The sequence below is a fragment of the Equus asinus genome, unplaced genomic scaffold (genome assembly GCF_041296235.1).
Source record: "Equus asinus isolate D_3611 breed Donkey unplaced genomic scaffold, EquAss-T2T_v2 contig_195, whole genome shotgun sequence".
NCBI lineage: Eukaryota > Metazoa > Chordata > Mammalia > Perissodactyla > Equidae > Equus > Equus asinus.
This window is the reverse complement of record NW_027224844.1, coordinates 140,219-212,307: the sequence shown is the minus strand read 5'-3', so window position 1 is coordinate 212,307 and position 72,089 is coordinate 140,219. Positions and strand designations below refer to the sequence as shown.

General features: G+C 43.5%; 1 long non-coding RNA gene across 1 annotated transcript; it reads left to right on the top strand.

The window, feature by feature from the left end:
• Positions 1-35,648: 35,648 nt before the first annotated feature.
• LOC139043225 (uncharacterized) lies at positions 35,649-54,618 on the top strand. The gene is made up of 5 exons (XR_011500281.1): positions 35,649-35,982; positions 44,170-44,381; positions 44,548-44,738; positions 52,486-52,565; positions 54,358-54,618. It is a non-coding gene; the product is annotated as an uncharacterized lncRNA (long non-coding RNA).
• The last annotated feature ends 17,471 nt before the right edge of the window (positions 54,619-72,089 follow it).

Here is a 72,089-nt window from a genome sequence, read left to right as displayed (position 1 = left end):
ACAGCCTACCGGGAAGATCTCTTACAAAGGCCAGTGAAATGCAGTTTCTCGGCAGGCCTGATAAGGGTGAAGTAGAACTTCTGTTCTGGGTGTGCTCCATTGTCCTAGAGCTGCCAGGACCAAAGGGCCGCCTTGTTTGCAAAGGGGCAGAGAGGTCCCAAAGGATCTTGCTTCCACTGTACGGGAAGCTAAGAAACAACTGGCTCTGCCCAGTGCTCTTACAGCCTACCATGATCATCTCTTACCAAGGCCTGTGATACGCAGTTTCCTAGCAGGCCTGACTTGGCTGAAGTAGAACTTCTGCTCTGGTTGTGCTACATAGGCCTAGAGCTGCCAGGCCAAAGGGCTGCATTGTTTCCAAAGGGGGACAGAGGCCCCAAAGCATCTTGCTTCCAGCTGTTTGGGAACCTAAGAAACAACAGGCTCTGCCAAGTGCCCTTACAGCCTACCGGGAACATCTCTTTCCAAGGCCTGTGAAACTCAGTTTCTTGGCAGGCCTGATCTGGATGAAGTAGAACTTCTGCTCTGGGTATGCTACATTGGCCTAGAGCTACCAGGACCTAAGGGCTGCCTTGTTTCCAAAGAGGGAGAGAGGCCCCAAATCATGTTGCTTCCAGCTATTTTTAAAGCTAAGAAACAAGTGGCTCTGCCCAGTGCTCTCACAGCCTACCGGGAACGTCACATACAAAGGCCTTTGAATCGCAGTTCCTTGGCAGGCCTGATCTGCCTGAAGTAGAAATTCTGCTCTGGGTGTGCTCCATAGGCCTAGATTTGCCAGGACCAATGAGCTGCCTTGTTTCAAAAGTGGGAGAGAGGCCACAAAGCATGTTGCTTCCAGCTCTTTGGGAAGTTAAGAAACAACTGGCTCTGCCAGGTGCTCTTACAGCCTACCAGGAACACCTCTAACCAAGGCCTGTGAAATGCAGTTTCTTGGCAGGCCTGATGTGGCCGAAGTAGAACTTCTGCTCTGGGTGTGCTCCATTGGCCTAGATTTGCCAGGACCAAAGTGCTGCCTTGTTTTGACAGGGGGAGAGAGGCCCCAAAGCATCTTGCTTCCAGCTCTCTGGGAAGCTAAGAAACAGCAGGCTCTGCCCAGTGCTCTTACTGCCTACCATGAACATCTCTTACCAAGTCCTGTGATACGCAGTTTCCTAGCAAGCCTGATTTGGCTGAAGTAGAAATTCTGCTCTCTGTGTGCTGCATAGGCCTAGAGCTGCAAGGCCCCAAGGGCGGCCTTGTTTCCAAAAGGGGAGAGGGTCCCCAAAGAATCTTGCTCCCAGCTCTTCGGGAAACTAAGAAACAGCTGGCTCTGCCCAGTGCTCTTACAGCCTAAGAGAACATCCCTTTGAAAGGCCTGTGAAACGCAGTTTCTTGGCAGGCCTGACCTGGCAGGAGTAGAACTTCTGCTCTGGTTGTGCTACATAGGCCTAGAGCTGCCAGGCCAAAGGACTGCATTGTTTCCAAAGGGGGACAGAGGCCCCAAAGCATGTTGCTTCCAGCTGTTTGTGAACCTAAGAAACAACAGGCTCTGCCAGGTGCTCTTACAGCCTACCGGGAACATCTCTTTCCAAGGCCTGTGAAATGCAGTTCCTTGGCAGGCCTGATCTGGCTGAAGAAGAACTTTTGCTCTGGGTGTGCTACATGGGCCTAGAGCAGCAAGGATCTGAGGGCTTGTTTGTTTGCAAAGGGGCAGAGAGGCCCCAAAGCATCTTGCTTCCAGCTCTCTGGGAAGCTAAGAAGCAACTCGCTCTGCCCAGTGCTCTTACAGCCTACCGGGAACATGTCTTTGAAAGGCCTGTGAAACGCAGTTTCTTGGCAGGCCTCATCTGGCTGAAGTAGAACTTCTGCTCTGGTTGTGCTCCATTGCCATAGAGCTGCCAGGCAAAAGTGCTGCCCTGTTTCCAAGGGGCAGAGAGGCCCAAAGCATCTTGCTTCCCGGTCTTTGCGAAGCTAAGAAACAACTGGCTCTGCCCAGTGCTCTTACACCTACCGGGAACATCTCTTACCAAGGCCTGTCAAACGCTGTTTCTTTGCAGGCCTGATCAGGGTGAAGTAGAACTTCTGCTCTGCGTGTGCTCCATTGGCCTAGAGCTTCCCGACCCAAAAGGCTGCCTTGTTCCCAAACGGGCAGAGGGGTCCCAAGCATCTTGCTTCCAGCTTTTCAGGAATGTAAGAAACAACTGGCTCTGCCCAGTGCTCTTACAGCCTACCGGGAACATCTTTTACAAAGGCCTGTGAAACGCAGTTTCTTGGCAGGCCTGATCTGGCGAAGTAGAACTTCTGCTCTGGGTGTGCTCCATCGTCCTTGAGCTGCCAGGCCCAAAAGGCCGCCTTGTTTGCAAAGGGGCAGAGAGGTCCCAAAGCATCCTGCTTCCAGCTGTTCGGGAAGCTAAGAAAGAACAGGCTGTGCCCAGTGCTCTTACAGCCTACTGCGAACATCTCTTACCAAGGCCTGTGAAACGCAGTTTATGGTCAGGCCTGATCTGGCTGAAGTAGAACTTCTGCTCTGGGTGTGCTACATGGGCCTAGAGCTGCCAGGCCCAAGGGCTGCCTTGTTTCCAAAGGGACAGAGAGACCCCAAAGCATCTTGATTCCAGCTCTTTGGGAAACAAAAAAACAACTGGCTCTGCCCAGTGCTCTTAGAGCCTACCGGGAACTCCTCTTACCGGGGTCTGTGAAACGCAGTATCTTGGCAGGCCTGATCTGGCTGAAGTACAACTTCTGCTCTGGGTGTGCTACATTTGCCTAGAGCTGTCAGGCCCAAAGTGCTGCCTTGTTTCCAAAGCTGGAGAGAGGACCCAAAGCATCTTGCTTCCAGCTCTTTCGGAAGCTAAGAAACAAGTGGCTCTGTCCAGTGCTCTCACAGCCTACCGGGAACGTCACTAAGGCCTGTGAAACGCCGTTTCTTGGCAGGCCTGATCTGGCTGAAGTAGAACTTCTGCTCTGGGTGTGCTACATTGGCCTAGAGCTGCCAGGCCCAAAGGGCTGCGTTGTTTCCAAAGGGACAGAGAGGCCCCAAAGCATCTTGCTTCCAGCTCTTTGGGAAGAAAAGAAACAACTGGCTCTGCACAGTGCTCTTAGAGCCTACCGGGAACACCTCTTACCTAGGCCTGTGCAACGCAGTTTCTTTCCAGGCCAGATCTGGCTGAGGTAGAACTCCTGCTCTGGGTGTGCTCCATTGGCCTAGAGCTGCCAGGCCCAAAGGACTGCCTTGTTTCCAAAGGAGCAGAGTGGCCCCAAAGCATCTTGCTTACAGCTCTGTGGGAAGCTAAGAAACAAGTGGCTCTGCCCAGTGCTCTCACAGCCTACCGGGAACGTCACATACAAAGGCCTGTGAATCGCAGTTCCTTGGCAGGGCTGATCTGCCTGAAGTAGAAATTCTGCTCTGGGTGTGCTCCATTGGCCTAGATTTGCCAGGACCAATGAGCTGCCTTGTTTCAAAAGTGGGAGAGAGGCCACAAAGCATGTTGCTTCCAGCTCTTTGGGAAGTTAAGAAACAACTGGCTCTGCCAGGTGCTCTTACAGCCTACCAGGAACATCTCTAACCAAGGCCTGTGAAATGCAGTTTCTTGGCAGGCCTGATCTGGCGGAAGTAGAACTTCACCTCTGGGTGTGCTACATTGCCCTAGAGCTACCAGCGCCAAAGGGCTGCCTTGTTTTCTAAGGTTCAGAGAGGCCCCAAGCATCTTACTTGCAGCTCTTTGGGAAGCTAAGAAACAACAGGCTCTGCCCAGTTCTCTTACAGCCTACCAGTAACATCTCTTTGAAAGGCCTGTGAAACACAGTTTCTTGGCAGGCCTGATCTGGATGAAGTGGAACTGCTGCTCTGGGTGTGCTCCATTGGCCTAGAGCTGCCATGCCCAAAGGGCTGCCCTGTCTCTAAAGGGGCAGAGAGGCCCCAAAGCATCTTGCTTCCAGCTCTTTGGGAAGCTGAGAGACAACTGGCTCTGCCCAGTGCTCTTACAGCCTACCGGGAACATCTCTTACCAAGGCCTGAAAAACGCAGTTTCTTTGCAGGCCTGATCTGGCTAAAGTTGAACTCCTGCTGTGGGTGTGCTTCCTTGCCCTAGAGCTGCCAGGCCCAAAGTGCTGCCTAGTTTCCAACGGGCAGAGAGGCCCCAAAGCATCTTGCTTCCAGCTCTTTGGGAAGCTACAAACAAGTGGCTCTGCCCTGTGCTCATACAGCCTACTGGGAACATCAGTTACCAAGTCTGTGAAATGCAGCTTCTTGGCAGGCATGATCTGGCTGAACTACAACTTCTGCTCTGTGTGTGCTACAATGGCCTAGAACTGCCAGGCCCAAATTGCTGCCTCGTTTCCAGAGGGGCAGAGAGGCCAGAAAGCATCTTGCTTCTATCTCTTAGGTAAGCTAAGAAACAAGAGGCTCTGCCCAGTGTTCTTACAGCCTACCAGGAACATCTCTTACCATGGCCTGTGAAACGCAGTTTCTTGGCAGGCCTGGTCTGTCTGAAGTAGAACTTCTGCTCTGTGTGTGCTTCATTGGCGTAAAGCTGCGAGGCCCAGTGGGCTGCCTTGTTTCCAATGGGGCAGACAGACCCCAAAGCATCTTGCTTCCAGGTCTTTGGGAAGCTAAGAAACAACTGGCTCTGCCCAGTGTTCTTACAGCCCACAGGGAACCTCTCGTACTAAGGCCTGTGAAATGCACTTTCTGGAATGCCTGATCTTGGGAAGTAGAACTTCTGCTCTGTGTGTGCCACATTGGCCTAGAGCTGCCAGTCCCAAAGGGCTTCCTTGTTTCCAAATGGGGAGAGGAACCCCAAAGCGTCTTGCTTCCAGCCCTTTGGGACTCTAAGAAACAACTGGCTCTGCACAGTGTTCTTACAGCCTACCGGGAACATCTCCTACAAAGGCCTGTGAAACGCAGTTTCTTTCCAGCCCTCATCTCGCTGTGTTAGAACTTTTGCTCTGAGCCACGTCTTGGCATATATTCGAAGAGTCTTATTTACTCTCCGTATGGCTGTGGAATAGTCAGCTGTTCTATTAAATGCTAGGGAACAAGCCTATTATGAATATGACCCAGTATCAGCCATTTGCAGGCTTAGTGAATAGCCTGTGCCAGAGACCAATGCTATGTGGAATCACAGTGATCCTAATGATCATGAAGAGGAAGACAACAAGATGAAAAAGCAAGCCACCCTGTTTGGTGTGTCCCTTCAAGTCTGTTCAAGGTAACCTGAGGAAGAGAAGGAGTGAGTGACCTCAGCCTCCAACCAGTGACCAGAAAGCCACCAGCAAATTTGGGTGTGTGTACTGCAATCTGGAAGGGCATTGGCAGCAGGACTGTCCCAACCATCACCAGAGAGGGAAGAGATTGAACAGGGTCAAGCCACGGTATCTTCTCTTGACCACAGATGAGATGTCACAGGGCCATGTGGCTCCCCAGTTGGCTCTAGGGGTGACCTTGGCAGTAGAAGGAGAACATGTTAAAATTTTTGGTCAATACTGGAGCCACATTCTCAGTGCTGAATACCTAAAAGAGAAACCTTTCAAATAGTTAAAGATGTAGCCTCAAAGGTGTATCAGGCAAAGGGGAGACCAAAAGTTTTCTGGAGCCCCTTGACCTATGAAACAGGATAAAAAGTACTTAAGCGTTTCTTTCTGTATGTACCAGAATGCCTTGCTCCCCCTCTAGGGAGTGACAGGCTATCTAAGCTAGGGGCCTCAATAAGCTGGGAAAAAGATAAAGTAGAGATCCAAGATCCCAAAAGTTTGGGAATTGGGCTTATGGCCCTATTACAGGATACACCAGCACCTGAGAAGGAAGAGATTCCACTAAATATTTTAAGTTAAGCTAACTCAGAATTATACGCACAAGGACAGGTGGAGTGAGCAGCCAGTGTCAGGTCAGTAAAGGTAAAACTGAAGCAGGTAGTTTGCTGGCCCCGGGTAAGACAATACCCCCCTGAAGCCAGAAGCCATAAAGATGAATCTTTCTTGTAATCAATACGTTTTTAGAACTGGGGAATGTAGGTTTGTTCAAGACCGTAGTGCTGTCAATGCTGTACAGTACTGGATTTATAATAGTAAATATCTTCATTTTGTTTCTGGCACAGAGATCCAAAAACTCTTGTAATTTCCCATATAAGAGCCATAGAGGCATATATTGTTATAATAATTACTTTAGTCCTCAGTTCCTGAAATTACTCCAGAGCAATAAAGGGGAAAGAGGTGTCTTTTGTTATTCCTAACAAGACCCTTTCAACCACATTGAATTTATGTTAATAAGGTGACATTTGGAAAGCCCCTAAGGGTGGAGGCTGGTATGTGGGAAAATAGGGAAAGCTATCTTGTGATTCAGGGTTGGAATTTTCAGCCCCATCCCCCTCTCCATAGGTCCAGGATGAGGAGGGGGCTGAAGATTGAGTTCGATTGTCAAAGGCCAATGACGTAATCAACTGTGCTTGTGTAGGGGGGTCTCCATTAAAATCCAAACGGATGGGCTTCAGAGAGCTTCTGGGTTGGTAAACACCCAGGGAGATTTGGGGAGAGTGGCATGCCCAGAGAGGGTCTGGGAGCTCCACGTCCTTGCCCCACGTATTTTACTCTATGCATCTCTTCCATCTGGCTGCTAAGTAAAATGTTTTCCTGAGTTCTGTGAGCCGCTGTATCAAAATAATCAAACACAATGAGGGTTGTGGGAACATCTACTCTGTGGCTGGTTGCTCAGAAGCACAGGTGACAACCTGAACTTACAATTGGCATCTAAAATGGGAGGCAAAGGGTAATTTTGTGGGACTGAACTCTTAACCTGTGGGATCTGATTCTATGCCCAGGTAGTGTCAAAACTGAGTTAAAATGTTAAACTTCTTAGCCAGTAAGGGATATAAAGTGTCTAAAGGGAAGGCACAAATATCTAAAGAGACTGTAAAGTACTCGGGGTTCATCATTTCAAGGGGACAACACAGCCTTCCCCTAGAGAGGAAAATGGTAATATGTCAACTTGCTTCACCAAAAACTTACAGGCAGCTCTGAGGATTCTTGGGGATGGCTGGCTTTTGCTGCATTTAGATCCCTAACTTTGGATTAATTGCTAAGCCTCTCTAGATAAGCTGCAGGGGCCAGAAATAGACCCCTTTGAATGGGATAAGCTATGTCACCAAACTTTCAATAAGCTTAAAACTTGCTAATGGAAGCACCTACACTGGCCTTACCAGACCTGAGCAAAACATTTGACCTATTTGCCTGTGACAGACAGGGAGTAGCTACAGGAGTGCTAACCCAAATGCTGAGACCCCCTAAAAGCGTGGTAGCCTATTATTGTGGCAAAAATGATGACTCCCATGCTTGAGAACTGTAGCTGCCACCTTCCTATTAATCAAGAATGCAGAAAAAGTGATGATGGGCCAAACTTTGACTGATGTGGAGCCCCCAGCAAGTCTCTAGCTTACTAGAGACTAAAGGACATCTCCGGCTATCCAAGAATAGAACACTACAATATCAAGCTATGCTGTTAGGGTCCCCTCAGATTTCTTTAAAACCTTGTCATACCTTAAACCAAGTTACCCTGCTCCTTGATTCCAAGGAGCCTATTACCCATGCTTGACCAGAAGTGATTGATCAGGTTTACTCTACCCACAGAGATCTCCAGGGTGAACTATTGCCTAATGCAGAGGAGGTACGATTTGTAGATGGGAGCACCTTTGTGAGTAACAGACAAGGAAGAGCAGATTATGCAGTAGTGTCTCTGCATGAAACTATAGAAGCCAAGGGGCTGACACCAGTCACCTTGACCCAAAAGGCAGAAATAATTGCATCAATCAGAACTTTGGAATTGGGACTAGAAAAAATACTAACAATATACACAGACCTTAAATATGCTTTCTCTGTAATTCATGCTCATGGAGACATTTGCAAAGAAAGAGGACTTTGTAATGGCAGCAGTAAGAGAAATCAAACTTGAGCCAGAGATCCTCTGGTGCACGGCCCCAAGGAACTAGCTGTGTCCATTGTAAAGGCCATCGAAGTGGGGAATCAGAGCATATAAAGGGGAATGATTTGGGACATGCAGCTGCAAAAAGGGCTGCTATATCAGGAGAGCTTCTCCAATTATCATTAATTCCTATTCTACCCGTCTATGTATTAATTCCCCTGATGAAGTCATGGAAACCACTACACAGGGTTATCAGTGGTCTCCAGTAGTCAAGGACTGGATGATAAACCCATGAGGGAAGATTTGGGTCCCCAAACAGCTTGGGGGCTCCTTAAGAGTGCTCATGATTCTACCCATCATGGAAAAGAAACCTTATATACCTATGGCTGACAAAGGTCATAAGCACCCCAGGTATAAAAGAACTTATTGAAAACAATATCTGGACAGTGAATTTATCACCAGAAGAATAATGCATAAACCAGGCCTCCTGTACCGACCCTGGCCAAAGGAATGCACATTTGGGAAACTTTAGTGGGGGAAGACTGGCAAGCTGTTTTTACTGTTATGTCCATGGTCTCTGGAGGGTACAAATTCCTCTTGGTGTTTGTGGATAAATTTACTGGATGCATTGAAGCCCTTCCTTGTAGGTCAGAAAGGGCGAATGTGGTAACAAAGTGTTAAAAGTAATAATTGCCCATTTGGGGTTGCCAAGATCAATTCAGAGGGACAACAGGCCAACTTTTATATGAAAAATAACCTCCAAAGTAGCCAGAGTTTTAAAAATTAAACGGAGGGCTACATGCTGCAAAGAGACCACAACTTCTGGAAAAACTGAGTGGGCCAATCAAACTTTAAAGAAAACATTAGCAAAATTGTGCCAAGAGATGCAGGAAAACTGGCTAAATTACTGCTAATAGCCCTCACTCAGATAAGGGTAGTTTCAAAAGGCAAATGAAGCATAGCCCCTTGGAAATCACCCATGGGAGGCTGCTCCCTAAGGACTCAGATTCGCTACAAACCCAGACAAAGAGGTTTCCATGGCAAACACATAATCAATCTGAAGCAGGTGGTAGAAGAACTCAATAAATATGGAAACTTCTGACTTCCCTTGTCCATGTAGGTCAAACTCCACCCATATGAGCCAGGAGATTGGGTCTTCCTTAAAACTTGGAAAAGCGGTTTGTCCCAAGATCTACTATGTCCTATTTGGGTAGGGCCTTGCTTGGTGTTACTAATCACACACTCTTCCCTTAACTAAGGAGTCGCCCCTTCGATCCACCACACAGGAGTTAAAAAGACGCCCACGCCTGAACATCAAGAGAGGTCATCACAGACGCTTGATGACTCGGAGTTTTCCTGCAAACCACTCTGTCTTGAAACTCTTGCTTTGGTGACACTATACAGATTACTAATGACTCCCTACTCACCCCAGGCTCTTCCCTGGATCCTAGCCAACCCCACACCAATTAGGGATGGTATGCTTCTAAGGGGGTGGCATGTTCCTGGGCAGCAAGACTAGGTCCATCAGAGAATGATAGACAACTCAGTTTCTAGATTATAAAGAGCTGGTGGAATTGGGGGCAAGTACGCCCAGATCCGAAACATATACTAAACACATTGAGAGTATAAAATTACAGGTGGTTGTTACGAACAACTTGGGGCTATGCCTGTGGTGAGCCACAAACCTATTTGAGAGTAGCTGGAAATTCAGCTCCTCTTCTGGTCCCTATGACAATGCCCAAGCTCAGCAGTCACAGAACATGGACCTTCGACCTGTGCCCCTCAAGAACAAGGCACAGGATAAAACCAGAGGAGGGATTTGTGTCACCAACTAGTTACCCCGAGAAACTCAAGGGTGGGTATGGATATTTTAACTGTTTTTCCAAGTTGTTACTGTTCCTTATGTTAAGGAGATGCAATCACCAAGCTCTCTGGGTCAGACAAAGCCTCATCACAAGAGCAATGCCTATGACCTTTGCCTTATTTTTAAGGCTAAGATCTCTCCAGGAGGAGCTTAGGCCTTATTACCATAACCTACAGTGTATGTGGAAGCATGTTTTCAAACTGAGCCTGTGCAAGGAAATACCCACCTTAGCCTTTTGAATATTCATTTCTTATCTGAAATAAACGTCCCTTTTTCCCTTTGTTCAGGGAGGCCATGACTTGGGAGATGATTACTCATAGTCTCCTATTTGCTGCAAATATGCCTTACTTTGTGAGATAGCTACTTCTGATGGAGAGCCTGATTTAACTCACCAGGAGCAAACTCACATTGGTTTGGTAAAAAAGGGAATCCTGAGAATAAAATAACAAAGATGGAGGGACCACACTCCCTGATTTCAAAATATACTACAAGGCTATAGTAATCAAAACAGCACTGTAGTGGCACAAAAACACACACACAGATCAATGGAACAGAATTGAGAGCAAGGTAAATAAACCCATATATATATGGACAGCTAATTTTTGACTAGGGAGCAAAGAAAATACACTGGACAAAGGAAAGTCTCTTCAATAAATGGTATGGGGAAAACTGGACAGCTACCTGCAAAAGGATGGAAGACCATTATCTTACATCATACACAAAAAGTAACTCAAAGCGGATTAGAGGACTTGAATGTAAGACCTGAAACCATAACACTTCTAGAGGAAAACATAGGCACTATCCTCTTCAACATCGATCATAGCAGTGTATTTTCAAGTACCATGTCTGGCCAGGAAAGGGAAAAAATAAACAAATGAGAGTACATCAAATGAAAAAGCTTCTGTACAGCAAAGGAAACCATCAACAAAACGAAAAGTCAACCTGAAAATTGGGAGAAGATATTTTCAAACTTGTGCTCATCACATGTATGGTATGAGCTGTTAATATCCAAATTACATAAAGAACTCATACATCTCAACAACAAATAAACGAAAAACCCAACTCAAAAATGGGCAAAAGACGTTTCTCCAATGAAGATATACCGATGGCCAGCAAGCACAAGAAAAGATGTTCAACATCACTAATTATCAGGGAAATGCAAATGAACACTATCATGAGATACAAACTTACACCCATCAGAATGGCTATAATTAACAAAAAAAGAAATAAGAAGTATGATTAAGTATAGTAGTTCAGTATGATCCAGCCAGTCCACTGCTGGGTATTTTTGCAAAGAACATGAAAACATGAGTATGTAAAGACATATTCACCCTTATGTTCATGGCAGCTTCATTCAGAGTAGCCAAAACTTGGAAGCATTTAGGTGCCCATTAAGAGATGAATGGGAGCCAGCAGTTAAGTTCACATGTTCTGCTTTGGTGGCCTGCGGTTCACCAGTTAGGATCCCAGGTGGGGACATGGCACTGCTTGGCAAGCCATGCTGTGGTAGGCATCCCACATATAAAGTAGAAGAAGATGGGCATTGACGTTAGCTTAGGGCCAGTCTTCCTCAGCAAAAAGAGGAAGATTGGTGGTAGATGTTAGCTCAGGGCTAATCTCCATCAAACAAAAAAAGAGATGAATGGACAAAGAAGATGTGGTATGTATACACAATGTAATACTACTCCACAATGGAATACTACTCAGCCATGAAAGAGAATGAAATCTGACCATTTGTGACAACATGGATGGAACTTGAGGGTATTATGCTAAGTGAGATAAGTCACAGTGAGAAAGTCAAATACCATATGACCTCATTCCTATATAGAAGATAAAAATGAGAACAAAGACATAGAGACAGAGATTGGATTGGTCGTTACCAGAGGTTAGGAGGGAGGCAGGAGGGTAAACGGGGTAATTACACACTTGGGTATGGTGATTCATTGTAATTAGCCTTTGGGTGGTGAATATGATGTAACACACCAAAATCGAAGGATAATCATGTACACTTGAAATTTATATAATGTTATAAACCAATGTTACTGCAACAAATAAATAAAAAAGGAATGAATATGGTAAAGTTGCAGGCTGCAAATCAACATGAAGTCATATGTTGGGTTTCTATACAATAACAAGGAATTTGCTGAAAGAGAAATTGCAAATGCAATCCCATTTACAATTGCAGCAAAAGGAATAAGCCACCTGGGAAGAAACTTCTCCAATGAGGTGAAAGAACTTTGCACTCAAAAAGTTAAAACATTGTTGAAAGAAATGGAAGATGCAAAGAAATAGAATGATATTCCACGCTCTTGGATTGGAAGAATTAACATAGTTAAAATGTCCATACATCTTAAAGCAATCTTCAGGCTCAATGCAATCCCTACCAAAGTTCCAATGACATTTGTCACAGAAATAGAACAAAGAATCCTAAAATTTATATGGCACAACAAGAGACCAAAAAGACCCAAAAGAATCTTGAGAAAAAAGAACAAAGTTGGAGATATCACACTCCCTGATTACAAAATATGGTACAGAGCTATAGTAATCAAAACAGTACTGTACAGGCACAAAAACAGACACACAGATCAATGGAGCAGACTCACGAGGGCAGAACTAAACCCACACATCTATGGATATCTAGTTTTTGACAAGGGAGCAAACAACATACAATGGACAAAGGAAAGCTTCTTCAATAAATGGTGTTGGGAAAACTGGAGAGCCACTTGCAAAAGAATGAAAGTAGACCATTGTCTCACACCGTACACAAAAATTAACTCAAAATGGACTATAGATTTGAATGTAAGACCTGAAACCATGAAAATTCTAGAAGAAGATAAAAGTAGTACCATCTTTGACATCGGTCTTAACAGTATATTTTCGAGTACTATGTCTGACCGGGCAAGGGAAACAATAGAAAAAATAAACAGATGGGACTACATCAAACTAAAAAGCTTCTGCAAAGCAAAGGAAACCACCAACAAAACAGAAAGACAACCTAACAATCGCTAGAATATGTTGGCAAACCATATATCTGATAAGAGGTTAATATCCAAAATCTATAAAGAACTCATACATATCAGCTAGAAAAAATGGAAAAGCCCAATCAAAAAATGGGTAAAAGGCATTTCTCCAAAGAAGATATACACATGGCCGACAGGCACATGAAAAGATGTTCAACGTGACTAATTATCAGGGAAATGCAAATGAAAACTATGATGATATATCACCTCATGCCCGTCAAAATGCCTATAATTAGCAAGACAGGAAATAAGTGTTGGAGAAGATGTGGAGAAAAGAGAATTCTCATACACAGCGGGTGGGAGTGCAAACTGGTGCAGCCACGATGGAAAACAGTTTGGAGATTCCTCAAAATAATTGTGAGTAGAACTACCATATGATCCAGCTATTCCAATGAAGGGTATTTACCCAAAGAAGATGAAAACATGAACATGTAAATATGTATGCGCCCCTATGTTCATGGCAGCATCATTCACAGTAGCCAAGACTTTGAAGCAAACAAGGTTTCCATCAAGGGCCAATTGGTAAAGAAGATGTGGTATACAACTAGACGGACACACAACTGAAAATGCACAACTATGTACCTGGGGGCTTTGGGGAGAAAAAGGAAAAATAAAATATTTAAAATAAAAAAAAGGAGATGTGGTAAATATACACAATGGAATATTGTTCACCATAAAAAAGGATGAAATCTGGTCATTTGTGACAACATGGATGGAACTTGAGGGTCCACTGTGCTAAGTGGAATAAGTCATAGTATGGAAGTCAAATGTTGCATGATCTCATTCATAAATAAAAACAATAAACAAGGGGCTGGCCCCGTGGCCGAGTGGTTAAGTTCACGCGCTCTGCTGCAGGCGGCCCAGTGTTTCGTTGGTTCGAATCCTGGGCGCGGACATGGCACTGCTCATCAAACCACGCTGAGGCAGCGTCCCACATGCCACAACTAGAAGGACCTACAATGAAGAATATACAACTATGTACCAGTGGGCTTTGGGGAGAAAAACGAAAAATAAGATCTTTAAAAAAAACAACAAAGAAACACATAGAGACAGAGATTGGATTTGTGGTCACTAGAGGGTAAGGAGGGAGGGAGGATGGTGAAAGGAGTGATGAGGCACATGTGTATGGTGATGGATTGTGATTGGGCTTTGGGTGGTGAGCATGATACACTCTACACACAAATCGAAATGTACTGATTTACACCTCAAATTTACGTAATGGTGTAAACCAACGTTACCACAATAATGAATGAATGAATGAATGAAATAAGAAATGAATATGGTAAAGTTGTAGAATACAAAATTAACATGCAGAAATCAGTTGCTTTTTTATACACTAAAAAGGAAGTAGCAGAAAGAGAAATTAAGAAATAAATCCCATTTACAATTGAAGCAGAAAGAATAAAATACCTTGGAAGAAAGTGAACCAAAGAGGTAAAAGGCTTTTATACTGAAAATGATAAAACATTGTTCAGAGAAATAGAAGGAGACACAAAGAAATGGAATGGTATTCCATGCTCTTGGATTGGGATAATTAACACAGCTAGAATGTCCATACTCCCTAAAGCAATCTACAGATTCAATGCCGTCTCCATCATAGTTCCAATGACACTTGTCACAGAAATAGAACAAACAATCCTAAAATTTATATGGCACAACAAGATTCCAAACAGCCAAGGGAATCCTGAGAACAAAGAGCAAAGCTGGAAGTATCACACTCCCTGACTTGATGTAAGTTGAAGAGATTGGAAACTTTGGCTGAGCCAGTGGCTGGTGTCTCTGATGAGCTCCTGTGGCTCATCCTTGATCTGGAAGTCACTGACATGCTTCCCATTCTCCCCTACATCCCTAATCCTGCCGTCTCCTTCCATAGGTCTCAGGGGTGGGAAAAGCATTAAGCCCCAACATCCACCTCCTTCAACTCTTCCTGGAACTTTTGGCAAATATCAGCCCAATAACGACATTGACCATGGCCAAGCTCCCTGCTGAGCACTTTCATTCATGATCACCTCATTTAAATCCCGTAGAAGCCTCCATGAGGTGGATAAAATGAACATTCCTGTTGTTCAGATGGGGCCACTGAGCCTCAGAGAAGTGAAGCAAACGGGCCAAGAAGTGCACATGAGTTTGAATCCAGGTCTCTCAGGGATGGGTGGAGAAACTAGGACATCCACACAGGGGAAGAGGGGGATCATGGGACACAGTGCTATCTTTGAATCTTTCTAAACTTCAGTTCCTTTGTCTTTAACATGGGGATAATTATAATAATACTTTCCACCACAGTAATGGTGAGGGAATGTGTAAGTCACGTCTCAGAAGTGCTCAGTAGGTGTTCATTATTGTCACTGTTACTGCTTCTATTCCCAACTCCAGGAAGCCTTTTCTTTCTGGTCAGGGTCTCTTTCCCAGCCTGGGAGAAGAGACAGCCAGATAACCCCGCACTGCTTGTCCCTAGGTCTCTGACTGTGTAAAGCAGGACCTCAGGAGTTCCCTTGGTCTCTGTCTCTAGTTTGGACTACATGTTGGCCACCATCCAGGCACTGTTCTCCTCCAATCTGGACCACTTCATGGTGAAGCAAGTGCTTTTAGACAACATCCTGAATGTCTCATCCCACTGCCTGGGTGCATCTTAATTGGTGGTTGATGTGCATGTGACAGGTGCAAGATGGAGTCTGGTTTCGTGGCTTGAAGACATGGGGCTGTGAGGAAGGATGGGTTTTCTCAGTAGCAATGTAATGGATGGAGGCTCTGGAGGTGAAAGGGGGTCTATCTAGATACCCATGGAAGTGTCCCATCCAACAGGAGGCAGGGAGACGACATCAAGCAACTGCACCCAAGGGAATGGTTATTATTACACATCAATTTTTCCAACTCAAAACGTGAAGGATCCTGAGTTGACTTCTTAGGCCCCTTAGTTATGAGTCATGCATTGTTTCATTCGCATTCATTTATTCAACAAATACTTAAAGGGAGTAAATAGGCACTGATGGTACATTTTGATGGTTGCTATAATCAGAGAATTTCAAGAGCCTGTGGGAACCTCAAGGAGGGACACACAGCCATGTCTTGAAAAGTTTTCTGAGGAAGTGATGAGGAAACAGAGATGTGACGGGGAACAGGACCTAGAAAGGGGGAAGAGATGGGGAGTGGTGCTGCATGTGTCTATCACCTAGAGAGAAAGATCAGGGCATATTTGGGGAAGCTGTTAGAAGTTTAGTGAGGCTGAACCATACAGTTTGACACAGGAGAGGTGACTGTTGAGGCTAAAGATGTGGGCAGGGTCTTTGGGCACTGGAATGGTTCATGGGGGGACACTACACATTCAGAGTCCTGCTTTAGAAAACTCATCTTCTAGGTGATCTTTGGAGAATGGATTGGGACGGGGAAGACGACCAGCGGCAGAAAGCCCCATTAGGAACCTAGGTCAGAAAAGGTATGTGACAGATGCCCACTGGGGTGACAAGCACCTTCACTTGCTGACTATGCCCCCCAAGAGGCCCAATCTCCTCTTCCCCCATCCTAGTGAACTCTCATAATTCTTGGTTGGGTGTTGGACAGGTAGACATATGAATGGATTCGATGTGGACAGGGAGGTGAAGGGCCTTCTGCAGCCCACCTTTAAAAACCCAGCTCAGGGGCCAGCCCGGTGGCTGAGTGGTTGGGTTCGCATGCTCTGATTTGGGGGCCAGGGATTTCACCAGTTCAGGTCGTGGGCGCAGGCATGGCACTGCTTGTCAGGCCATGCTGGGGAGGCATCCCACCTGCCACAGCTAGAAGAACCCACAACTAGAAATACACAACTATGTACTGGGGGGCTTTGGGAGAAAGAGGAAAAATAAAATCTTCTTTTAAAAAAAATAAACCCAGCTCAGGTCATGTTGCCAGAAATAAGTGGACCTGGCTGGAATGACGTCTTTGTTAAAATCTTCTCCTGATCCAGGAATTTTATACTTTCTGTTTATTCTAGGAGTGGAGGCACCATTTCATCTGCTGACAGACAAGCCAAGAAGCGATCCCAGTCCCCAGCGTTTCCAGCAGAATTTCACTGTCACCAACCTACTCTATTCCCAGGACATAACCCAGCCAAGCACCAGCAAACACCAATAGAACAAGAGAAGTATGGAGGGTGCGGTGAGAATGGAGATGCTTGTCCACTCTGTTCTCATGTAAGGACTGACCTATGGACACTGGGTGGTCAGAGTTTGACTTTTCTTAACAATTCATGGAGACAGGTTCTTATTCCTGTTTTACAAATTAAGAAATAGGCACTGAGAGTTTCCATACCTGGCCCAGGGTCACATAGCTAAGTCATAGCCTGGGACAAGACATCCTTTGGTACACATACCTGGTCTAGTGCTCATTGAGACAAGAAAAAATAAATGGGGAAGTTCATTCAGTAGCTGAAAACTCTCAGAGGCCACAGAGCCTGGGATTCTGACCTCGGAAATATTGCCGTGTCTTTCAGCTCAACCAGCTCTTCTGAAATAGCAGTGGCAGGAGTTATTTTCATGACTGTCAAGTTTTAGCATTCAGTCGAGTTTCAACTCAGGACCTAATGACTCTGGAAAGTTCTCCTTCTGTAAAAGAATTCCCATTTCATAGTCTCTCAGTTCCAGCTGTTATGGAAGAGAATCCTTGGAATATAGAATTGTTACCTAAAATCCAGCTTCTTCCTAAACCAGTGAGCCCAACAGGTTTAGAACCTCAAGGAAGCCTGTGTAAACTCAGAAGTCATGGAGGTACCTAGTGCTTGGAGCCATGGAATATAGTGTGTAGGAATCATGCCTTAGTCAAGATTCATGGAAGATGGGGGCCTAGAACCAGTTGACTTAGGATCCAGCAGTCTAACTGTGCTGTTCAGGAGTGTATCCACTAACCACATGAGGCAATTTAAGTTTTTAATACACCTGTTGGGATAGGGTTCACATACCGTGTGTTCATCTGCTTATCTCTTAGGATTTTCTATATATGATATGTCATCTGCAAAAGGAAATAGTTTTACACCTTCCTTTCCAACCTGGATGCCTTTTATTTCTTTTTCTTACCTAACTGCCCTCATTAGAACCTCTAGTACAATGTGGTTGCCACATGAGATGAGGGCAGACATTGCTCTCTTGTCCCTGGTCTTAGGGGGAAATTTTCAGTCTTTCACCATTGAGTATGTTGTTAGCTGTGGGTTTTTCAAGGATGATATTTATCAGGTTGACAAAATTTCTTTCTATTCCTAATGTGTTGAGCGATTTCTTTTTTAATCCTGAAGGATTTGTATTTTGTGAAACCTATATTCCATGTGTGTATTGAGATTATGTGGTATTTGTCCTTTACTCTGTTAATACAGCATATTATGTTAATCAGCTTTTCAGATAAACCAAACCTTCAGCTAAAGGTGAGAGATTAAGACCTTCTCAAGTCTTTCCTGGTTATGCACAGAGCCCTGCACACTTACAGCCTTCTAGATAACCACAAATCCACTGGAGCTTTCCAAAGCTCCCTATGGACATTTCATTCCCACAAGTTTTCTTTTATGTTTCTGCTCACCTCTTGCCTGCCTCAACTGGCATAGCTCACTCAGGCCTCTGAAATGTAAAACACTTACCACTGATGTTTTTTCTTCAAGTGCTCTGGGGAAAAGCTTTCCTCACTAAGCAAGCTCTGAGTCAACTACAGAGAAGCCCTGAGAGTGAGGCTTTTTCAAGGAGCTGCCACACAGGCCAAATAGTGACAGTTCAGTGGGGATGGGTCTTTTGGGAGCTCCAAATCCATTATGGCTGCTAAGATCTTGGTTTTCAGAGCTATCATGGTTCTGAGACTGATGGTTTTCAAAGTTATTGAGAATATTGTGAGGGCAGGATGGGAATAGTGCACGTTATAATGCCACAGAGCTTACTCACTTCACCAAGAATCAAGTTTTTCTTAACCAAACAGTCCTCAGATTGCTCTAAGACTTTGGTTCATTTCTAGACTTCTGAAAATATTGATTTTGACCATTTTGACCAGTCTTCTCATTTGTTTTGTATTTTCAGAAATCCTTTCTCCAACATTTCCCTGTGACTAATCATTTATAAATCAATTACATTAAATTAAAATATATGAGAAATTTAGCTCCTTGTTCACACCCAGTAGGCACATTTTAACTGCTCAGTAACAACATAGGACTAATGATGACTGTATTGGGTAGGGCAGACAGATGTTCACATCCTTACAGAAAGTTCTCTTGAACAGGACCTAGAATCAGGGTAGAATTCCAGACACCCTTGTGCATCCCTTGTGCCCTTCTAGCTCTGTCCCCACAGTAACCACACTGGGGGACCATCTGTGTAACTTCTCACCATTGATGTGGAGACTGGACAGAGTTGCCATCTGTGAGGAATTCCTGTGACTGACGCAGAATGGTACCCAGCTACAGAGCCTTACCCTGGACAAGATCAGTGTCTTTGTGGATGGGAAGGCTCCCTGGTCACTGGGACAGGAGTAGGTTTCCAACTTCTACACCTGGGGTTGTTCCTGGGAATCGGGAGGACTGGAGCTGAGAGAGCATGGAAACTTCTCAGGCTAGTGGGAGGTGGCATAGTTCCCCAGGCTTTACCCACCATTGCGGGAGAGAAAAGGAGACCCAGTGGAATATAAGAGGCCTTCTCCTAGACAGCTCTGTGAGCTCAGGCTGGTCACCTCCCCTCTCTGGACTCTGTTTCCTTATCTCTGCACTGAAAGCCACTTGGCCAGATGGTCAGTGAGGGCCTCTAGCTGTGTGTGAACCAGCATTGACAAGTGTGGCAAGGTGGACCTGTTTCCACATCCATAGGCTGTATAAAAATAGGAACGAGCCTGACTTGGCCCACAGGCTGTAGTTTGCCAAGTCCTTCTCTAGATCAGCACCATGCACTAGAGCTTTCTGCAAAGATGGAAGTGTTCTAGATCTGTGCTGTCCAGTGCATAACTACCTGTGGCTATCGAGTACTTGAAGTTACATTATTGTGACTAGGATTTATGGTTACCGATTTCTAACGGTACTGAAGTACCAGATTTTTAATTTTACTTAATTAAAATTAATTTTAATTTAAAAAGGCACTTGTTGCAACTCCACATTGGACAACACATCTATAAGAATTTGGCTGGAGAGAGGTTGCACAAGTACAGGGACCTGAAACCCTACCCACACGCACAACAGGTGCTGTGTGTCCAAACTCTCCTGGAGTTTATGTTGTAGTTGGTAACAACAATGATAGATGATTGAAAATTATAAATTATGTGACGTGAACCAATCCATGATTGGGAGTGGTAATCTGAGATGGCTACTTGGAGGAAATTACGTTATAAGAGAATCCTTAAAAATGAGTATAAAACAACTCAGTAAAGGAGAAGCGGATGAATACTTTTCTAGGCAGAGAAGAAAGCGTTTGAGTGAGAATTTACAAATTTAGAGAGATCCCATGGGCTTGCCAGGTATGATGATCCATTCTGCCCTCGACCATCATAAGATGACTCAGCCCAATTTCAGTTCTCCGTGCCCAGAGGTATAAGTTCGATTTAATTTGTTACTCTCTTGTCGTGCGATAATGACCTTGAATATGTAGCAAAATTCCCTGATTTTCAGAGGTGCAAAATGGGGGTGAAACATCACGATGACTTTAATATTTTAATTTTAATTTTAATATTAATATCCATTTTCAAAGAAGCAAGGGTGGCAAGTGTTAATAATTTACACATTGGAAGAAATATTGTTTTACTTGGCTAAAATATACATTGTAAAATCTAGGTGATGGATGTTTCTGATATTGTTCTACTTTTCTGTGTTTGAAATGTTTTATTTAAAAAAGTAAAACACACATGCATTCTCCATTCCATTCACTTCCAGGGTATTCTCCCAACAGAAATGGTGCCTTGACTGAGAATTCTGGTCAACCTCAAGGAAACCTCAGCCCAGGGTGGGGAGGGAATATCTTCATGCTCTGACCCATAAAAGATAACCATGAAAACAGGGTCTTGGGTGATGATGAAAGTTGGCCAACCCATGTCAAGGAGTGTTGCAACACAGTGAGGGGACAGCAGCAGCCCTGGGAGAATTACCAGAGGTGGCTCACAGGAACAATTGTCTGCCCATATCTCCCCTTCTAGACCATCATTCTCATTTGCTTGGCAGGATTCATGGTGCTCATCACTCGCTGGATCTGCTGTCTCCTGGCAAGCAGGGAAGTGTTGCTTGTCTTCTTACTATTGGGTTGTAAGAGCTCTTTGTATATTATAAATACATGTGCTTTGCTAGGGATATGTTTTGCAAATGTTTTTTCCCAATGACCGCTTGGTATGCAGAGCTCCTTTAGAGCTTAAATTAATAGTGAAATTATCTACATGACTCTTAGTGACTCACTCCCACATCCCAGATATTTCCGTCAACCCAAATGGTCTTGTGCAATAATAAATAACTCAGAAAACATATCCACCCACAACCAATTCCTGATTTCCAGTGTTTACTCAAATGCTCATACAATAGATACTCGTTCCTCAAGATTGGAAATAATGCCAGATCACCACATCCTCACCTTCATTTCTCTTCTCCTCTTCATTCTCTTCTCCTATCATCCCAGGATTCCATGGGCTATGATCTCAATAATTCCCTTGGAATGATCCAAACTTTCTTACTGCTGATATCTGTCTTGTAAAACTTCAAACCCAGAAGATCCTGGTTATCTGCCATGACTTACCTGCTGCTGGTTTTATGTTAACTGCTAAGAAAAGCACATAACATATGTTGGTACCACTGTACATCCAATATTATCTACCTCAACTGGGAAGCATCCATAAAGCCTGGAAATTTTACTTGCTTTTTATGTGTCAGTAATTTTGAGCCTGTTTTTAATATTCTCCACTTTCCTTATTCCTTCCAACATATTCAAAGTCACTTAACTTTCCTCACATTTCACAGAGAAATTGCTGTCTATAACTCCTTTTCTGTAGTGGTGAACCATTGCGAAAAGATCATCTATATTATGTGTCTCTGTCCCACCACCTCCTCAGATCCCCCACACTCCATCTGCCCTCAGTATTCTATGAGTGATTCCCTTGGTAAGGCCGCACTGACTCCTTTCTTACTAGACCCAAGGGAAACTTTTCATTATTCATCCTACGTGATCCTTAAATGGAAATCTTTTAAGCATGTTTGCAACAACTTAGAGATGTGAATCTTATGTTACAACTGTCAACGTTATAATATAATGTATATACGAAAAAATTCAAGTTACGAATGCAGATTATGCTACAGCTGAAAGGCACAAACTGGATTTGTGGAACCAATAAAAAAAACCCCAGAATGTAAACTCTCTCATTATTAATTTTTATATAGATTGCATGCATGAATGATAATATCATGGTTATAATGGGTTAAAATATACTATTAAAATTAGGTTCAGAGTTTGTTTTTACTTTCTTAAAGGTGGCCACTAGAAAGTTTTGATTTCATGTTATAGAGTGTTAATGCTACTATTGGACAGCACCAGTCAAGGCAGGAGTGAAAATAAAGCACAGAGAAAGTGGTTAGGGGGGCCCGCTGGGTGGTGCAGCAGTTAAGTTTGCCCATTCTGCTTCTTGGCAGCCTGGGGTTCACCGGTTCGGAACCCGGGTGTGGACATGGCACCGATCTGCAAAAGCCATGCTGCGGTAGTCATCCAACCTATAAAGTAGAGGAAGATGGGCATGGATGTTAGCTCAGGGCCACTCTTCCTCAGTGAAAAGAGAAGGATTGGCAGTAGTTAGCTCAGGGCTAATCTTCCTCAAAAAAAAAAAAAAAGTGGTTAGGGAACATTTTTCCCAAGAAAAGGAGTGTACTCTGCCCCACACTGCAAGAGGCAGTAAACACTCTCATTCACACACACAGACACACAAAATGAAACAAATGTCATCCTAGGGTCCCACCGCTACTTCTCAACTGGCATGAAGTTGCACTCCTACATAGTGCTAAATGGACTAATCTCAAGAAAGTAATCAGAAATCAAGATAATTTACCATTAGGAAGATCTAAAACCAGAGACTAAGGGTCAAAATTTTTCTTGTGAATTTTCCATCAATGGCTTCTGTTATTAATTCAATATGGGAGGGAGACTCTTTGAAGGAGAGTTCTTTTAAAACTCACTTTTTCTTTACTATGTAAATGTATACAAGATATGTAAAGAATAATTGAATTATACCAGCCAATCAATGAAAAGGAGATGATAGAATACAAATATCACTACTATAAATCACTATTGGATTAGCGAGTTGGTCAGGGAACAGATGACATTGGATTAATTTGGACCTCATTAGGATGATTCTGACTTCATGAACCATCATATTGCAGGTATTATGCTAGGACCTATGAAATAGCCATCCCCGCCCCACACACAGTTTAACTATCAAGGCCCACCAGCAGAACAGGTCCTTGCTGACAACTCCCCTGACTCCACCCCTCTGACAACACCTGGAGAGTTTTACACAAATCCCACCCTGTCACTGCATGCTTCTACCTGCCACAGACCAGGAAACGTTTCTACAAGGCTCATGTTCTGTGCATGCCCAGATCTGGGGATGACACTTCTCCTTAGTGTGAAGAAAAGGATCAGAGTGCAGACCCTGTGAGCTGAAGCAATTAGGACAAGGACTGGGGTTTGTGACAGAGAGAAGAGAACCTTTAGAGGGAATCTTCACTAGGGTCCAAGAAGCCCCAGTGATTCCTGGATAGAATCAAAGAAGACGCTTAAGGACAGAACACATAGGTTTGGGTGTGATTCTGCTTGGGAATGCCTGTAGGATGACATATGTGACAGTGGTAAAGCATTCAACAGTGTTGTTCATTCTTTTATTCATTGTATGTCATGGAGTGCTTTCTACATACATCCGGGCACTAGCCTCACCCTCTGGAGCTTATGAACAGGGTCAGAAGATTTTTTAAATTTTATTTATAATGCATAGATACAGTGCTTATGATATGCTAGGTGTTCCAAGCATTTTACAGACATTAACTCCTTTAATACTCTCCATGACTTTACAAAGTGGCTATGCTTATCATTATTGCATGATGACATTATTGACAGATGAAGAAACTGAGGCACCAATGACATAGTAATTTGCCCAATACACATATCTAGTAAGTGACTGTGCTAGAATTTGAGCATGAGATGTTTGCTCCATTTTCTATGCTCCTAATAGTGATATTTGCTCTCTAAAGACTTCACACATTGAAAAAAATTGATCAACTTATCCCTTTTCTTGGTGTATTCAATAGCCTATCTTATCTGTTTGAAAAATATAATACCTGCATAGAAACTATTGCACATACACACCCAAAAACATTTACTATGTATCAGGGGACTTTTGGAGAATAAGCAAAAAAAAAAAAAAAAGAAAAGAAAAAGATGGGCAACAGATGTTAGCTCAGGTGCCAATCTTAAAAAAACATAAAACTTAGACATGATCCCATCGCCTTGGCTGTATTAAGTTGTTCAGAAGCCAGTAACTAACCACATCGTGGTTACATGAGGATATGCAGACCAGGAGGCAGGGAGTATTGGGAGCCATTGTGAAGAACCCATAGGCCAACATGAGGCACTTGGGTCCATAAAACAGGAGACCCTGGAAGGTTTAATGCCAGTGGATGACATTAGATGAATATCTGAATTTCATTTAATTTCAACCCTTTAAAGATGCAGGCCTGACTATGAGGCCTGGTGGGGCAGTGAATTTCCCAAGATCACAAAGCTGAAACCCAGGCCAGCTTTGAGAGATAGTCCATGGTATATCCCACGCTTTCCTGTAATTATTTCATCTGTAAGTTTGTGCATCAGAGACATGTGACACTAGCCCACAGGTGTTATAGATGTCATCTCATATACACCTGACCATGTGCCTAGGTAGTAGTTTTGAGCATCATCACCATTGTGCAGGTTGGGAGAGTGGGGAAGCCCTGAGAGGCACAACGGCTTTTCCAGGACACAGGACTGGTAGAAAAAAAGAGGTCTGAATTCAGTTCTGCCTCCTCAAAGCTGGAGCCCTGGCTTCATCCCCAAGGATCTCTGGGCAGGGTTGTGATGGATATTTGTGTACAGTTATGGAGATGACATGAGCAAGGAGGATGAGCAGTCAAGAGCCCTGAAGGCTCAATGCCTCAGCACAATGCCTTGGGAGCACAACACAATGTCTGCCTGTTTAGCACTCAGCAGAGTGCTGTCCATTTGAGCATTCAGCACAGTGGTTGGTGAGCACTCAGCATAATGCCTGCATGTTGAGTACTCAGCACTGTGCCTTCCTGTGACAAATAGAAACGGCAAGCAATAGGATATATTGGAGAATATGAGGAAGCCACTTGGTGTAAACCTAATTTGGCCTGACTTTGTTTTTTTCCAAAAGGGTCTGAGCACAGCCATTGAGCACGCATTGTATATCTGCTTTAAAACATTTACTATGGCAAGAACAAATGGCCTTAATTAAGATAAAGGTGCAACTTCCCCCCACATTGGCATTTCCTTAGGGATAAGCATCTTTCCTTAGGCTAGGAACTGATTGCTGTGCTCACCTTTGACCACCCGGCTCACCTGTGACCACCCAGCTCGAGACAGCAGACCTGCCACCCTGCTGTGTTCACTGAGACAGCAGACCTACCTGCTGTTTCCATCAATCACCGTGCCGACAGAGCAGTCTCATGACTGTTGTAAAAGGACATTTCAATCCTGTGTGAAACATCCTGTTTGGGGGTATATAACCACTCTGCGCACCCCACTTCTTTGGTGCCCTTTCTTCCTTTGGGAAGAAAGGGCCCAGGCCATGGTCCTCACATTTTAGCTCAGAATAAGCTCACCCAAATTTTCACTTATAGATTGGTTATGGATTATTTTCATTGACACCTGTGAGAACTCAGCACTGTGCATGGTGCTCACTCAGCTGAGTGCCTTCCTGGTGAGCACTCAGCATAATGCCTGCATGATGAGCTCTCAGCACAGTGCCTGGTGAACATTCACAAAGCTCATGCCAGGTGAGTGATAAGCACAGTGTCTGCCTGGTGAGCATTCAGCACAGTGACAGCCAGGTGAGTACTCAGCATAGTACCTACACTGTGAGCATTGTGCAAAGAGGCTGGTGAGCAGTCAGTACAGTTCCTATCTGGTGAGGACTCAGGATATTGCCTGTCAGGTGAGCACTCAGCAAAGTACCTGGTCAGCATTCAGCAGACTACCTGGCTGTGGAGCACTCAGCAAAGTGCTAGGGGAGCACTAAACACAGTGCTTCATGAACATGCAGCACTTCCCATATTTGCATTCTTAGCCCTGGCACCTCCATTCCCAGGTCTCTTTCTCTGAGGCCACCAACAGGATTCTTCCTCAGGCACCTCTGCTACACATTTCCTATGAAGGGAAGAGGAAAAACCTGAAGACACTTTTTCCCTCTCTGACTCAGTAACCCACTCTTCTCCACTCCTACCTCATCCCTCCTAGCCCCCAGCATCCAGAGAAAAAAATGAAATCTTTTGTCTGGGGCTCTCCAAACAGTGAGATGACCCCCATACCTGTGCTGATCCACATGACCCTCAACCAGTGAGCCATCCCATGGGAGATAATTAAATAGGGGGAGACTAAAATTCCAGTTCTAGTTTCTTGCTTATACCATCACAGTAAGTGATTAAAGGCTTAACTCCTTCATTTTGGGTTTGTTTTTTTAATCAGTCACTCTGACACCTGGCAGTTCAGCTGTCTCTCTCTCAGCCCAGCTGATCTCCTGACACTATCTTTATATAATTGTGTTACAAGATTCAGGAGGATAAAAGACAAGTTTAAATATTCTGTTGGAGGGACTGGCCCCGTGGCCGAGTGGTTAAGTTCACATGCTCTGCTGCAGGTGGCCCAGTGTTTCATTGGTGTGAATCCTGGGCTCGGACATGGCACTGGTCATCAAACCATGCTGAGGCAGCATCCCACATGTCACAACCAGAAGGCCTCACAACAAATAATATACAACTATGTACCGGGGGGCTTTGGGGAGAAAAAGGAAAAAAATAAAATCTTAAAACAAAAATTCTGGTGGAGAAGTGGAACATAAACTTTAAAAAAGACAAAGTAAATTTGGAGAAAGGAAAATAAAAATTCTAAAACTGACAAGTAAAATAATATTAAGAACTCAACTGGTGTGTTTGAAAGTGCACATCTTAGAAACAGCTAAGGAAAAATTAAGAAGCAGGATAGATTGTTGGAAAGAAATCCAGAATAAAGTCCAAAGAGGCAAAATTTTGAAGAAGAGAGAGAGAGACCATGAGAATGAAATAGAAATAATACTAAAATGCATTCAGCTATTACCACAGGTTAAAGGGACACATGGGCAGCAGCAATATTGAACTGAAAATGACTAAGCATTTTTAAACTGGTGAATGACTACTCCATAGAAAAAATAAGCTCAGTGGATCACAAGCACAACACAAAACAAATTCCACATCTACAGTGAGTATAATAAAATCACAAAAAGAGTGGAATGAAAAGACAAAGAGAAAACCTGAAAGCAGTCAGGAGGGGGCAAAAACAGGAAGGAGAGGAGGAAATAAGGAAAGAGAGAAAGAATAAATTCAACCAATATCTCATTTTTCAACAGCAAAAATGGAAGCTGGATCACAGTGGGAAAAAAATAGCTTTAATGTGCTGAAACAATACAATGGCAAACCCAAGAACTGTAAAGAAAACAAAAATATCTTTTGGAAAATAGCAGAAAATGAAAACATTTCTAGAAAAACAAAAACTGAAATTTATCATGAATGTGTTGGGAAGCAGAATTTGCTACCTCAAAATGTGTATTTTTGGCTTGATTATTTTTTAAACGTTTTTTAATTTTTTTCCTTTTTCTCCCCAAAGCCCCTGGTACATAGTGGTATATTCTTCATTGTGGGTCCTTCTAGTTGTGGCATGTGGGATGCTGCCTCAGCGTGGTTTGATGACCAGTGTCATGTCCATGGCCAGGATTCAAACCAATGAAACACTGAGCCGCCTGCAGTGGAGCATGTGAACTTAACCACTTGACCACGGGGCCAGCCCCTTGGCTTGATTATTTTTAAGAACAAAAGACCAAGAAGATCCTTTGAGTTTCCTCCTAACCTCCTAAAGGAATTTAAGATAGAAGGCCTGTTCCAGGAAGGAGCTCTCACCATAGATAACTATAGTGTAATATGTATTATGTGTGGCAGACAGGGAGGAGCCTAGCAAGGCCCATTTCATCAAAACCCTCCTCATGTCCCACACTCTCTGCCAAACATGGCAAACATTTGTTGACCAAACACTTACTTTTCCTTCTCTTAGTGAATTGCCTCCCTCCTCTTTGAAGTCTCAAGCCACTACCCTCAAAACCCTCTTTTGTCTTCAGCTGAAGTATTTAAGGTATTTCAGGTGGTGGCTCCAGCCATTTTGGGGAATTACTCAGTTTTCCTGGGCTTCTCCCATGTATACACGTTCTTACCTTTCTTTGATTTTCTCCTGTTATTCTTTCTCATGTCAATTTAATTCTTAGACCAGCCAGAAGAACCAAGGGGAATGAGGAAAATTTCTTGCTCCCCTAAAATATCAAACTGAAGGATAATAGTGAAGGATATTTTTTGAGAGAAAGGGAGGAAATCTCATGATGGAGAAGTAGGAACAACATAAGAACAGCAAAATTAATAAATATGTGGGTAGCTCCAAATAAATAATCTATAAAACAAAGATAATATGTGATAGGCTTCAAATATATATTTTCATAGATTACATTTATAGTTTTATAGTTATATGATAATTGAAGAACACAATAATAATCTAGAAGTCAGAAAGGGGTAAATGGGATTCTTGCACTCTCTTGGAAGAAGGTATACATACTAATTAATGTTAGACCTTGATAAAGTAGGGTAGCCACTAAGATAATAGGAAAAATATTTACTCCTCTGAGAAGAGAGAGCACACAGGAATGAGAAGGGAGTATTACTAGACATGTGGTGGAGGAGAAGGAGCAGGAGGAGGGAGAGATAGGGGGAGGGAATTCAGGAGAAAAGGGGTGCCTGTAAATCCAGAGGAAAGTGTTTCAAGAAGGAGGAGTGTTCAATTGTATAATATGTGTCAAATGCAGCTGAAAGGTTGAGTGAGATGAGAGCAAAAACTTAACCTTGAATTTAGCAAAATGGAAATCATTGGTGACCTGGAAAAAGCCATTTCGGTGAAGTGATGTGGAGAAAACTCCTGAATTGGTTCAGGAGAGAACCTGAGGGGAGGCAGCTTGAATGGAGCAGAGAAACAGAATGGGAAATGGAGAGGAATCTGGGGTCAAAGGAGGTCTGCCTGTTTAACACATATTAGGGCATGTTTGTACATGGATGTTGGCAAGGAATCATCCCAGATACAGGACTACAGCACTCTGAGATGCAGCCTGAAAGGACTTTCAAGCCCAATTTTACTCAAAGTTACCACTTTAGGTCAAGATGGTGGCATAGGCAGACTCTGAACTCACCTCCTCCCGTGGACACAACAAATCTACAACTACCCTTGGAAAAATTAACCCTAAGAGAGAACTGAAAACTGGATTAAAAGAACCCCCACGAAAAGGGACAGGGCTGACTGAAGTGGAAGAGGCAGAAACTCCTTTCTGGAGAGAAAAAGACCACCTTCTAGCAGAGATGCTTCACGGCCAGCAGGGAGTAACCTTAAGCCTAGCCTCCCCAGGCACCTGCAGCAAGAGCAACATGAACAGAAGGGCACATATAGAGCACACAGGGGACACTCCTGGAACATTTGGAACTGGTGATGAGAGGGAAGCAAACTGCTGGACCTCATAAGGCATCTCTTATATATGCCCACCTCTCCAAGATCAGGAGATGTAGCTGGCATACATGATACATAGATATAAGCACAGAGAAAGAGGCAAAATGAGGAGATAAAGGAATACATTCCAAGTAAGGAAACAGGATAAAACCCCAGAAAAAGTACTAAATGAAACAGAAATAAACTACCTATGTGACAAAGAGTTCGAACAAAGAGTCATAAGGATGCTTGTTGATCTTGGGAGAAGAACTCAGTGAGAACATCAACAAAGAATTGGAAAATATGAAAAATAACCAGTCGGGGGCTGGCCCCGTGGCCGAGTGGTTAAGTTAGCATGCTCCACTTCAGGCGGCCCAGTGTTTCATTGGTTCAAATCCTGGGTGTGGACATGGCACTGCTCATCAAACCACGCTGAGGCAGCGTCCCCCATGCCACAACTAGAAGGACCCACATTGAAGGATATACAACTATGTACCAGGGGGCTTTGGGGAGAAAAAGCAAAAAAAAATCTTTAAAAAAAGTAATTTAATTTAAAAAAGAATCAATCTGAAATGAAGAATACAATACTAGAAATGAAACCTTCACTAGAGGGACTCAATAGCAGAGTAGATACAGAAGAATGGATCAGCAAGATGGATGAAAGACTAGAGGAAATCAAACAAGCTGAACAGATAAAAGAAAAAAAATTTAAAAGAGTGAGGGCAGTCTAAGGGACCTCTGGGACAACATCTAGCATACTAATATCTGTGTTATAGGTGTCCCAGGAGGAGAAGAGAGAGACAAAGGTGCAGAGAATCTATTTGAAGAAATCATAGCTGAAAACTTTCCTAACCTAAGGAAGGAAACAGACATCCAAGTACAGGAAGCATAGAGAGCACCAAATAAGAGAAACCCAAGGAGGCCCACACCAAGACACATTATCATTGAAAGGTCAAGAATTAAAGATGAGCGAGAATCCTAAAAGGCACAAGAGAAGGGCAACAAGTTATATACAGAGGAAACCCCATAATGCTATCTGCTGACTTAGCAGAAACTTTACAGGCTAGAAGGGAGTGGCACGATATATTTAAAGTGCTGAAAGGAAAAACCTACAGCCAAGAATACTCTACCCAGCAAGTTTATCACTCAGAATGGAAGGAAAGATAGTTTCCCAGACAAGCAAAAACTAAAGGAGTTTATCACCAAGAAACTAGCTTTACAAGAAATGCTAAAGGGACTTGCTTGAGTGGAAAAGATAAGACCACAAATAAGAATAAGAAAATTACTTTTTAAAAACCAATAAAATCACTGGTAAAGGCAAATATACAATAAATGTAGCAGCTGATATGAAGGTCAAAAGACAAAAGTATTAAAATTATCTCTTTCCATGATAAGAGGGTAATGGATACACATGCAGAAAAAAGAGGTTAGATATGATATCAAAAACAGAAAATGTGGGATGAGGGGAGTAAAAGACTAGAGCTTTTAGGGCCAGCCCAGTGGTGCAGTGGTTAAGTTCACATGTTCTGCTTCAGCGGCCCGGGGTTTGCCAGTTCAGATCCCAAGTGTGGACCAATGCACCACTTGTCAAGCCATGTTGTGGCAGGCGTCCCACATATAAAGTAGAGGAAGATGGGCATGGATGTTAGCTCAGGGCCAGACTTCCTCAGAAAAAGAGAGGAGGATTGACGGCAGATGTTAGCTCAGGGCTAATCTTCCTCACAACCACACACAAAAGAGTAGAGCTTTCAGTAAGAGGTCAAACTAAAGAGACCAGCAACTCAATATTGACCATGATACATGTAGACTATAATATACGAACCTCGTGCTAATGTCAAACCAGAAACCTATAATACACGAATAATTAATAGAAAGGAACCCAAACATAATACTAAAGAAAGCCATCAAACTATAAGGGAAGAGAGCAAGAGAAGAAAGGAACTGAGAAGAATTACTAAAACACCCAGAAAAAAAAGCAACGAAATGGCAATAAGTACATTCTTATCAATAGCTACTTTAAATGTCAATGGACTAAATGCTCCAATCGAAAGGCATAGGGTGGCTGATTGGATAAAAAAAGTCAGTGGATACAGAGGAAATTATTAATAAATGCTATTTTGTATCAAGAAAGAAAAAGTACCAGCTCTAAAAGAGAACACGAACACCTTCCCCATTAGCTCTTTCAAGAACGCACTTAAGGTTAAAGCAGTGCCCATGCCCACAAGTCCCTTTAGCTCATTATCAGAACACTGCACACTATTTGTTGACCTTCACTGGAAGAATGGCTGCAGTGGACTTGCCGGGATGAGTTCTCTTACATATGAAGGGGGATCAGAATAAATAGTCTTAGTTGCAAAATGATATATTCTCCTGGTAAGAAAATAGATTCTTCATCATAGTAAGTGTGGTGGCCACAAGATCATACCAGCTACAGGGAGCAGAACTGACCAATGGCCCCAGCTGCTGCTCTGAAATCCATCACTTCTTTGTGCTGAGGCCACGCCTCCCACAAGCTCTTCCCAGCCCATTACTGAGCTCAGCAGGGATAGCTTGGCTGCCCTCTCCCTGAAAGTGAGCTGCAGGATTCCTCTATTGGTTGACTTTGGTTCAAGGTTGTCCCCTCTTGAAAAACTTTCCTTTCCTCAAGTCAGACCTCCATCAGAGTCTGACAGCCCTGCCAGCTTCTCTAACTTCCACCACAATTTCTCACTGAAATATTTCCCCGCCAAATGCTTGTCATCTCTTGGAGGATACAGATTAACGTTGTAAGCAAAACAAGAAAATACTCAGTTTCCAAAAAATTTTTGCATCTATAATAACATCTATTCCTTATAAATATCCAATACATTACACAAAAGGGAAATTGTAACCCCCACACTTTGGATGAGGAAACGAATTAAGTGATTTAGCCAAGGTCAATTACCTTATTTTTGTTCAGTAGCTTCTCCATTTCCTAGTCTTCCATGATCAGTGTTCAGAAAAGAACTTTGAGTCTGCTTTCCCTTTTGATTATTACTTCCCTACTATGGACAACAATAACACCTATAGTTTACTAAGCAGGCACTGTGTAAGCACTTTGCATATATTCAATTTTTCATTTAATCCTCACAACTCAGGGAGGTAGATACATCCCCCTTTATATATATGTGAGGAAATAGCTCCCAGGAATCAAGCGACCTGCTCAGGTCACTCACCTACTAAGCAGAAGGCCTAGGACCAGCCCCTGACTCTAAATCTAGTGCCATTAGCACTTATCATAACACATCAAATCTGTCAGCATTTTACTAAGCACACCTACATTCATTAGGAAGTGGGATGGGCACCCACCAGCAACTCCCCCTGCAGAGGTCTGGAGATGACAAGAGCCAGGGAAAGGAGGAGGTGGTGATAGGAGGTGACAAGGTACAGGCAAAGGTGAAGATGAGTAACCTTCTCCCAACTGCTCCATCTCAGGTTGCAGAAGAGTTCCTCATGGTCACCTGTACTCCAAGGGGTCTTATTTCAAAGAAAGTATGGGGGGAAGTAAGCTTTTATTTAAGAGGTTGCAGCAATTATTTTCGCAAATAATTCTCATAAAAATGTTAGGAGATGGGACCCAGCTTCCTCCCACCTGCCAGCCATGGAATAGGGAAGAAAGTATTAGACACTCAAGCTTCTCCATGGTCCAATCTTTAGCCTCCTCTCCAGCTTCATCTACCCTCATACTCTGTTTTACTTGATGCTTCAATACAGCAGCATCCTTACCGTGCTGTCACATATCACTGTACATTCAGTCATGTAGCTCACTGTCTAGTTCAACCTTCCTTCCCTTCCCTTGGCGAACTCTTACTCATTTCTCCACATTTCAGCTCAGCCACCATATACTTCAGGAAGTCTTGCTCAACAACCGAATTGAGAACTCCCAGAGGACACCTCCTCTGTGTTCCCCTATCCTACCCTCAGTGCTTACCTCGCCTCAACATTTCCCTTATTACGTGAGATTATCTCACACCAGAGATACAAGCAATATTATCTCCTTAAAACCTCACTCATACCACATCACTCTGGCCCATAAAGTGCTTCAAGAGGAATCCTATGGAAGGTAAGAGAACATATAGGCCCCATGCTCTGGCCTTTAAGGCCCTAAATGGCCTGGTCCCTGACCTTCTCTCCAAACTCCTCCTTTGTCCTTGCTTACTGTCATGCCACTGTCTGTTTTCAGATCCATCACCCTGCCAAACCCTCTCATGCCTTAAGACTTATTTCCTCAGCTCTTAGCACAGTTGTTCCTTTTTATTCTCCAGGGCTTTGTTTGAAAGTTGCCTTCTTACAGGCACCTTCCATCTCCACCTCTAGAACTGTCATCCTTTCCCATTGTTCCCTATTTCTTTTCTTCACTGCAACCACGGAATTTTATAATTAAGATATTTATTGACTTATTCATTTATTGTTTTCTTGTTATTTAATTCTCTAATTTAGTGGAAAACACACCCTCAACTCTTCATGCTCCTGGAAAGTGCAATCCAGACTTTTTAATCTGTATCCTTCCAGAGTGTTTGGTGCACTGTTACATCCTCAAATGTTCCAAGTAAATGAATGAGCAAGCAAAGTTCAGGAATGACACGAAGAGAGGGAATTACAAAATAGCAGAGATGTAAAGAAATTAAATATTAGTGTTAGTTTCCATAACAACTTGCATTGAGGGAACTCTGAGTGCTTTAAAAATATTAATTTACACTCTGTTCACAGGAAGAACTCATTATCTCTAACTTACGAGCAAAGAAAGTCAGCCAAATGAAGCGACTTTTCCAAAAGGAATATAATGCATTAAATAGGGAGCTTGGTCTAAACTCTGAATAGCTTTATTTTATACCCTGTCTTGTTCCCAAAGGATTTTAGATGGCTTTGAAAGACACAGACAGTTACACAATTTAGAGTGTTCACAAAAACAAAACAAGCCAGTTGCTCAGGAGAAGCACGATTATTCCTGGTACAAGGTCTGAAAGAAACTTCTTTCTTGGGTCCACACAAAGGGCATCAAACCACATCCTCAATCACATCCTCCAGGCAAGGAAGCAGTGGGGCTCACGGGGTTGTTTGCGGCACTCCTCAGTGTGGGCCGATGGCGCGGGGCCAAGGCTCAGATCCACAGAGCAATTCTCCAAGGAACCAGATCAAGACAGCCCAGGTGTGCAATTCTCTGATGGCCTGTCTTAATCCAAAAAGAACATCTGGAGATTCTGGAGGAATCATTTAACAGCACACTCTTCATACGCTGGGCTCCGTGAATTTTAATTTTCACCCAAAAACTTCTAATAAGTACTACCTAACAGTGAAATTGAAAGTGACAAACATCTGGAACACGGTCAATGTTGTGTAACAATGAAGATTTCCATCTGATTTATCAGTCAGATGACCTGGGATAGGGTATATTAGCTAAGGTGTAGGTTAAGCTGTTCTAACAAAGAGACCCCAAAATACAGTGAACTAGATAAAACCACACTAACATTTTGGGCAAAAGCACTGGGAACTTCTGGTCCTGTTGCCTGTGTTAACTAGGCCAAGAGGCCCATGGTGGGTAAGGAGGTCCTGTGGACCCACTGAGTGGGGCCTCAGAGAAGGGGCTTAGGGGGTCACTTACCGGGCTTCTGCATTTCCTGTCTATAGTGTAGGAATTAGCTGTCTGCTGTGATGTTTCCTCCTTTTAATACTATGGCTGGGGCTGTTCTTCTATGAGGCATGACCAAAGTGTAGACTCCTCAGCCGGGAGTTCTCCACTGTGAGGGTTCCAGCAGCCCAACCAGATGGAGGGGATGGAGGAAAGGTGGCTTTGAAAATGCAAGTTCCACCTACCCGGGTCCCAGTATTTCCATTTTAGCCACTGAGATTTTATCAGCCAGGGAGATTTTGCTGGGTTTCAAGCTGCCTCAGGAGCCCTCAGGAGCCGGCCTCAGGCGCCATTAATTAAACCCGCTTTAGCCCGGCAGCATGGCTGCAGGGTCAGAGTGTGGAGGACGCCGGGAGGAAGGGGAGGGTCATGAAGGAGGAAGGGGAGGGCCGTGAAGGAGCGCAGAGCGTGGTGGGCGTGGGGAGGGGCGTGGGGAGGGGCGGGGGAGGGGCGTGAGGGGAGGGGCTTGAAGGAGCGCAGAGCGTGATGTGATATGCGTGGCGACTGGCATGATGGAGGAAACGGTGGATACACCGGTGCTTTCCTAAGCGCTATAAGCAGCAGTGACTGTGACTCCTTTCAGCCCTCAGGCCATGGAGCATCCGGTCTGCTGCTGCAATTTGCGCTTGCCCTGAATCTTTGGGGTGGGGCTTTCAGCCTGGGTGAGGCGTGAAGGGGGCGTTCCTGACGCCACAGGCGTCCAAGTCTTATGGCAGGCACCACTGTCACGCTCAGACTTCTCAGGCTTCGTCTCAGGTTCGCCTGCTGTCTCTATGGGGCGGCTGTGGACTCTTCAGGTGGGTCGGACTCACTTTGGGGGGGTCAGAGCTGGGGTGGGGTGAGCACAGCTCAGCAGGCAGGGGATGAGGGGCAGGGTGGGGGATGGGGTAGAGGGTTCTGTGGCCATTTGGGGTCTCCTGGAGTGACCATATACAATTGAGAGGCTTCTGTTACCTGTTATCAGATGCATAGGACTAAACTAAATGATAACAGATGCTTGGAGGTCCCAGAGAAAATTGACAATGGAAGCCTCACTGTAGGTGGGGCAGGCTAGGGCCATCCTTCTGTATAAAAGTATCAGGGAACGTTGGGTTGTGTTTCTGGACCATCTGTCCTTCTACCTTGTAGTGAACACAGGGAATGTGTACAGATAAGAGACAGAGGCTGCACCTGCCGATCCGTGTTCTCTAAATCTGTTCCATTCTGCAGAATGGTCAGCATGGCTTCATTCAACTAACATACTTCTTACTTATGTGTATTGAGTGTTTGATGCAAAAGAAGTGCTTTGCAAATTAGCTCATTGGATCCGTCAACATTTGTAAGAGGTTGTTAAACCATTTCACAAAGGAGAAAGGTAAGGTTCCTATAGGGGAAATGTTTACACATAATCACAGTTATATGTCACAGGCAATTGATATTGCCTGCTATGTGATGAGTCTGTGATTCACTTTAAATTGGTGAGGAGAATCTAGTTATGTGTTCTTAAGTTGACAACCAATAAACTGTAGTAAACGCGCCAGTCTGTAAATGAGATTTACCATATTTTGGGGAAATGTCCAGTTTATTTCACATTGCACATCATGTGATATTCCTTTATAATGAAGCTAGTATGTATTAAGGCTGTGTACAGACTGTATATACGTTTGCGGTTATGCAAGAATAACACATGCCAGATCAGCACAGGGAAGCATTTGGCTAGAACCCCAAAGGACTTGAGCTTTCTATACCTACAGCCTCATTTCCCCAACTCTATCATGTCAACTTTCTGCCCCTGGACTCTGGTAGAGATGTCCCTGTCTGAACCAGAATGTCCACAATGTTTTAGGAATCAGCGACCTTCATGGATATGGTTCTGGGTTTCACCCAGGAAGAATAGGCCTTGGTGGGCGCATCCTGGCAAAAGCTACACAGAGATGTGATGCTGGAGAACATCATTCGTCTTCTCTCTGTTGTTGAGTCTGTCAATAAGGATTTATTTACTCAACAAGTATCCAGAGAAGTTTCCACATATCATGCTCCCCTCAGCTCTCATTTTTATTCTTTCATAACACAACTACGAGTGGGTAATTCTGTTTATTGATTTAATGACATGTAGTTTGCCCCTTCACTAGAATATAGTCTTCTTGACCACAATTTTATGTCTTTGTTGCTGCTCTATTGCCAGCACCCAGAACAGTGCTGAAAACTCAATGGGGTTTTTTTTAATAACTAAAAAATAAGATTAAACAATTCCTAAGTAATTTTTCTGTTCTAAGCAGTAAGCCCAAAGTTTGAGGCCACAGTAGAGAAAAACACCAGGCAACATAAATTTAGGTTATTCTGGATTAACTAGAAACATTTAATTCCTCGTTTGTTGAAAACACTGGGAATCTTTACTCTGTGAGCTTGCTCGTGCACATCCACGAGTTCCTCAATGCTTTTGGCTTGGTGTCACGGTGTTCCTCCTGCTCTGCTCAAGGACTTCCAAGGTTTTCTTCAATGCTCACTTAGTTGTTCATGCGATCCTGTCCTTGACTTGAGGAATATGTATGGTTCTTAAAACACAGTTCAAAATTCCAGTGGCTTTTTCCCATGAACAGGGTGGCAGCTCTGCAAATAAGACACAATTTCCCATTGGAGCAAGGAGAGGAGTTGTGGAGGGAAGAAAGGGGATTCCCACAAGGCCTGAGGCTGGCTAAGCTCTAGGCATGTGTGTTCACTATGAGGAGAAGCCTAGTCAGTGAGGGATCAGGACCTTGGTAATGCCGACTACAGATTTCCTTAAGTCCATGGTCTTTTCAGGAAAGTATGGGAATCCAGTGGGGGAAAAATCCTCAATGTTGTCAATATTCCTAGCATTTATCAATGTCTTTTATTCATAGTTTATGTCCTCATTGGATTGAAAGTTTCATATTGTGAACTTTGCCCTCATCCCTTCCCCTTGATGATTTCTTCTCTCATAACCTTACCAAAATCTGTCTTAGTTTTCTCTTCAATCTTGAAAACATTTTGTAATTGACAGTGCCCTAAAACATGTTTCTAGACATTAGTGCATTGCTCCATTTCACATTCTTGCCCTGTGTAAGGGTCAATATTTGCCTTGCATGCCGTACAACACTTTGGTTCCCTAATGCCTCTTGAGAAATTTATTTTTTAATTGACTTTAGGCAGGAGAAGTAACCTTTAAAACCAAGAAATGGTACCTATACCAAATATCTGCAGGAAGGAGCCATCTAAGTGCACAGTGATGGTAAGTTTCTTGGGTTGAACCCTGGTCCCCTACATTAGAGGCCTGGGAATTGGATGATTACTAGTAAAGCACAATAACGGGACTATAATTTGAGATGGGAGTAAGTGCCATCCCAGCGGAAAGTTTTGCATAATTTTAATTTAGGAAGGATATTGACCTGAGCTCAGAGCTATAACCTGAGTTCTTATAAAAGGACAATTGTATAAACATGGCTCAAATATCTAGTCTATGAAACACAATGAAGTTACAAAATTAACCAACTGTACAGTTGAGGTGTTATAAAGAAGAAATCTCTGGGCTGGTCCAGTGGCACAACAGTTAAGTTCACACGTTCCACTTCAGTGGCCCAGGCTTCACGAGTTTGGATCCCCAGTGCAGACATGGGACCACTTGGCAGGCCATTCTATGGCAGACGTCCCACATACAAAATAGAGGAAGATGGACACAGATATTAGCTCAAGGCCAGTCTTCCTTAGCAAAAAGAGGATTGGCAGCAGATGTTAGCTCAGGGCTAATCTTCCTTAAAAAAAAAAAAAAAGAAGAAGAAATCTCAATGCATGCAAGAGAGTAACACACCGTGCATATGTAACTTACATGAGGAAGGTTTTTAACCAGGAACTATGACTGACTGATTAGCCTAGAATTCATACATAGAGAAAAGAACAAATGAACGTCTGTGGGCAGTCTTTTAAGTGCCTCTTAGCTCCTCCAATAAGCAGAAATCTCACATTGGGGAAGAACCCATTGAACAGAACTAGTGTGAGATGTTTTCACTCACAGGTTCACAGTGACTTAACATATGTGAAGTCACGTGGGCCCAGGAGGCCCACCTCTGTAAGCTGTTGGACCAACTGAGGCAGCAAAGCCATGAGGAAGCACTGAAGTTTCACCTGGAAAATACCCAAGATATTCTCCAGAACATGAAATACTGGTAGGCAGGCCAGATTCAAAAAGACAGAAGGGGATGGCCTGAAATCCATAATTAAGATCAGATGAAGCCTGCTTAGGAGCCCAGGGGTGTGCCCAGGAAGTTCAAGATGAAAATCTTGCCTCTAACTTTGGAGAATGTTGTGGACTTTGCTGCTCTGTTCTCAGCCAACTCAGAAGGTTCCAGGGAGGATTTTGATCAGAATAGCTTATGGAGGGAGGTTTCAAGGTCATGTAATTTAAACAAGTGCAGTCAAAGAGATGGCTGTAAGTGAGGAAAGCAGGGCTCCTGGAGTGGTGAGAGTCACTAGGACAGATGGGAGAGATGGGGGGCTGGGGAGGGTGTGGGTGCACCAATGATGCACTCCTCGGGTCCCCAAGATGCCAGATGTCTGGGAAGCAGCTGCCACCATGGCCTTTACCACTGCAGCCACCGCCAGTGCCGTTTCCCCAACCACCAAGAACACCACCACAGTAGGCTGGACAGGGAAGTAAGAAGTAGGTTCCAAATTCACCACTGTGGTCTCAAATCTGGACCTGGGAATGTTGTGATTGGGTCTGATAGGAGTCGTTGGGCAAGAGGAATTACCCTGAGGCAGGGGCATGAAGATCCCTGAACTCCTCTCCAAGTGTCATTTGTTGTATTTGAATCTGTTGAGCTGAGGTGGATTCCTGCCCCAGAGGTGACCAGAGTCAGCCCAATCCACATGCCACACCACAGGGGGCGCCAACCGACCCAATGCATTCCAGGAGGCTGTGGGACACCACCCCCGCTGCTGGTGCCCTTGCACTGGCTGCTGCCACGTTCATCATCCTCCCTCGGGAGCCCGGCCTGGGCTGGGGGGGGGCCCAAATGTGGAAGGGCTGAGACACAGTTTGGGCACACTAGCTTCCTGGAAGCCTCCTGCTCCAACCAGGCTGATGACAACTGCCAGGGTACTTTCAGGTCTCAGGGCCCTTTTCCCCATGCTAGACCCCAGACAGAGACTCATCCCAGGAAGCTGGAATGGCTGGCCTCCTTCAGACAAAGCAGGCTCCTCCAGAGGATACACCTCTCCCTGTGCCCTGCCACAGTGCACCCAGAGAGATGGCCAGGGCAAGGCCTGTCTTGGACCTTAGTCATGGATTTCTCTCAAGAGTAGAGCTCTGGGCAGCAGGAGGGCATGGCTTTAGTGACTCCAGAGTGAAGGGAGGTGCCTGCCCCTGGAAGGGCAGGCCTGCCAATTTCCCCACTATTTCCGCAGGGGGCGTGGCATGCCTAATGTGGCCAAACTCCTTTGGCTAGCATTCCTGAGCCCTGTTGACTTGTCAAACATTTACTGCTCCCTGTGTTGAAAAGCTCCTTCCTGATGGGAGGCCTTGTTCTGTCAAACAATAAAGGAGGCACCGGATGACCAGCATGCAGGAGGGATAGCCTTGCCCTGCCCCCTGGCTCCTGATGGGCAAAGAGGGGCAGAAAGCTATTTTCAAAGGATGGGAGTGGGACCTGAGCAGAAGGGGAGACGGGGATGTGAGACACAGTTGTAGAAGTTGGGAATCCCAGTTCACCAGCAGCTGCACCCGGCCACCACCAGTGGGCTCCCCCACACTTTCAGTGCCACAAGGACCTGTCCCTCAGCAAGCCCAAGGGCCTTTCTGAGGCCAGTCACCTTTGCTGTGCATGCGTAGATAGAAAGAAGGGTTTTCCCTCCATGGAGTGGGGCTTCCAGAGTGCTAACAGTCAATAAGACCCATGGGATTTGTCAGTCAGTTGGGGAGGGGCGGGTGCACCCACCATCCTCTCTTCATTTCCCTGAGATCCTAGATCTGGTGAGAGTCACTTGAGATTTCCATGAAATTAGTGGAGTTCTCACTGTGTTGTAGGCGATCTTGTTGAGGTAATGGCTGGCCTCTGTGATATCAGGTCTCGGTGAGGTCAGAGGGGGGTCTCTATAATGTCACTAGAGGTCTCTTGGAGGTCATGGGAGTTCTTTGTGTGTTCAGGGAGTTCTCTGTGAAATCAGGAGACCTCAGTTTGAGGGAAGAGGGGTTCACTATGAGGTCAGTGGAGGTCTCTGGGTGGTCAGACAAGTCTCTGTGTGGGCATGGGATGTCTCTGTGTGGTCAAGGGGAGTGTCTAAAGTGTCAGGGGATGTCTCTGTTAGGTCAGCTGAGATCTCTGTCTGTCAGTGAGGACAGAAGGGGCCTCTATGACGTCAGAGGTGGTCTCTGTGAGGTCACGGTGTTACCAAAATCAAAGTGGTTTGAATGCTTGCGAGTTAAGTTGGCATGAGCACACTAAAGCTATTTGGGAACATAAACCTTCCCTCATTTGTTTGTCTTCCACCCCTTGACTATTGGGGACCACTGAGAACGCTGTGTAGTAGCTTCCCTCACTTCATCTGTAGTAAGTTCACAGAAGGTGTCAGTTCACACGAGGGCAGTGTGGAAATTAATGGTAACTAGAGAATCTCTCCTGATGGAGTGGCCATTTTTGCAGCTGCAGCTGCCACGTTATGTCCTTTGAAGGGCTTTACCATGGATCCCAGCTACTTTCTTGGAGACCTGTACCACTTCTAACAGTTTAAGCATCTCTGGCCCATGTTTAACGTCCATGATTCACTCTGGAGACCTCTGTGGCTGGAGGTCACTTCTGGGCAAGCATGGCTTAAAGACCCATTGGAATCAAGGAGAAGGGCAGCAGAGTTTAAGATATGACAGGATATTAAAGAAATATGAAGGGAATCTGGCATCATATCTTGATAATGAAGTATTCTATTTCGGGATAGCCAGAGGCCTCATCAGTCACTGGTAGACTAGAGAATTGATGTAGGAGTCCAAACCCTCATAGGTAGGTCCATAGCCAATTTTTTTGCTTTCTTGAATAACAAGCAGATGGCAGCTACTGCTCTGAAGCTTGGGGGCTAAACTTTAACCAGTGTGTCCATCTTGCCCCATTCAAAAGCGTCCGTTTATGATCGCGAGTTTATCAGAGAGGCTGATAGCCATGCATCCAATGTAAAGAATCCAAAGAAGAAAGAACAGAGCCATTCCTTTAGACACATCGTATTCCTTCCTGGTCAAGAAGCTGAACATACTTAACTCACGTCTGACTCTATCCTCCTGGGGATAGAATCACACCCCGCAGGATTACCCTTCTCCCCGCCCCCATTTTCCATGCCAATTGCAAGTTCGGGTCGTGACCTGTGCTCCTGACAAAGTGGCCGCGAGACCGCAGGTTCCCACCACCCCCTCCTTGGGTTTGAGGGCTCTGATAGAGCGGCTCACACAACTCGGGAGAACCTCTCCCTTCTGAACAGCCACAGGGAAGAGGGGCATAGAGCAAAACATGTGTGGCAGGGAGGAGGAGCTCCCGGGGCCTCTCTGGGTGTGCCACTCTCCCCGAACCTCCACGTGTTCGCCAACGCAGCAGCTGTCTGAGCACCGTTCTTTCGCAGTCTGACGGAGACTCCATCGCCTGGGCATAGTCGATTGCGGTCATTGGCCGTTGGCTACTCAGCGCAACCTTCAACCCCTCTTGCCCCCCCCCGTCCCCAGGGGTGGGGACGGGGACGGGGACGGGGACGGGCCTGAAACTTCCAAGGCAAGAATCGAATCACACAGTTGGTTTCCCTGGCACCCAGCCCCCACGCTTAGGGCTTCTCCAACACTCACCTCGTTAACACCAGTTCAGGTGGCGTTGAAAGGGGCTTGTTAGGCATAACACCAGACAAACCACTTCGCCTTTCTGGCTCTGGACTCGTTTCAGGAACTGAGCCCTAAAGTAATTCTCCTAACCAAAGATGCGCCATGTGGCTCTCGTATGGGCAATCCCAGGACTTTTAGGCGCTCACTGCCAGAAACCAAGGGAAGACATTTACTGTTATAGCCCCAGGAGCGCACAGCATTGAGAGCACTAAGGTCTCGAGCAAAGCTAGATTCCCCTGTTCTGAAAACTTCCTGATTCCGGGAAAGCTTCCTCTTTCTGGCTTCTGGCTTCAAGGGGCATATGTTTCACCCGGGGCCAGCCACCTACCTGCTTCCGTTTTACCTTTCCTGGCGTGGCACCGGCTGCTCACTCCACCTGTCCTTGGGCCCATAGTTCCGAGTTAGCCCTGCTTGAATCATGTAGGGGAATCTCTCGCTTCTCAGGGGCTGCTGTATCCTGCAAGAGGGCCATCAGCTCACCTCCCCCACTTTTTGGTGCTTGGAGCTTGGTTTTCTCCTGTTCCCAGCCTGTGGAGGCCCCTAACTCACAGAGCTCGTCCCTCCCTAGAAGGGGGTGGGGAACGGGGCATTCTGGTACACACAGTGAGGAATCCTTCAGCAGTTTGGACCCTGTTTCACAGGTCCAGGGCTCCAGAAATCTTCTGGTCTCTCCCTTTCCTGAGACCTCCTTCAGTTCACACTTTCCTTCAGAAAGCTTTCCCTTGTGGGCATTCCACACCAAGAACACGGCTCCACTAGGGAGCAAAGATTCAGCCTGCTCTCCTCCTTCCTGCCGAGGTCACCGGGCCCTCCCGGAGCCAACAGGGGGAGGGGGCTGTCCTTCAGCCCCATCACGTCTCATCTGTGGTCAAGGGAAACTGCCACGGCTCGGTCTTCTTCGATCCCTTCCCTCCCTGGTGACGGTTCGGACAATCCTGCCACCAACGCCCTTCCTCTTGGCAGTCCGCACACCGATTAGCCCCCGACATTGCGGGTGGCCTCCTGGCCCCTCGGTGGGGGCTGGGGTTACTCACCCATGGCATATGTCCCCTCTCCCTCAGGTTACCTTGAGGAGACTGGCGGGCCACAGCGAGCAAGGCGGCCTGCCTTTTCATCTTCTTGTCTTCCTTTGCATCCTCAGCTTCAAGCCGGTTATGGAGCACCCTCCGTGCAGCCACTCGTAGCTGTGCAGGACTGGTAGCAGGATGGATCGCCAACTTTTGGAGTTTCCCACGGGTGTCTGGAGCACTTCTGAGATCTGAAATACGGATTCGGGATCACTGTACTGCCCCGGGCCTCCAGGTCCCAGTTTGTGTATCACCTGAGGCAGTCCTGCGGCCTCTGGAACAAAATGTGTGTGTGTGTGGCGGGGAGGGGGGGCGGGGAGGGGCGGTGTGGCTTTCCCCAGGGCCCCATTGGACCTGTCTGAATTTAGGCCATTTAATGGGTGGCCGGCTTACTCTTTTCATGGCTTTCAGAAGCAGACCCCGAAAATATCCTCCCTTTCCTCCATCCCCAGGATCATTGGGATTCCACCCTGCCTCGCTCTCTGGCACAGCCTGTCCACCATGCCTGTGGATGTCCGATCCTGGGTCATCTGCCTTACCCGCTTGTTCCCTGGCTTTGAATGGAACGGACGACTTTGCCTCAGGCATGCTAACCTTCTCCTCCAGAAGCCCACAATTCGTATGGGGCAAGAATTCATATGGAGTGAGTATAATAATATTGCTAATAAAGTTATTTTTATTATTAATAGCTAACAATTATATAGTGCTTCCTATATTCCAGGCAATCTTCTAAGTGCACTCTAAATATTAACTCTTTGAATCCTTGCAAATCCCCCATGAGGTAGGTATTATTTCTTTCAAATGAGGAAACTGAGGCACCAGAGAGAGGCTAAAACCAATATGTAACTGATAAATGAATTCATCGATAAGGCTGAGTAAAATGCAGGCTCTCTGTCTTCGGAGTCTTGGCTCTTGATACTCTATACCTGTGCTCCTGCAAGTCCTATGAAACTCAGAAGCTTGTACGATGGTGGTGAGGCACAGAGGCTTTAAGCAAACTGCTGAGTTCCACAGCTGACTCCACCCTTGGCTTGGTACTGAAAACAGTCCTGGATTTGAGAAGCTCAGTATCTACTGCCCTCTCCTCTAGGACCCAGTAGAGGTGGGGGATACAGATGCAAATATGGGGAGGCTTTTAAGTTCTAGGGGCAGGTTGTATCCAAAGAAGCTCAGGGCCTGCAGGTAACTTCTCCTCTCCAGTTTAGCACCTCCCCTACCCCTTCAGCCCCCGTCCATGCAGAAAGGCAGCATGAGCCTGGAATCACACAGGCCTTGATGGAAATCCTGGCTCTGAAATGCACTGGCTTTGGGTAACAACTTAGGCTTCATGATCAAGAAGGTAAAATCAGAGGAAGATGGTGCTGTTGAATGAGCATCCCAGCAGCTGAGTTAAACGGTAACCAAAATGACTGCCTGACTCAGGGACATAAGGCTTTAATGCACACACACTTCACATGTCCCAGGCACAGGCTAGACATTCTACACGGCTCATCCCTTTTCATACTCCCAATAGCCCCAGGAGTTGTATTGTTCTATACCCACGTCACAGGTGAATAAACTGAGGTTCAGAGACCTTAAGTAAGTTGTCCCAAAAGTTGGGCTGCTTTGAATCCTTGTTACCATTACGGGCTTAATTGTATCCTCCCAAAATTTATATGTTGAAGCCCTAACACTTAGCACCTCGGAAGGTGATTGTATTTGGAGACAAGGACTTTAATGTGGTGATTAAGTTACATGAGGCCATTAAGGTGGAGCCCTAATCCTGTCTGACTGGGGTTCTTGTAAGAGGAGGAAATTTGGAATCACAGGGAGACATCAGGAATGCGCTCACACAGAGGGAAGAACATGTTAGCACAGTGAGAAAGTGGCCATCCACAGGTCCCCTACTACCAGCACATAATCAGGAAGGGCAAAGAGGTTTTCTGGTGCCATTTTGTCCAGAGGCTTTATCTCATATTTGGTAACTCCTAGCAGCTCTGAAAAATAAATGTTATGAATGTGGAAATATCAATGGATCTGGGAATTTGTTGTTGCATTATTGTCATTTCTTGGAGGATCAGAAGATGTCATAAGCATAAGCCTGTCTCTCCTAAGAAGGCCTGGAAAGAAATTACAGAAAGTGTAGAAGGCAGGAGCTACTTCTACTATAGCTCATTTCCAGATTCGGGCTAATATCAGATCTTCATTGGATTATTAATGTTTCTTGAGAGTGTTGCTTCATCAAATTTCTCTTCCCTGCCTGGGCCTTCAGCAGCTGATACGGTCATCAGCTGTCTAGCTTGTGGCCCTGCATATCTATGCCTTACCTATTCATATGTCCAAAGTGACATGAAGCTCAGGAGGCCGTATTTTCTGATTTATGGTATGATTTTTGGAAAAGTTTTATGAGGTATAAACAAAGCAAACTAGTTAAAAATCTAACACTCATTTTTATTTGAAGAGAATAAAATCATATGCCATTAGAACTCCTCTGGAAAACCCAGGGCATATATCTCACAACTTGCTTGACTTTTTTTTTTTAAAGATTTTATTTTTTCCTTGTCTCCCCAAAGCCCCCCGGTACATATTCTTAGTTGTGGGTCCTTCCAGTTGTGGCATGTGGGATGCCGCCTCAATGTGGCTGGATGAGCGGCGCCATGTCCACGTCCAGGATCCAAACTGATGAACCACTGGGCCACTTGCAGCGGAGCATGCTAACTTAACCACTCAGCCACGGGGCTGGCCCCCTTGCTTGACTTTTGATAGGCAAGAAGGAGATAGAAATTCTTACCAGTGGCTATCTGGTTGCTAGAAACAGAAACTTCCTTTTGTTAACATAAGCAAAACAAATATCTTTAAAGGCTATGGAATGACATATAAAATTGAGGGAAAATAGAACTTCAGGAAGCACCAGAACCAAAGAATAATGAGAGATACAGAGACGGAGACAGAGAGTGGGGGGGAAGGGAAGAAGGGAGGGAAGGATGGGTGGAGAAAGTGATAGAGTTAATTAAACAAGGTGGCCACAGCATAGGCTAAGGGAGGGGATGGGAGATTGACAGTAGTCCGTGATCCCAGAGAAGAATGTATTTATATACAAATGGAGGAAGGATACTGGACAAGCAAGTATAAGTGATTTTCACTAACAAAGCATTCCTAAAGTACTCATAAGCATTACATGACTCCCTGATTGTCTCATGCACAAGTATTGCTCAGTGAAATTCCTGCTTGGGGACTTCACCAAATGTCATCTATTTACACTCAACACCCATTTCCATCCCCTTGTACATTCTTTCTTGTGTTTCAGTACTTCCCATATTTGAGAGGGCTAAAAAGAACGTTTCCAAAACTCCCTTGATGCCACGGTTCTAGAATTGATTTAAGTTCCATCAATGTAATGCAGTTGCATGAGATTTGAAAGGCAGAAGGGGTAGTGAAGGGCAGCAGGGACATTTCGTGTATTTATTTTCCTGCATTAGTAGCAACTCCAGGCCCTGGCAGGCATCAGTTTTTCCCGTGGCCAAAAGGCACTTTGCACTGCCTACTCACCAACCTCATGGTCAGGGGCATGGAGACATCAGCCAGAATTTCCTGCAGTTCCCCCAACCCTGGTCTACATCTGCTGAGGCCTGACCCTGAGCCTGAGTCTAGCAGCAGACACCAAACTCCATTCTACTAGCCCTTGAAATAATTCTGTGGACGTCTAATTTCCTATAGTAAAGCCCTTTCTAGTGGAGATACTTAAAGTAGTTTCTGTTTCCTGCATTCACCCTGAATGATACAAGTATCAAAAAGCTCCTTCAGTATCAATTTAATTTCCAGCTTTATTGCACATTCTTTCAGTGCAATGATATGGTTCACCCATCTTATGGCTCCTTTCCTTGCACAGATGACAGAGTTTTCTTGAGTAATTGAGCAGAGCTTCCTCTGACTTGCCTACAGGTGAGTTCAGTTATTTTGTTCCTTGAGACCACTCCCATTTCCCAGAACTATTGTGGACTATGCTGCTTAGCTTCAGTGGTTTCCTTGTTGTGTTTCATCTCATTACTCCCAGAAATGTACACTAGGAGTGATGATTGCCTTGATGGCTGTTCTTTTAGGCAAGTTGGATCATAAAAGGCATACTTCTCCAAATATTATTATATCATGAAGCATTCTCTGGTGATAGCCCTTTGATAGGTACACTTATAGAAGAAGTTAGAGTTGGTATTATGCATTAGAATTTCAGTCACATAGTCCCTTGGATCTAGGAATCCCAAAGCTAGGGACTTATGTTACTGATATCTCACAAAAAATCCTCTCAGATTTACATATAAGTTTAGTGCAGGAATTGTTTTTGGTAAGTGTTTTTTAAAACGAAAACAGCAAAACGATCCTTCAGGGACCATTTAATTGAATTACAGTATATTCAATTGATAAAAGTATTCAGCTGTAAAATAACATGGTTGGCCCAATACAGGAAGATTTCCAAGATGTAATATTGAGTGAAATGGTAAGGATGAATTGCGCAAAATATTTAGCATTTAGCAAGTTTTAAGTATGACAGGTGAGAAAATATGCATTGGTGTCAACTACACATGAACTGTTCACTAATTCCCCTTGGGATCAAAATACAAGGTTCTGAGAGTTTAGAGTGGCGGGGTGGTATATCATTTTGTGTTTCAGTGGAGAAAGAGAAACATTGCCAGGTATTTCAAACAGAGGGAATTTACAACAGGGGATTGTTGGTTGGCTTTGCCAGGATTGGACGACTGAGAATGAGGGTATTCATTTCCTAAGGCTGCTGTAGCAAATTACCACAAACTTGGAGACTTAAAATAATAAGCATGAATGAAAAAAGAGAATGAAATATACAAAAAGAAGTGTATATGAGACATATAGGAAATGCTGACAATACCCAGTACACATGTAATCAACGTTTCAGAAGGACAGGAGGAAGAGAATGGAGCTAAAGCAATATCTGAAACAATTATGGCTGAGAAATTTCCAAAAGTCATAGAAGACTTCAAGCCACAGATCCAAGAAATGCTATGAATTCTCATGAAGACAAATACAAAACATTTAGATCCCACCAAACATGGTATGGTCTAAGGTCTAAAGGGGTATTTCACAATAAGGAAGTGTGGGCCCAACTTTGCATCTCTTCATTGTGGGGCCTGTGAGTGAGGGAGAGGAAGAAGCAGCAATCATGGAGCAGGGCTATAGCGTGGCTGCTGATGGGGGATAATTAGGAGGGAATGAAGGTAGCCTCAGAGGCTCATTGATCCCCTCAAACATTGCTTGAAGACCTGTAACTCAAGATTTGGCAGAAAAATGGCTAAGAGTTTGCCTTCCCTTTTATCAAGGAAAAAAATACCTATAGTAAGTCTTACTTACAACTACTTATACAAAGGGACAGAAAACCCAACTCAGTGGGTATAGACAATGAAGATATTTTGTTTTATGTAAGTGCAAAGTCTGGCAGCAGCAAGCCTTACAGGTGTGGGTTTATCTAACCATTCAGGTGTCAAAATCAAGGATCTGCTTTCATTCTGGCTCTCTGTTCTGCTTTACTTGGTGTTGGCATAATCTCTAGGCTCTAGGTGGTAGTCCTCCAACTTCTCCAGGTGGGCACTCCTCTGCAATAGCAAAATAGCCATGGCAGCTATGTCATCATATCTGTACAGCTCCCTCTTTTGGTAGGTCCTTCTAGGAAGGAGAGAACCTTACTAGCTAAGAAATTATAGCAGATGTCTCCTCTCACCTCTGAGGCTCCGATTGAGTCTTATGCCCATCTTTGAACCAAGATCGTGATTGAGATACCACGTTAGTCTTCAACTAAGCAGAGACCAGGTTTAGAGTTGGAATTGGGGGTTAATACTACCAAACCACAGCACTGGCATGGGGGGAAGAGTGGTCTCCACAAAGAAAAATATAGTTTCTAACAGTAGAAGTGGGTAATCACCAGAGGAGGAACAAATGCTGGAAGCCAAAACAAACAAACAAACAAAAAATCAACTCAAATCACATGGCATGACACTTGACCCACTTCTCTTCCCTTTCCCTCCTGGGTTAGCTCGGCTCTCTTCTCAGCTGTTGCTTGAATGCACCAAACACCCCGCCCTTGAGGCCTTTGCTCTCCCCAGAGCTTTATCCTGGTATGCTCTTTCCTCAGACATTTGCTTGGCTTTCTCCCTTGTTTTTCTATTCACGGCTCTATTTAAATGTCGCCTCAGAGAGGCCTCTGGTGAATTCCCTATCAAAAATAGCAACTGCATTTCTATCTACCCCCATAATTGGCTTTGGTTGTGTTTATAGCATTTATCACTATTTGACATTATTTTATGTCTCTCTTTGCCCTCACCACTGGAACACACTCTCCCTGAGAATATTCCCTCGTGCTCATTGTTGTATCATGGTGCCTAAAACAGTGCCCAGCATGTAGTAAGCATTAAACAAATGTTTGTTGAATGAATGAATGAGTTAGAATCCAAGACCTAACCCCACTTCTGTAATCTTAAGCAGGGAACTGAAGCCTTTACTGCCTCTGTTACCTTATCTGTCAAATGGAGATGCTTTCTACCACAGAGCATTATTCTTCAAGTAAGAAAATGTGTGGGAAATCTCTGGCATGTACAGATCTTTGATATATATTATTCTCACACACACACACACACATATATATATATTCTCACAAAGCTTCATTCAGTGGACCCAATGAGGCCAGAATCCTTTATTTAAATCAGTTGTTATCGACCCTGGTGTCACTTTAGGATTACCGAGGGAATTCTTCACAAGTGCTGAGCTTGGTTCTCACCCTGAGTCTCTTATTTAATTGGCCTGGTGTGATGCCCAATCATTGGCAATTTTTAAAGCTCCCCAGCGGGGTCTAATATGCAGCCAGTGCTCAAGACCACTAGTTTCTAGTCATTGGTGGGCTGATGGCAGGGCTGGATGTGTAACCATCAGACTCATGGAAGCATTGTAAAACCTGGCCCTTCCAACACCTGGAAATCTCTAGAAGCCAGCTTGGCTTATTTTCTCCAGTACAAACCTTCAACTGGCAGACTACACAGATGATCCTTCCCACTGTGTTAGAAAGAAAAAACACCAGCTCTGCCTCAGATTTCTCAAATGATTTTTACATGTGCAAACCATGACCCGTTTCCACGCTTGTAGATGTTAGGGGGGAGAAAGAGAAGCTTAAAGGAGACCAGGGAGACTAGTGTGTATTTTCTCCTAAAGAAACTTTTAAAAGTGCAGAGGAACTGGCCTGGGACAGGGTCTAGGATCTAGATCTTATACTAACAGGGATGATGCATGTGAACAGTGCCCAGGACAATTCCTGGCCCATCGTAATTAGTGTTCAATTAAGCAAACTAGACTTGCCTAAGGTGTTATGATAATAACGACACAAGGACAAACAATGAATCCTTTTTCTAAGCATCTTCCCTGTGTTAAGTATTTTAGGTAGGTAATTTTTTATCTCTACAACATTACGGTAAATCACTGGTTTTCTCTCCTTTCACAACTGGCAAAATTAGGATCTGAAAGCTTGCAGCTGGGAGAGGGAAGACTCAAGATTAGCATTCAGGGCTGACACCAAAGTTCATCTTCCTGCCTGTATACTCTATACTGTTTCTAGAATCCCCTTAACTCTCAAACTCTATGACTCGGAGCAAGTTGGACCTTTTTCACCTGCAGTAAACAGAAGGCTTTTCCTTCACTTAAAATAATGTAAGTAGTGATAAATGCTAGGAATACAACCGAAGCCAATTGTGGGGGTACTGGGTTAGAGATGCTGTTCAAACCTCATCCCATTCAGACCCTCTGACTATTGATAGGAGAGGGAAAGTGGAAGAGAGAGGTTTTGCCTGATCTTTGAGGCATACACCTGTGTGGAGAGAGGGGGCAGAAATGCCTGGTTTTCTGTTAAGAGGTAGGGCCATGGGAGGAAGCTGCTGCCCACTCCTCAAACTGTGCAAGTCCTCCTGATTCAGGGCAGTTCTACAGGCTCTTGTCTCTGCTTATCTGGAACTCTCTGCTCCTTGTGAACACCCACCATCACCTTTGCCTGGAAATTCCTATTCACCCTTTGGATCCACAGTTTAAGCGTCACTTCCTCCAAGAAGCCTCCTCTGGTTCTCCACCACTCCCACCCCTACAGTAAAACAAAATATTTTCACATCTTCTTTTGTTGTGTTTATGGTAGTTTGTAATTACATAATAATTTTGAGTAATTGTTTAGCGCCTACCTCCCCTTTGTCAGCTCCATCAGGGCAGGAACCAGATCTTTCTGATCTACCTCCATATCCCCATCGCCTAACACAGTGCCAAACACATAGAAGGGCCTCAACATTTTATTTGCCTGGCTGTAAGTGTTACAATGAAGAGACCAAATTTAACCCTTCCATTTTTTCTTTCTTTCTCAGGAAACAGAGGAAAGGGAACCTCTGCCACTCCACTTCAGCCTGACACTCCTGAGATGCCTCAAGGCACAACTAAACAAATGGTATGCACCTGGGTATGTGGAGCTTGAGGAAGAGCTTCACTTATCTTTCACCTTCTATTCTCTGATGCTGGGTAGGGTCCTCCTTTCTGGTTTTTTTTTTTTTCTGGTGTTGTTCATTTATTTTTTTAATGATTGGCCCTGAGCTAATATCTGTTGACAATTTTTTGTTCTTCTTCTCCCAAAATTCCCCTAGCACATGGTTTTATATTCTAGTTGTAGGTCCTTCTGCTTCTGCTATGTGGATGCTGCTTCAGCATGGCTTGATGACATCCATTCCCAGGATCTGAACTGGTGAAGCCCTGGGCTGCTGAAGCAGAGCATGTGAACTTAACAATTCGGCCACGGGGCTAACCCCCCCTTCTTGGTTTTTGGTTTCCACCCACCGCCGTGATGTCAGACTCTCTTTGACTTTGAGAGTCTCCTCTGGCAGAGAAGGGAGGTAGAAACCTCTTCAAGTGTGGGGTGGTTCCTGCCTTAGCTGATATCGCTGCAGAAACCTCTCTCCACAACCTGGTCATGGGCTTGGCACCTGCCGCAAGAAATTGGACCTGTAGCATGTGCAACGTTTCTGAAGCCTGTGACCAATCCTCCCACTGCCATCAAAATAAAGGGTGGTTCTGAGACCTATTTCAACATTTTTTTTTAAAGATTTTATTTTTTTCCTTTTTCTCCCCAAAGCCCCCCGGTACATAGTTGTATATTTTACTCGTGAGTCCTTCTAGATGTGGCATGTGGGATGCTGCCTCAGCAAGGTTTGTTGAGCAGTGCCATGTCTGCACCCAGGATTCAAACCAACGAAACACTGGGCCACCTGCAGCGGAGCGCACGAACTTAACCACTTGGCCACAGGGCCAGCCCCCTATTTCAACATCTTAAATTCAGCTTCCAGAGACTGAGGGCGACCTTTTCCCCAGACACCACATTTTAAAATGTAGTGGGCTCTTTGATTTTGCAAACAAAATCTGGTAAGCAGTTAAATTACATTTTAATATTCCCAGCACTTAGCCAGGAAAAGATGCACACAGAATTGAAAAGCATCCTGAGTTTTTCTGTCATTTTTATTTAAATGCCCAGATTAGACCATAATTCATCTCAAAATGGCAGGAGGCCTCTTCATGCACTTCACACTTCAAAATGTCTTAGAAAATCATGTCAATTTTGGCAAGCCTCTTGCCATGCCAGAAACAACAGCAAATGCTTTTCTCCTTGAGTACCATCTATTGTGAATCAGATTATAAAAAAAATACACCTTGCTCTTTTATTTTGACTCTGTTTTGAGGATTTTATGGCATCTCTGCAGTAATTGATTTGTGTCACATTCCTGCATAAGTAGCATTCATTGTCCCACTTTTTAGAAGGGGGAATTGAAGCAGAGGTGTGGTAAAGCAACTTTCTTATGATCCTGGAGAAACTCACTCATTCATTCACTTGTTCTTTCAGTAACCATGTCTTGAGAACCAGCTATGCCCTGGTCACTAACCAGACCTTGAGGATACATAAGTGACTATCTCACAGGCCAGTCTCCAGATCTCTGGTAGAAGAGAGAGTCATTCTAATAAATGATTACAACATTCCACAATAAGTGCTGAGGTGGATAAAGGGGCCACAAAGAATCGCCCCTCAGCCAGCTTGTCTGTAAGAGAAGGCTTCCCACAAGAAGTGAAATATGAGTCAAATCTTGAAGGATGAGTAGGACCCCAACCATCCAAGGCCTGAGTGGCAAGAAGCGCTTTTACAGCAGAGGGAGCAGCATGCACAAGGCACAAAACAGCTTCGTGTTTTCTGGTTTTAGGTGGTTGGAGAAAAAGATGTATATGTGGGATTGAAAGAAGATAGACAAGAACGAGAACGAGAACAGTCTTACATGCCAATCACGGGACGTGGACTTCCTCCTGACACAGTGGGACGAAAACAGTATAGAGTGTGTTAGTTAGTACTCACTCACTTACTTAGTTCAGCCTAATTCAGGTTCATACAAATTCCCCCTTTCCCTGTCTTTAGTGGTCAAAGAGAGTGTTGATCTATCTGAAGAAATATAAAATTATTAAAATCACTTTTTCAGATCCAAGGACCTCTTTGAACTGTCTAAAGTCATCCTGCATGCAAATGTGCATTTGCCTGGGTAGATTATCTAAAGCCTTCGTTGGATTTCTCAAGTGATCTAAAGCTCTAAAAAGTATAAGAATCACTACTCTGTTTATTTTATGAAAACTTTCAGCCCTTCCCAAAGTTGATTTTATCCAAGTAGAATTCTTTTATATTAATCTCTTAAAATTTACTGGTTGCTTGTTATCCATGTGGGTACCATATCATGTACCATTCTATTATTTCAAACAAAACAATTCTTCACATTTCCCAGCAGCAGGTTAATCCATGTTTGTTAACCAACTAAAACTGGACTTCTAATCTCAATTACTATTCTTTAGACCTATGGGATTTTCATACTTTCTATGTGAGAAGTTTGAGACAGAGGTACTATATTGGAGAAATACAGGTATTTGAATGTTGGGGGAAGCACAGATGATTTTCAAAAGTTAGAGTCATAATTCTATGGTGAGTTAGTTAAGATTATTTGGATTGAAATTAAGAGAAGAAACTCTACTAAATTTATTGGAAGGAGCGAGAAGCGTATTATGCTACCTAAGGTTAGAAAGGTAACAAGTAACAGTGAAGTAAAATCCGGGAACTTGAGCTTCATCATGACTTCCTGTATCTTTTCCCTTCTCTCTGCTGTTAGCTTCATACTCTCTCTCTCTGTCCGTCTCTATCTTTCTGGACAGATCAGCCTTTTCTCATTTCCAGTACACAGTGTGTAAAACCTGTGAGAGTTCCCACCTCTCACACAGAATGATCTCTGTTTGTATATCCCTCTGTCTTCATCTCTCACAAATCGTTCCAAAATCACTGAACAATGAGTGCATTGGTCCCTTTGCATTAGATACCCAGTCCTGCACTGTACACTTAGATATGGCTGTTCTCTCCCTAACCATATGGCTCGGCAGGAGGGAAAATTCCTGGAAAAGTGAAGTTGTGAAGATCAAACAATGGATGCCACTCTGTACATGGTAGGTGACAGAATGCCTGTCATGGCTGCCGGGACTAGGTTGTCCATTATTCTAAAAACATCTCTATTTTGCAGTAGACATGAGATTAGGATACCAAACTGAGCTAGACATAACCTCTACATCTCCTTATAGTTCTGTGTCTACCATTCACTGCCTGATCTCAGTAAGTCACTTCCACTCTCTGGGCCTCGTCTCCCTTAGTTAAATCAACAGGACAGACAGAACTAGAAGTTCTTTATGGTCCATTACAAGGAGCCCATGAGCCTAAGACAATGTCACTATTCTTCCAGTCATTCTTTGTGAAGAACCTCAGGCTCATTGTCCAGAGGTTTTTCCGTGGAGAAGTTATAAGCAATTCCTGAAGACCCTCCTCCATGAATCCCACTAGTATAGAACATCAAGAAAAGTCTCAACCAGTTAAAAAAAACCTTTTCTTTGTGCAAATCAGAAATGCAAACTGATTAAAGTCATGATTTCACCCTTCTCTTAAAAAAATAGAAAGCGTTCAACACAGTAATTTACATCCTGGAAGGCTTCACAGATGTAGTCCTATAGCACTCAGGACTTGAAACCCATCCTCCAAGCTTTACAAAGCCAGACATTACAGTAAATCTCGCTAGCTGTATGGCCTCATCTTTGGCCAAGAGACTGGAGAAGATCTAGGTGGTGAATGTGTTGCCAGTGAGATAGTTGTGTTGTTTTGGTAGAAAACTCTAGAAGAGGATCTGCAGCCAGAAAACCCTACTGCTGAGACTTCAGCCCCCAAAGATCCCCCAAGCTCTTTGAAAATCAGGCCAGTCTCACAGCCTTTCCTGAACCCAGTGATGAAGAACGAGTCTGAAGAATCGGAGACATGGATCAAAAGGTTCAGGAAGCTAGAAGATGCCCTATACTTCTGTGATCTGAATAATGCAGGTGAAGTGCGAAGCTTAAAGCTAATATACTTCTGTTTGTGTTTTAGTCTGAAAGTGGAGATCTCATTTTCTTTCACTTGTTAACAAATACAATTTGTATATAACCCACGTGCCTGGCACTGTGCTGGGCGCAGTCAGGGAATACAAAGATGGATCAGATGTGTAACCTCCACCAGGTTGCTTAAAGTTTCTCTGTGTCTCTGGAGGAATCTACTTCCCCACCCGGGTCTAACCCACAGTCCAATCTTGCAATTCCCTTGATTGACATTTTCAGCATGCTTGCTAACAGACTGAACTCCAAACTTCTTAGCAAAGCAAAACCTGATCCTTGTCTACCTGACCAGTGTCTTCTCCTTCAGTTGCTATTCTCTCAGCATACCCTATCCTGTCAGAGTCAGCAACGTGCCTTCCTCAAATGTGATTTCTCCTGTGGCCATGCCCTCCATCTGAGCTGTCTGCCTCTCCTTTACCTACCTCACCCCCTCCCAACTCCCCGTCTTGTCCAACTGGCTAATTAATACCTAAACATATTTTACGTTGGAACTCCACTCCACTCCTCTGAGACTCCACAGACAGATCTAGGCCAACCTTTATCTGACCACTTAGAGTTCATTAACATCCAGTATCATATTTAATATATTGTATTTTGTCAATCGAGGGCTTGTTACTATCTCACCAGTAGACTATATTCCCTTTTTATCCCCAGCATCTTGTGCAATTCTGTTCAACACTTTTTTTGAGGCAATAAGTAAATAAATAAATGTACATAAATAACTAAATCCAAGATGGGAGGTGATAAATGCCATTAGGGTGTGCTACGTGGGCATTCAGAGAAAGGAGGATCCTTCCCATAAGGTGATCAGGAAGTCTCTGGTAATATGGGACTGATCATTAGAGATCAAGCGCAGTTTGTATACAAAGGGATGAAATAGAGCGCCCTCTCTGGCAAAGGTGCAGGTTAGCCAAGCAAAGTGTTATGTATGAAGCTCAAGGCAAGGAGTTTGCTTTGTATAAAATGTAAGGACTATTAAGAAGAATATCAAACGATAGAAGATGGGACCAGATCCAGGAGGATCTTAGATGCCAGACCTGGAGATGAAGATTTCATTCAAAGATAGTGAGTAGTAGTGAGGGTTTCTAAGCAGGGGAGCGGTATGATCAAGTTGTACTCCAGAAAGTTGGTGTTTCTGTGCAGAATGAAGGAGAAATTGAAAGCAGGAAAAGGAGGAAGGAGGCTATCGGAGTGTCCAACTGAGAGAGAATGTAATCCAGAACCAGGTCAGAGGCCTGCAGAAGGGAGGAGCACATACAAAAGCACATGGGCTGAAATTGTTGTACTTAATCACACGCTGTGTTTTGTGAAGACTTAGTGTCCCCTATGTGGCTCTGGAAACACGAAACTTGTAGAAACAGAGATAAGAGTGGTGGTTTTCAGGGGACTGGGAGAGATGTTTAAAGGGTACAAACTTTCAGTTTTCAGATGAATAAGTTCTGAGGATCTAGTGTACAGCATGGTGAGGCTAGTTAATGTAGGGGAGGAAGACACTTCCTCTTCCCAAATGTGGGTTCGTCTGGCCGGAGAACGAATTAAGTTCACCTGAGACAGAATAGCAAGAGAAAATTAAACAAAGATTTATGAGGAGCCATGGCCCGGGGCCTGTCTTCCCGAAGGAAGAAAGGGCACCGAAGAAGTGGGGTGCACAGAGTGGTTATATATCCCCAAACAGGGTGTTTCACGTATGATTGAAATGTCCCTTTTACAACAGTCACGAGCCTGCTCTGTCAGCACAGCGCTTGATGGAGGCAGATATTTCTGCTGTCTCAGTGAATGCCGTGGGGTGGCAGGTGTGTTGTCTCGGGCTGGGGGATCACAGATGAGCGCAGCAATCAGTTCCTTGCCTACAGAGAGGGAGGCACCTTTACAGATAGAGATTTACCTTACAGATGTAAATGTGTCCTAACAAAGGGCAAGTTCCACTCCTCAGAGCCTCCTTCCCTGTCCCACTTTATCAAAAGCAATCAGCCTCAAATAATCCTGATGCCAAAGAGACATATCTGGGGGTGGCCAATTTCAGGTCCCTACAGTCTCGCCTTTGAAACTAAAAGTTTCACAATCCAGAAGCTGAGTGGTAGATTGTTTCATCTCACTGAACACATTTCTTAGTCCTGGTAATAGATCAGTCCAGTTAAATTCATTTTAGAAGGTGGCGACGCAGGTGGGCTCCCAAAGTTAGGCCTTTATTTTGGAAGCAAGCAATCAGGTGTTTAAGAAGTATTTCTATGGAAATAAAAAGAAAAACAAGGTTAATGGTTGGAGCAAATTATAAACTAGTTCCTGAGTCCAGGAGGCAGCCAGTCAAGAAGACTTCTGGATGTCAGAGTGAAGCATCTTTAGCAGCTTGAAATGTCTCTGATGATGTCGTCAGGCATTCAGATATCTTTCTGAGTGGCTTACAGCTTACACAGCAGCAGACAGGAATCTCTCAAGTTTTTATCAAGTCGTTCAGCTTTAGTTTGCAAGGCTTCAGGAAAAAGAGCAGGTTCAAATCTCAATGATTCCAAATGAAAATGAGGAAAAGATTGAAAACATTAGTTTGGAGATTTGTAAGCAGATATTTCAGCAGAAGAATTCAGGATCCAGTCCAGTTCACAGGTGGAAAAAAACCCTCAAAGACAGTTAACAAAACTAGGATCTAACATCCACAAATGTGTCTTATAGCTTTTCACTGAAACATAGTTCTTCTCTCTAAAATCACCCTCATTTTTACCAAAGATAGCCAAATTAAGACTAATTCGTTTGCAAAATAAGTTTAGTTTCAAGAAACTTGGCCCAATTATTTACATAAGTGCAGCACGAATAGCAGTTGATCACATAGGCTCTTAAATCTGCTTTGCTGAAGTTTTTTCTGAGGAATCTCAGATTGAACTTCAAAGACCTCTCGAGGCCAGGAAAGCCACGCCAAGGACTTGCTGTCAGATTTTGCCTGCAGTACCTACAGATTTGGGTGGACTCCTCTCTTCTTGAGGTCCCCCAAAATATTCCAAGTTTCCTTACATCTGCCAGATAAGCAAGCTTCCTTACTTACCGGGTAAGAGTGCCAGAATCTCTGTAAACAAGATACCAGGCCCATATTTCCAAGTGGCTTTATTTCCAGAAAGTCAACCCTCTTCCTCAAAGGCAGTATTGTCATATCCGAGTCTGTATGTTTCTCTCAAATATGACATTCCAGTCAAAGCCTTGGTAATACAACCAATGTCCTGTTATAAGGAGAACAGATTCTTATTGAACTTATGCAAATACCTGTATTGCCATGAAATAACCATACTCACAAAGGGTTTCCCAATTCTGGAGGGATCAGGTAGGGAGAAAAAGATAAATGTTTCAGTTTTGCTCACAAAGGTATAATTTCACCAAATTGGTAAGTCATAGTTAGCATAAGAGAAAAAGAGAGAAAGATCTCCTTGAATCTGAGAAAACAAAGCAACACATCAAAAGCAATATTCCAAACAAAAGTCGTAAAAAAATTATAATCATCTTCAGTTCATTCAGTCCTATACATCATTTCTTGATCTTAATCTTCTGTTAGCAGTTTTATGGGGTCTTCAGTTTCTCCACTAGATTTCTGTACTTTCTTACCCAGTTCAGTTCTATGATCTGAAAGTTTGTCAGAAACCTGTATTCCAGAGTATGTGTCAGAGTCCTTTTTATGAATCCCTCTGAAGATGAGACATATTTGTAAAAGCAAAAGGCATCAGAGTAAAACAACTGACTGTAAATAACAAAAGACTTAAAAATGACAATTGACAGAGAAACTTGGTTATTTCTGTGATATACACCTTAAAATAATATTTAGAATTATGGCTGATAGCCAGGACAGATCAGAATTTAGGAATGTTATGTAATTTTCAAAACACTTATGTCAATAACATTTACCCACATAATACTAGCTAAGAAAGATTGTCATCACTTATATGACAATGCTTCCAATGTAATTTAACAGACCAATAAGCCTAATTAGTTTAGAATCTTCCACCTTACAGGAAGAGAGAGCAAATTTCTCTGTGAAGTCCCCGTAGCCCTCTGAAAATCCCCAGAGAAATCCTCTTCCTTCATCCAGGTCAAAAGAAAGCCTTTATTCAGGACTTGAATATTTTTGAGGAAGAAGCTTGTCAAACATATCCAAGGTTTTAAAACATTTGTGAAACAATGCTCAGGTATCAACAGCAAAAAAAAATAAATAAATAAATAAACCTTAATAGAGAGACCTCTGTCTTTTTGCATAGGAGATTATCTTAACCAAACATAGATCTTCTTCTGGAAACTTACTCAGAAGGAAAAACCTTTTATAATTCCTTTATCAAGAGCAGACTAAGAGTTTAAGAAAATTATCCTTTTTAGAGAGAAAGTCAAATTCTAATTCTTGTACAAGTTTACTTTTTCATATTAAAACCCATTTACCTAATTAGATTCATTTCAATCTTAACCAACTTGACCAGGTACAAAACCCTTTTCAGAATTTCTATAACTTTGTTTTATATTCAGAATTTGTCCCATGCTTGCTTTCTTACTTTCTAGTACTTTAGGACAAATTTATCTTTCTTAATCCAACAAAATATTTCCATTCTTTATACCGTCTTTACTAAAAACACACATTTTACTTTCCTTGAATACAGAGCATTTTCCTTATTAATTTCCAGTAGCTTTAATTACATGTGTTAATTAGACTTTTAACCCTTACAGACCATAGTAAAAAGCTAAAAACTAAGCAATTAAGAATTGTCTTTTATACCAGCATTCTAAACACTTCATAATTTCTAGAAACATGCCACTTCACAATAAAACACAAGGCATACTTTCTAATAGACCCAAATGTTTTTAGCCTCTTTGCAATAAGAAGCCAAAAGTAGATAAACTTACATTTAATAATTAATGTCTAATATCTTATTTGGAAATGATCTAGTTACTCAACGAATTTTATCATTTAAATTAACCTAGCAAAACGTCAAAATTTCGTTACCAAAGATTTTGGAAGTTATTTTAAATACACATACCATAAACTACAATTATTGCTAAAAAAAAGTTATCTATAAACTCTTATTTCATTTATATCTAAACCATTTGTTCCCAACAATTATGTTTAGATTACCCACAAAAACTTTGAGACATTAGACAAACGGCTATCATTTAAAGTTATTATGCTGACAAATTTCTAACAGAAAACATGAATTTTTTGACTAGTGAACCCAGGCTGCATGTTTGCATCACATCCAAATACTGACAGCTCTTTAGGACACGCCTTTTCAATCAAACCAACAAACTTAAACTTTCATTAACCAAAGATTAATCCATATCATCTTAATTTAAAAGACATTGGGTTAATTTCCATTGTATTTAGAATTTATGTAAGCGCTGACTTTAATCCAATTAAACAGAGCTCTTAGTTTAGGCCATATCACCCGGGGTAAAAATATCACACACACATAGACACACACAGACACAGTGCTTCCACAGCCATTGTTTTAAAAATCACTCCATGAATCTGGTACAATACAAAACTCCCTAGTTATGAATCCGAATTTTGTTCTGAGCCTTTTTACTAATATTTCTGGAGAAGACACTCAAGACGCTAGATTGTTTTCCTCAGCAAGGGCACACTTATGACCTTTCCCCTCTTTTTATTTTTTCCTTCATTCTTAGGATTAGTGATGGTCTAGATAGTAGTTCCTGGAGAGGGGAGATGATAATCCTTTTGAGATAAAGGAACTGGGTGGAATCTGAACTGCCTCTAGAGCTGTATGTCCAGTCTTGCAAGGATTTTCCAAGGACAGTTGGAAGTTACTGGGCTTAACTTAATGACATTCTAGATTGACCTGCCTGTCCAACTACAGGCAGTCACAAAGGGACAGAGAAACTCCTCAAGTTTTCTCCAAGCTGGAGTTTCTGGGGCATAAGCCATCCAACTGAAAGCGTTTCCAACTTTAAAATGCACCCAGGGGGTAAGTCTCTTAGGATGTTTGAGGCATTCCTCATGGTGGTAAAGCTGGTGTCCAATTGACAAGGCCAGAGAAAGGGTGCAAAGGCGCCTGACTGCAGGCATCAACATAGTTATAAGATCTAGTCAAATCCCACTTAGCCCAGGGCACTTAGTCCCTGAGCCAGCACAGGTGAGCCAGGCAGGGAAGCAGGAGGCAAAGGCCTGGAGAACAATGGAAAAGAGATCAGGCCTCACCCTCATGGCCTCTTCCCCAAGGGTTATCGAGATAGAGGTCACACAGCAGTTCCCATGCTGGGGCACACAGCACCATCAGGACAGTTGACAGAATAAACCACAGGTCTCCTATTGTCATAACCAATTCAGTAGGCACCTAAAATGCTTAACAAGTCAATCGCCAAGAGAGGGCACCCCACGTGGTTGCCGGGGTGATCAGGCCCAGAAACCAGAGTGGGGGCTCCCAGAGGTGGAGCCTTTCACACTTTAAAGATTTCTTTGTTTCTCAATTGCAAAGCTCAAAAGGAGCCCAAAAATGGTCACTGTCACTTTAAGAGAGAGGAAAGAAATGGGTCCATTACCTTGAAAATCTCCCGAACCTAGGGCAGCATCCTACTTGTTCTGCCTGTGGGGTTCCTATAGCAAGGGACGATGGGGCGCATCCCTCTGCATTGCATCCCTTGTACACCTTCCCTATTATGCCTGGCAGTCATTAAGTGCCAGGTGAGTTGTCCCCAGGATCAAAGAACAGAGAAAAACAGTGAAGAATTTTTCCTCCGGTCTGGGGGACATTCTACCCAATTGCGTCCTGGAGCCGTTCTCCCAAGAAGGGGTTCCCATACTCAACCAAAGGTTAGAGTTTGGTACTTGCCTTGAACCGGAGTCCCGATTGGGACTTGCAGTTCAGAGAGAGATCAGGTGCCAGAGGAAGGGATCCCAATCCAGCCTTAGGAAAAGAAACCTTCCACGGGAGTCTTGGAGATTGGCGGCCGTCCTAATGACTTAAGTGGCCGACCCGTGCCCATGTAAAATTTGTCTATTACAGATAGAGTCAGGAAGGAATGGATTAATTCATTGTCCATCACCCTCAGGCTTAAGGTACTGATTCTCTTCAGGCTGAATGCCACAATTTGCCCCATAGAGTAGCCATGGGCAAGCAAACATGGATTCATACAGCTATCCCAGAAAGTTCCCGATGGAGCAGTGAATTTAGATCCATCCTTGAAAAAGAGAAAGGCACAAGGAAAACTAGAACTTCAGCTCCCAAGCTGGTGAAGCAAGCTGGCTCAGCAGCCAAGGAGTCAAAAGAAAGACTTCCTAGGCTCAAGGCCTGGAAGTAGCACTCCTCTATTCAAATAGCGTGGGGACAGGGCCTATGGGCAGTGAAGAGCTGCAGCATGACAGCAGGACCCATGGCCAGGACTTAACAGGTCTTAGTCTTATAATATTGCATAAGGAAGCATTCCCAGAAAGACGTTTTAAAACATACTCAAGCAAAGTTGGTATAACCTCTCCATAAAAAGATAATCAGCTCAAGCATTCCAACCTTTATAATCTTAACACATAGACCTTTATATTTCACCAGTTCAATTATAACCTGAGTCAGGGTTTAAAACCTAGTTGCCATTTTCTTGTGTTTCCTTTTCAATTTGGCTTTTTTTTTTACAGATACCAATTAAGAATTATGATGAGAGCTCTCACAATTTTTTTCCCCAATTTAGAAGTTTTCCGAATTTAAATGATCCATCGTCTGGCTGATTTGACGAGTAGGATCTTAGCGACTCAACCAAAGCTTAACCAAGGACAAAGAGGTGCCCCCAAAAGAGATCCAGAAAGTTCACTCCCAAAAATAGCCTAAGAAAGTAAAGGCAAACAACAAATGTTGAGACGACAAAGGCCCCTTATGAAAGCAGTTGGGACCTCTTATGACAAACTTCCCTGAGAGCTTACACAGCCAGACAAAGAGAGCCAAGCTCTCAAGATAAACTTTCCCAGAGCCCCAGTCTATGTGACTGGCTGCCAAGATGCGTGCCGGTACATGCATCCTCCAATGGCAGAGACCAGAAAGGTCACAAAGCCAAGCTCTCAAGACATAGAACAAGACAAAAAACCCAGACAACAGTCTTATAGAGATGCCTGTGTTGTATGACAAACAAAAAGACAGAGACAAGGAAAAGTCTATCTCTGGGAGGAAAAGGATCTACAACCAGTGAGTGCTCAAATCCTAGAGTCGCTGAATCCGAGAAGCTAGCCCCACCAACATTTTCTCCTGTTAATCTAAATTTAGAAGAGCAAAAACCTCACCACTCTTGCTTCCTTTGGACTCTGCAGGCAGAGATCTGGGAGACTGATGTGGTAAGAACTCTTACCTCTTGCCGGCTCTCATCAGGGGTCCGGGATCTCTCAGCTGCAGCAGTCCAGGTGCAAGCAGTGTCCAGCCAGGGAAATTTCAGCCTGCTGACTATGCCAAAACTGTAGGGGAGGAGGACATCACCTCTCCACAAATGGGGGTTCGTCTGGCTGGAGAACGAATTAAATTCACATGAGACAGAATAGCAAGAGAAAATTAAACAAAGCTTTATGAGGAACCATGGCCTGGGGCCTTTATTCCCGAAGGAAGAAAGGGCACCCAAGTAGTGGGGTGCCAGAGTGGTTATATACCCCCAAACGGGGTGTTTCACATGTGATTGAAATGTCCCTCCCACAATAGTCACAAGATTGTCCTGTCCGCACAGTGCTTGATGGACACAGCAGGTAGTGGTCTGCTGTCTCAGAGGGCGTAGCTGGAGGCAAGTCGGTTGTCTGGAGCTGGGCGGTCACAGGTGAGCTCAGCAATCAGTTCCTAGCCTAAGGAAAGATGCTTAATCATTAAGAAATGCCAGCGTTGGGAGGGGGAGGGAAGTTAGTTACAGGAGGTTACCAGACTAGCACAATAAAATGAAGATTTTAAGTCTTTGTCTGTGGTATTGATTAAGAGTTTTTAGAGAGAAGGTCATCTCCTTTCTTCTTCCTGGTACAGAAAGGGAGGCACCTTTACAGATAGAGATTTACCTTACAGATGTAAATGTGTCCTAACAAAGGGCAAGTTCCACTCCTCAGAGCCTCCTTCCCTGTCCCACTTTATCAAAAGCAATCAGCCTCAAATAATCCTGATGCCAAAGAGACATATCTTGGGGTGGCCAATTCCAGGTCCCCACAATAACAAAAGAAAATCAAAAGAGACGTGGGAAATCAAGCTTCTGAAAAGGCCTGAATCAGTTCCCGAATTTGCAGCCTTTCCTCCAGACTCCCGTTGGCTTCGTGCTGTGATTGCAATTGCTTAACAAAGGGGGTATCCCAAGCCAGATTGCTAAGGCGAAAAGAAAGAAAGAAAGAGAGAAAGGAAAAAAAAACTGGGAAAACAAGTTTTTTCACCATGGTCTGCTATGACAACACCAAAATCAAATCTAAGGAAAATCTTTGTTCTATATGTCTGTCTGTCTGTATCTATATATGTTACAAATGTGTGATACTTTACCTCCAGATGGTACAATTTCTAAAGAGCTCTATTCCATTGACTTAAAGTAAGGGCTTACAAAAAAGTTTCTCTAAGAAGTTTTAACCCAAATGTCTTTCAAGTTAACATGACATAGATTAATCCTTGCTTAATGAAAGTTTAAGTTGTTGGTTTGATTGAAAAGGCATGCCCTCAAGAGTTGTAGGTATTTGCATATGATGCAGGCATGCAAGCCTGTGTTTACTAGTCAAATAAGTGCATGTTGTCTGTTAGAAATTCGTCAGGAAAATAACAGCTATAAATGATCAGTTTTGTCTGATGTCTCATGAGGTTTCCATAGGTAATCTGAACATAATTGTTGGAAACAAATGATTTAAATAGATAAAAGTGGATACAATAACTGTTTTATGGTCTGTATACTTGGGAAAAAAAACAGCTTTGAAATTCTTTTTGGTAACAATCTTGAGTTTTGCCAAGTTAAGTTAAATGATAAAAAATCTGAGTATCTGGGTCATTTTCTGATTGGATAGAACACTGAAACATTATTGCTAAACGTATCTAAGTTTATCTACTTTTGCCTTCTTATTGCAGAGAGGCTAAAAGTCTTTGGGTCTTTTACTGTAAAGTGTGGGGTGTTTCAAGAAATTATGAAAAGTGTTTAGAATGCTGATATAAAAGACAATTCATAATTGCTTACCATTTTCGTGTTTCCTACGGTTTGTTAAAGGTGAAAGAGTTCTAATATATGTGATTAAAGCTGCTAGAAATTAATAAGAAAAACAGTTCTGTACTTAAGGAAAGTAAGGTGTAAATTTTTAGTAAAGAGTGTATGAAGAATGGAATATTTTTGTTTGATGGGTTAAGAAAAGATAAACTGGTCCTAAAGTACTAGGTGGAAAAAAAAAACGAAAGACTTTGGGACAAATTCTGAAGGCAAAAAGAAAGTTGCACAAAGTCTGTGAAGGAGAAATTCTGAAAGGAGTTTTATGCCTGGTGAAGTTGGCTAAGATTGAAATGAATCTAATTAAGTAAATGGGTTTTAATATGAAAAAGTAAAGTGGTACAGAAGTTAAAATTTGGTTGTCTCTCAAAGGATAATTGTCTTGAACTTTTGGTCTGCTCTTGATAAAGAGGTTATAAAAGGTGTTCCTTTGAGTAAGTCTACCTAAAAGACAAATCCGTTTTGTTAGTATAATGACTGAGGTCATGCTTAAGACTTTTGATTGTTTCTGTTGTTGCTTTAAATGGATACCTGAGCATTGTCTGACAGTGACCGTTGTTTGAACAAGTGTTTTCAAATCTTTTGATATTTTTGACAAGCTTCTCCCTAAAGAATATTCAAGTCCCGAATGAAGGCTGTCTTTTAACCTGGTAGAAGGGGGAGGATTTCTCTGGGGATTTTCAGACGGCCCCTGGGACTTCAGAGAGACATTTGCTCTTCCTTCCTGTAAGGTGGAAGATTCTAAACTAATTAGGATTCCTTGGTAGGTTAATTTACATTGGAAGCATTATCAGATAAGCGATGATAATCTTTCCTAAGTGGTATTTGTGGGTAAATATTACTGATATAAGTGTTTTGAAAATTAGCTGACATTCCTAAAATTCTGATCTGTCCTGGCTATCAGCCATAATTCTATTATTTTAAGGTGTTGTATATCAGAGATAATAAGTTTCTCTGTCAATTGTCATTTTTAAGTCTTTTGTTGTCTACAGTCGGTTGTTTTACTCTGATGCTTTTTGCTTTTGCAAATACTTCTCATCTTCAGAGACATTCATGGAAAAAACTCTGACACTTACTCTGGATTACAGTTTTCTGATAAACTTTCAGATCACATAACTGGACTGGGTAAGAAATTACAGAAATCTACTGGAGAAACGGATAACCTCATAGATCTTCCTAACAGGAGCTTAAGCTCAGTAATCAATTATACAGGACTGTGTGAACTGATGAGGATGACTATAACTTTTTATGACTTTTATTTGAAATATTGTGTATTCTTTTGATGTTTTGTTTTGTTTTGTTTACTCAGATTTAAGGAAATCTTTTCTATTTTGCTAACTATGACTTACAGCAATTTAGTGATAGTATGCCTTTAAGAGCAAAACTGAAACATTTATCTTTTTCTCCCTACCTGATCCCTCCAGAATTGGGAAACCCTTTGTGAGTATGGTTATTTCATGGCAATACAGGTATTTGCATAAGTTCAATAAGAATCTGTTCTCCTTATAACAGGACATTGGTTGTATTACCAAGGCTTTGACTGGAATGTCATATTTGAGAGAAACATACAGACTCGGATATGACAATACTGCCTTTGAGGAAGAGGGTTGACTTTCTGGAAATAAAGCCACTTGGAAATATGGGCCTGGTATCTTGTTTACAGAGATTCTGGCACTCTTACCCGGTAAGTAAGGAAGCTTGCTTATCTGGCAGATGTAAGGAAACTTGGAATATTTTGGGGGACCTCAAGAAGAGAGGAGTCCACCCAAATCTGTAGGTACTGCAGGCAAAATCTGACAGCAAGTCCTTGGCGTGGCTTTCCTGGCCTCGAGAGGTCTTTGAAGTTCAATCTGAGATTCCTCAGAAAAAACTTCAGCAAAGCAGATTTAAGAGCCTATGTGATCAACTGCTATTCGTGCTGCACTTATGTAAATAATTGGGCCAAGTTTCTTGAAACTAAACTTATTTTGCAAACGAATTAGTCTTAATTTGGCTATCTTTGGTAAAAATGAGGGTGATTTTAGAGAGAAGAACTATGTTTCAGTGAAAAGCTATAAGACACATTTGTGGATGTTAGATCCTAGTTTTGTTAACTGTCTTTGAGGGTTTTTTTCCACCTGTGAACTGGACTGGATCCTGAATTCTTCTGCTGAAATATCTGCTTACAAATCTCCAAACTAATGTTTTCAATCTTTTCCTCATTTTCATTTGGAATCATTGAGATTTGAACCTGCTCTTTTTCCTGAAGCCTTGCAAACTAAAGCTGAACGACTTGATAAAAACTTGAGAGATTCCTGTCTGCTGCTGTGTAAGCTGTAAGCCACTCAGAAAGATATCTGAATGCCTGACGACATCATCAGAGACATTTCAAGCTGCTAAAGATGCTTCACTCTGACATCCAGAAGTCTTCTTGACTGGCTGCCTCCTGGACTCAGGAACTAGTTTATAATTTGCTCCAACCATTAACCTTGTTTTTCTTTTTATTTCCATAGAAATACTTCTTAAACACCTGATTGCTTGCTTCCAAAATAAAGGCCTAACTTTGGGAGCCCACCTGCGTCGCCACCTTCTAAAATGAATTTAACTGGACTGATCTATTACCAGGACTAAGAAATGTGTTCAGTGAGATGAAACAATCTACCACTCAGCTTCTGGATTGTGAAACTTTTAGTTTCAAAGGCGAGACTGTAGGGACCTGAAATTGGCCACCCCCAGATATGTCTCTTTGGCATCAGGATTATTTGAGGCTGATTGCTTTTGATAAAGTGGGACAGGGAAGGAGGCTCTGAGGAGTGGAACTTGCCCTTTGTTAGGACACATTTACATCTGTAAGGTAAATCTCTATCTGTAAAGGTGCCTCCCTCTCTGTAGGCAAGGAACTGATTGCTGCGCTCATCTGTGATCCCCCAGCCCGAGACAACACACCTGCCACCCCACGGCATTCACTGAGACAGCAGAAATATCTGCCTCCATCAAGCGCTGTGCTGACAGAGCAGGCTCGTGACTGTTGTAAAAGGGACATTTCAATCATACGTGAAACACCCTGTTTGGGGATATATAACCACTCTGTGCACCCCACTTCTTCGGTGCCCTTTCTTCCTTCGGGAAGACAGGCCCCGGGCCATGGCTCCTCATAAATCTTTGTTTAATTTTCTCTTGCTATTCTGTCTCAGGTGAACTTAATTCGTTCTCCGGCCAGACGAACCCACATTTGGGAAGAGGAAGTGTCTTCCTCCCCTACATTAACTAGCCTCACCATGCTGTACACTAGATCCTCAGAACTTATTCATCTGAAAACTGAAAGTTTGTACCCTTTAAACATCTCTCCCAGTCCCCTGAAAACCACCACTCTTATCTCTGTTTCTACAAGTTTCGTGTTTCCAGAGCCACATAGGGGACACTAAGTCTTCACAAAACACAGCGTGTGATTAAGTACAACAATTTCAGCCCATGTGCTTTTGTATGTGCTCCTCCCTTCTGCAGGCCTCTGACCTGGTTCTGGATTACATTCTCTCTCAGTTGGACACTCCGATAGCCTCCTTCCTCCTTTTCCTGCTTTCAATTTCTCCTTCATTCTGCACAGAAACACCAACTTTCTGGAGTACAACTTGATCATACCGCTCCCCTGCTTAGAAACCCTCACTACTACTCACTATCTTTGAATGAAATCTTCATCTCCAGGTCTGGCATCTAAGATCCTCCTGGATCTGGTCCCATCTTCTATCGTTTGATATTCTTCTTAATAGTCCTTACATTTTATACAAAGCAAACTCCTTGCCTTGAGCTTCATACATAACACTTTGCTTGGCTAACCTGCACCTTTGCCAGAGAGGGCGCTCTATTTCATCCCTTTGTATACAAACTGCGCTTGATCTCTAATGATCAGTCCCATATTACCAGAGACTTCCTGATCACCTTATGGGAAGGATCCTCCTTTCTCTGAATGCCCACGTAGCACACCCTAATGGCATTTATCACCTCCCATCTTGGATTTAGTTATTTATGTACATTTATTTATTTACTTATTGCCTCAAAAAAAGTGTTGAACAGAATTGCACAAGATGCTGGGGATAAAAAGGGAATATAGTCTACTGGTGAGATAGTAACAAGCCCTCGATTGACAAAATACAATATATTAAATATGATACTGGATGTTAATGAACTCTAAGTGGTCAGATAAAGGTTGGCCTAGATCTGTCTGTGGAGTCTCAGAGGAGTGGAGTGGAGTTCCAACGTAAAATATGTTTAGGTATTAATTAGCCAGTTGGACAAGACGGGGAGTTGGGAGGGGGTGAGGTAGGTAAAGGAGAGGCAGACAGCTCAGATGGAGGGCATGGCCACAGGAGAAATCACATTTGAGGAAGGCACGTTGCTGACTCTGACAGGATAGGGTATGCTGAGAGAATAGCAACTGAAGGAGAAGACACTGGTCAGGTAGACAAGGATCAGGTTTTGCTTTGCTAAGAAGTTTGGAGTTCAGTCTGTTAGCAAGCATGCTGAAAATGTCAATCAAGGGAATTGCAAGATTGGACTGTGGGTTAGACCCGGGTGGGGAAGTAGATTCCTCCAGAGACACAGAGAAACTTTAAGCAACCTGGTGGAGGTTACACATCTGATCCATCTTTGTATTCCCTGACTGCGCCCAGCACAGTGCCAGGCACGTGGGTTATATACAAATTGTATTTGTTAACAAGTGAAAGAAAATGAGATCTCCACTTTCAGACTAAAACACAAACAGAAGTATATTAGCTTTAAGCTTCGCACTTCACCTGCATTATTCAGATCACAGAAGTATAGGGCATCTTCTAGCTTCCTGAACCTTTTGATCCATGTCTCCGATTCTTCAGACTCGTTCTTCATCACTGGGTTCAGGAAAGGCTGTGAGACTGGCCTGATTTTCAAAGAGCTTGGGGGATCTTTGGGGGCTGAAGTCTCAGCAGTAGGGTTTTCTGGCTGCAGATCCTCTTCTAGAGTTTTCTACCAAAACAACACAACTATCTCACTGGCAACACATTCACCACCTAGATCTTCTCCAGTCTCTTGGCCAAAGATGAGGCCATACAGCTAGCGAGATTTACTGTAATGTCTGGCTTTGTAAAGCTTGGAGGATGGGTTTCAAGTCCTGAGTGCTATAGGACTACATCTGTGAAGCCTTCCAGGATGTAAATTACTGTGTTGAACGCTTTCTATTTTTTTAAGAGAAGGGTGAAATCATGACTTTAATCAGTTTGCATTTCTGATTTGCACAAAGAAAAGGTTTTTTTTAACTGGTTGAGACTTTTCTTGATGTTCTATACTAGTGGGATTCATGGAGGAGGGTCTTCAGGAATTGCTTATA